The 60,948-nt window shown below is 37.2% G+C and overlaps 6 protein-coding genes across 11 annotated transcripts; 5 read left to right on the top strand and 1 right to left on the bottom strand.

Moving 5' to 3' along the window:
• The first annotated feature begins 3,364 nt into the window (after nucleotides 1-3,364).
• Nucleotides 3,365-9,501, top strand: LOC147863953 (uncharacterized). 4 transcript variants are annotated; one of them, XM_087319944.1, is made up of 7 exons: nucleotides 3,365-3,519; nucleotides 3,625-3,686; nucleotides 4,139-4,289; nucleotides 4,392-7,401; nucleotides 7,967-8,027; nucleotides 8,181-8,410; nucleotides 8,746-9,501. In XM_087319944.1, exons 3-7 carry the CDS (start codon nucleotides 4,157-4,159, stop codon nucleotides 8,798-8,800), a joined length of 3,489 nt encoding a protein of 1,162 aa, XP_087176070.1. In that variant the 5' UTR covers nucleotides 3,365-3,519; nucleotides 3,625-3,686; nucleotides 4,139-4,156; the 3' UTR covers nucleotides 8,801-9,501. The 4 variants fall into 4 exon arrangements, with proteins under 4 accessions (XP_087176070.1, XP_087176073.1, XP_087176071.1 ...); XM_087319947.1 differs by lacking the exons at nucleotides 3,365-3,519; nucleotides 8,746-9,501 and having other exon boundaries at nucleotides 3,554-3,686; nucleotides 4,392-7,391; nucleotides 8,216-8,355; XM_087319945.1 differs by lacking the exons at nucleotides 3,365-3,519; nucleotides 8,746-9,501 and having other exon boundaries at nucleotides 3,554-3,686; nucleotides 8,216-8,355.
• A 1,978-nt stretch (nucleotides 9,502-11,479) lies between these two features.
• LOC147863952 (uncharacterized) lies at nucleotides 11,480-14,989 on the top strand. Its single transcript, XM_087319827.1, has 2 exons — nucleotides 11,480-14,261; nucleotides 14,435-14,989. The coding sequence occupies exons 1-2, from the start codon at nucleotides 11,686-11,688 to the stop codon at nucleotides 14,610-14,612; spliced, it is 2,754 nt and encodes a 917-aa protein (XP_087175953.1). The 5' UTR covers nucleotides 11,480-11,685; the 3' UTR covers nucleotides 14,613-14,989.
• Nucleotides 14,990-17,148: 2,159 nt separating this feature from the next.
• Nucleotides 17,149-19,964, top strand: LOC147863951 (uncharacterized). Its single transcript, XM_087319323.1, has 8 exons — nucleotides 17,149-17,457; nucleotides 17,729-17,801; nucleotides 17,975-18,045; nucleotides 18,121-18,206; nucleotides 18,271-18,764; nucleotides 18,855-19,123; nucleotides 19,215-19,779; nucleotides 19,851-19,964. The coding sequence occupies exons 3-8, from the start codon at nucleotides 17,975-17,977 to the stop codon at nucleotides 19,962-19,964; spliced, it is 1,599 nt and encodes a 532-aa protein (XP_087175449.1). The 5' UTR covers nucleotides 17,149-17,457; nucleotides 17,729-17,801.
• Nucleotides 19,965-24,654: 4,690 nt separating this feature from the next.
• On the top strand, nucleotides 24,655-34,852 carry LOC147863950 (Cysteine proteinases superfamily protein). Of its 3 annotated transcripts, none has more exons than XM_087320419.1 (15): nucleotides 24,655-24,817; nucleotides 25,441-25,624; nucleotides 26,276-26,448; nucleotides 26,526-26,603; nucleotides 27,086-27,283; nucleotides 27,906-27,996; nucleotides 28,080-28,200; nucleotides 31,382-31,516; nucleotides 32,695-32,877; nucleotides 33,364-33,413; nucleotides 33,513-33,609; nucleotides 33,890-33,974; nucleotides 34,077-34,175; nucleotides 34,267-34,448; nucleotides 34,544-34,852. In XM_087320419.1, exons 2-14 carry the CDS (start codon nucleotides 25,477-25,479, stop codon nucleotides 34,375-34,377), a joined length of 1,569 nt encoding a protein of 522 aa, XP_087176545.1. In that variant the 5' UTR covers nucleotides 24,655-24,817; nucleotides 25,441-25,476; the 3' UTR covers nucleotides 34,378-34,448; nucleotides 34,544-34,852. The 3 variants fall into 3 exon arrangements, with proteins under 3 accessions (XP_087176545.1, XP_087176546.1, XP_087176544.1); XM_087320420.1 differs by having other exon boundaries at nucleotides 24,667-24,817; nucleotides 25,419-25,624; XM_087320418.1 differs by having other exon boundaries at nucleotides 24,779-25,072; nucleotides 25,419-25,624.
• Nucleotides 34,853-37,455: 2,603 nt separating this feature from the next.
• On the top strand, nucleotides 37,456-38,657 carry LOC147863949 (dehydrodolichyl diphosphate synthase 6-like). The gene has a single exon (XM_087320555.1). The coding sequence runs from the start codon at nucleotides 37,490-37,492 to the stop codon at nucleotides 38,525-38,527; it is 1,038 nt and encodes a 345-aa protein (XP_087176681.1). The 5' UTR covers nucleotides 37,456-37,489; the 3' UTR covers nucleotides 38,528-38,657.
• Nucleotides 38,658-46,700: 8,043 nt separating this feature from the next.
• On the bottom strand, nucleotides 46,701-48,336 carry LOC147863948 (uncharacterized). Its single transcript, XM_087319857.1, has one exon. It carries the CDS (start codon nucleotides 48,019-48,021, stop codon nucleotides 47,008-47,010), a length of 1,014 nt encoding a protein of 337 aa, XP_087175983.1. The 5' UTR covers nucleotides 48,022-48,336; the 3' UTR covers nucleotides 46,701-47,007.
• Nucleotides 48,337-60,948: the final 12,612 nt, after the last annotated feature.

Below are 60,948 nucleotides of genomic sequence, written 5' to 3'. Positions count from 1 at the left end.
CGGGAACTAAATGTGTCAACTATGACACCTTCACAATATTTTTCTCCGGGTTAAAACATTGTTGTTTATACAATTGCATATTCTGTAAATGTGGACACCCAATCAATGTCATCCCATTCTTGCTCTTCCCAAGAATGTTCAAGTTGTACACAATTTGCCAAAGTGGTATTTCATAAATAACATATGTTCATTCGTACTTCCAAAAAGTCATTTTCATGGCATGCTGGTATCGATATTCGTGGGATTTCCAAATTTATTCTTGTGAACAATGTTTGCATCGCTTGTTGTACCTGATCACTCACCCAAATGCCCCTATTGTTTAGTACTAATAAATTACATGTATGTAGTTGAAACCATTCAAACTTTATACCCTAGTAATCAGAATATTGAATAGTGAAATCCAATTTAAGAAATGCACCATGTAAGTTGGATTGTATGTGCTATGTTATAAGAAGTTCATAAGGTACTTACACAATCCCTTGGTGAATGGTGCCTTTGCACTATTATCTCTTCGACATACTAATTTGCGCAAAGTTGAATAAATTGCCATTCTAAGAAACAATGCATAATGGTGAATGGACCTAATGAGAGCATCATTTATCAACACTTTCAACCTCTATTTTTTTTCAACTTCTCCAATTAAGTATATAAATATTTTGTGGGTAGTGTAACAAATATAATAATCATATGCCCATCCTCCATTTAAAAATAAAATTGTCAAGGCAAATGATATCTCACACTTGCATAAAAATCTTAGTGGAATACACCTTAACATGAATCTAAAATGAGTACCAAAGGATTTGGAAATGATTCACCGATGAATGAGTTGGAAAGGGATATGCACCGACAATGGGATTTGAGGCGAGGGAAATGTAAATGATTCATTGGTGCTAATGGTTGCAACTTGCAAGCAATATCCCTTCCCACCTTTCTACTTTCATCTTGACTACCCCCATGATCTAAGTTTTGGTTTCTTACTACCTTGTCAAAGCAACGATACTTGTCATCCATTGAAATTTGTGTGGTGTCATTTGTTCAAACTATTTCATGACATTTAAATCACCATATTCATCGATGTTAAGTATACTCTCATAACAACTGTTGAAACAACACATAATAACCAAAAACCTTAACCTACAATGTCCTTTTGTAGCTTGATATCCTACATTGTCAAGCCATGCTTAACTATATGAAATACTATGACTATGTGCAATGAAGTTTGACGTTCATCTAGCAACCCATACATTTGTGAGATTTGGTGTTGTACTCTTTAATGTTTGAAAATATGCTACGGTATCCAAAGCAATAACTATAATTGGAGATTGGCTAATGGTCCCAACAAATAAGAAATCACACTCTACGAAGCCATCACTTATAAAATTTGATGTGGATTAGTCATGCAAAGCATCAATGAGGAAATATGCACAGGGTTTGATTCAAGAATATCATTTTAGACCTAACCATAAACCTTTATTTGGACTAACTGAACATTTGGTGACCTACCCTAAGCAAGTTTACTTATAGGAAGAAAAGACTACTAGCATTGCACACCAAAAACATCAATGGTCGAAAAAGTAAAACACTTGATCAAAGACACCAAGTAAACTTGATGGTTGGATTCTTGGTGAGGAGTACAATGTTGAGAGTTATTTGAAAGGTTATTCAATGAAAGTGGATTTGCATTGTGTGGTCCATGATAGCGAGGAATTATAGCCCTTCAAGACATTAGTCTAGCAAATGGACATTGTGGCCCACATTCATGTTTTACTTTTATATTCCACTTCTTCGATTCTTACAATGAAGGGAAATATAATCCTTGCTAGTTTTGAATTTGGATGGAGAGCACACAAAGAATTAACGTGAACTTAGTTATGTGTTTCATGATCTCCAAACATATGTATGTGGGGTGAGAAGGGATGAGGTACATAACTTGGGTAGAAGTCAGTAAATTTGCCATCTTACCAAATTTCCAAACTTCTATTTCATTTACAAGACTTATATATTCAATATCCTCACTGAGTAGGTAATGGATGAATTACAAGTTTCATAAGGACCATTGATCATATCATCATTACTGAGGATACTCATGCGGATGCATATGAACATGTGAAAGTTTAATTGTTTGGTTGGTTCATGGGGTTTGGTTTGGAATGGGATAAGAATGCAAGAGGAAAAGTGAAGTACTAAAATGGTAGTTGAAATATTTAACTACAAACTAAGACATATATAAAGGGAAGAAAATCCATTAGAAATATATAAATTTTCTAGCCAATAACCATAAATTTGTGGTGTTTTTAAAGTAAAACCTGTTTTAACATGCACGCCAAATGAACAACAATTGATTAACTAACGGGAAAAATTCCCAGACACAAATTTGAGGTGTCAATGAGGGTTGTGGACTCCATCACCCATGGAAATGCATATGTGCATGTGAAACTTGAAGTCAAATGTTGGGTCATGTGATCCATCATGGAGTTTTGAATGATCCCATCATGACCATGGATGATTGCCATTGTCTCGATATCATCCAAGGGAATGGATCCATACACGACAATGCTAGGGTCTTTGGGTGGATCATGGGATCCATGAAGTTTCTCTATAGTTGAATGATTATCATCAATGCATATGATGGAGTGAATCATGTGATCAAGTTTGTGTGGGTAATAAATGCACTCGAGTGTCCTTCGATGAGCATCGACTATCATCAATGGATAGAGAGTGTAAAAAAGAAGGTGCCTTCCTCCACTTAAAAAATAAATACAAAATGCAGGTTCAAATGTTCTAGTAAAGGGAAAGAATTCTAGCATAAACAAAACAAAATTCCGATCGTTTCGGGGGCGGTTTTCCCAGAAATTGCCCCCTATTGTTTCATGGATGGAAACAAAAGCTCGACCAATAATAAAGATAGATTTCATGAACATAGAAATGCCATACACTCGAGATGGCCCACTTGAGGAATTCTAGCTATTGCTAGGGGCATTAGGGCCACATTGTGACGCTCTCCAATGACTCAATTCCTTGGGTTACAATGGACCGTTTGAGAGAACTGCAATGGTAAATTCTAGCGAGAGTGCCAACACAAGAAGTCGGGAGGTCTTAGGGGTGTTTTCTCTAGCCCCTCCATACCCTTCACTTTGTTGGTATTTACCAGAATACCCCTCCTCAAGCGTGCATTTATTTATCATTAATTATTATTTTCTTCTCTTATTCCAATATTGCTGCTTTTCTTTTTGTTTTCTTCCATTGTCCCAAAAAGCAAAAAGCAAAAAGCAAAAAGCAAAGAAAGAAAGAAAGAAAGAGAGAGAGAGAGAGAGAGAGAGAGAGAGAGAGAGAGAGAGAGAGAGGTACAGGAAAACAACTCAAAATCTTCATTAATCGAAGCCCAAGAAAAAGACAACTACAAAATTCTTCACTGACAAATTGATTGAAGCATAGAAGAAGAAGAAGAAGAAGAAATAAAATCCACACTTGCTCCTTTTCTCTGATTTTTTAAAGCTAAATCTCAATGGAAAATCCTAGGTATTTTTGCTTCTTCTTTCTCGCTTTCATTTGCTTTCTTTCTTCCCCTGTTGATTTGTTGTTTCCGAGTAGGCCTCAGGTTCGCATTTGATTTCTTTTTGCCAGCTGATTAATTCAAGCTTTCAATTAGCTAAAATTACAGACAAAATCTCTTCAAACCGATTCTGGTAAGCTAAAGCATCTCCATATCCACAAATCCTCTGTTTTTCTTGCATTTCTATAAATACTCTGTCTTCTTTGGGCATCACTACAAGCACTCTTTTTGCGTATATACAATTAATCTGTTGTTGTTTTATCACATTTTTTATTTGTTTGTAAAAAGCTCTGCCTTTTGCGTTTTAGTAATTCCTCCGGTATAATTTGCATTTTCTTAATACTCTGTTTTTTTTTTTTCCTTCTTGCATTTCTGTAAAGATCTTCTTCCACTGACTAGGACACATTTTGCATATGAGTGCAAATTTTGTGTTGCGAGTGGCTGTGATGATTAGTAACATCATCATGAAGCTTGTTTCAGAAGTCTTTTGTATCATCATCCACACCATGTTCACCATAACCATCACCATCACCATCACCATCTCCATCACCATCACCATCACCTGTCCTTGTCTGTTTTGTGCAGGGAATAGACGCATTTGTCATGACAACAAATACAACAATCACTCTCCCTCCTCCTGGTACAAGAAGAACTCGTTGTCCCAAATGCACAACGCTCCACACCGAGCCTTCGACAGCAGTATATAAATGCTCTACTTGTTCTACACTTCTCTTGGGTAAGGCAAACAATATCTCCTGTGCATTCTTCACCACGTCTCATTTTTTTCTCCTTTCTCTGTTTTATGGTATAACTCTACTTTACTTCTGTCATTTCACAGCTAGACATAGACCAACTCAAGCAAACAATAATACCTCAGTGGATAGCAGAGGACACGGACTTGGCATCAATCTGAAGCATGTGAGACCACCTGATGGTGAATTCAAATGTGAGGACATGACTATTGCCTCTTCCAATGGAACAGATGAAAATCAAGCATCTAGTAGAAGCAATATTAAGATTGGTTCTTATGGAATAGATGAAGGAAATACATTTGATAGACACAAAGAAGGTATTTCATGGCAAAATGTTTATGAACACAAAAATGCACTTCTTGAGAAGCCATATGAAGGTAATCCAAAAGAGTCCCAAACCAATAACTCATCACCATCATTGTATGCTTCTCATAGGAGGCCCTCTTATTCTTCTATTGCAAGTACAGGGAGCTCGGGTAATCATCTTGGTAGACATTTTTCTGGTATTGGCTCAGCTTCTTTCACTGGATCCGAAACAGGAGTTTTTTCTCCTTTATGGTCTTCAGCTGAGAACATGGATATACCTGAGGCTGATTTGTTGAATGAAAACTCTACAGTACTAAATAATAACAACAATCGTCATGATATGATCTATTCTCATGTTGTTGATAGTAAAGATGGAAAATTTAATCATACAAGAAGACATGGTGAAAATGCTTGGTTAAGACAATTGGCTGATGCATCAGAATCTCATGCAGATACAAGGACAAACATTAGAAGAAGATTAGACCTAAAGGACGATAATGATGATAACGATGGGGATGATGATTATGATCCTAGGAAACTAGTTTCTTCTTTCTCTAGAATGCTTTGTTCAGACACAAACTCTAAATATTGTAGTAATAATGTAACTGAGTTGAGCTTTAGGATTGAATCAGTAAACAATGTATGCCCATCTTTGGTAGAGGATATGGGTGTTAGCAAGAAGAAGGGTTATTACTTGAGTGGCTCATTTGTATCTGGGAGTGAACAATCATCAAATTTGGGGATGGACGACAGTGAGACTAACAATATGGATGTGAAGCTCATCCATGATGCTGTAGTGAATGAAGATTCATGGAGAAAATCATGTAGAAAGTCAACATCAGAAGCTGGGAGAGAGAAGAGTCTTTGCCAATCCAATAAAAGCAACGTTATTAAAGATTTGTGTATTGATCAGGGTATTCCTTATTATCAGAACGGTAAGACATATATGCATGACATTCAGAAATCCTCCCTAAGAATGTCTCAAAGCCAGGGAAATGCCTCTCATTTCCGAGGAAGCAACATAAACTATTCTGGTTCTTTACTGAATCAAGATGCAAACTTCATGCCTAGAACATTTAGTCATCAGATACACTCCATGAATGCAACAAATGATCAAGAACAGAGTTGTGAAATGAGTGATGACTCAATTTGCCAGGGTCTTTCATATGAGCAACATTGTTCTGATTCCTCAAAATTTCCATGTGAAAAGTTGAATATAATGCACCGAAATGGTTACACGATGCCATTGCCAACTTCACATAAAAATGATTTCAGTCCCTATGAGCAACGCAAACAAATTTCTCAACTATCATCAATGGCACAGGATGATGATGATGATCATTATCATCATCGTCAATATAGGAGCAATATTCCAGTCAACCAAAATCAAGTGGAGTACTGCCATATGAAGAGGATGGGAAACTCGACTCTTTTTCAAATAAAAGAGAGAACGCATCCCCCCTTCCCTGGACCTGGTGCTTCTCCTTATGTTCTTTGTCAATACTGCTGTAAAATACTTCAAGTTCCCACACATCTCCATGTTAGGGAAGCCTTGCAAAAGCTCAAGTGTAGTGCTTGTGGGAAAACATCAAAATTCAATGTGGTTGGACGTGACAAAAATCCACCAACATTTAGAAAGGTTTCTAAAAAAGACGAGCAAATACAAGCACCTCAACCTAACTACGTTTTTCAGGAAGCACGCAATATTCATGGGTTTGATGAAGGATTGGCCCAAAATGAGCATTCTTCTTTTTATACTCATAGAACAAACCAATTCTACTCTGGCTCTAATCTTCAGCACGAGAAACTAGATAGAAGTAAGGATGGCATTCTTTTTGGGTTTCATAAAAGTAGTGAACCAGAATGTGAGATGGGGTCTGGACCTATAACCAGTATATTGGAAGCTCATGGAGTTTTTGATAGGCATTGGAGGCATGGTGAATATGATGGTGATGGTATGCAAAGGAATGTATGTGGGGCTATCAATGGAGCTTATGTTCAATCTCCCTCTTTCAACAGTAGTAATAGTAGATCTATCCCAGTAGGAAGCTTTGACACTCATGGTTCACATGATCTCACAAGAAATGATATCATGAGGGATGACATGGCTGCGGGTTTTGGTTTTCCATCAGATTCGAGCTCTTTGAAACAGAAAGCAAATGGGTTTACTTACAAAGAGTCTGATGAGGTCATGGTGAGAACCCATCGTAGAGAAATGCAAGGATTTGATGGATGTTCTTACACTACAAAGAACCTGAGTGAATCAATTGAGACAATGGAAACGGAAAAACGATCTATAACCTCTGATACTATACCACGTACTAAGTCAGAACCATTGGCAGTTCCACCTGGCTCTCCTCTCATTGAACATTTCTTCAATGATTCTTGTCATATTGCATCTAGCCAAGACCTAATCGATGTGATACGAGCTCCCGAGGATGACAATGATTCATCAATATGCTCACCAGCTCCTGGATCACCATTGTTTAGACATCTTTCATATGATTCAATGTTAGATTTGAATAAAAAAAATACAAATCATGATCATAAGATAAGGAATGTTGATAACATTGTGAATTCTCCTAATGATGAACCGTCTTTCCGAGGTGTGAGCAAAGGGCCCAAGGATCTTGCAAGATTGCTAAGGAAAGGTATCAGTGAGTTGGGAAAAGTAGGACAAACACATGGTAATCGGCAAAGGAAGGTGGTGGTGAATGGCCACATCATACCTGATACGGTGTTAAAAAGAGTGGAGACACAAGCCGGATTGATGCATCCTGGTACTTATTGGTTGGTATTTTTTTGATTGTTTTTTTCTTTTCTTTTTACTCTGAATGCGCTAACTTAGATTTGCTCAATTAGAAGAACTCTTTACTATGTGCTTTCTTCTTCTTCTTCAAAGATTCTGAAATGAGGATGCGCTTTAAGAGTGAATACTTTTTAACAGGAGATTAGGAAGCATAACTTGAGAGAAGAAAGTGGATATACCTGAGGTGAAAATAAATGCGTTCTTGAGAGAAAAGTGGATTAACATGAGATTAGGATGTATTTAGAACGCATTGACATGGGGTTTGGATGCATTAACAATGGGATTAGAATGCATTTTTTAGAGAAAAGTGGATTGGAATAGGGTGGATTTTGGGAATGTATTAACATGAGACCAGGATGTGTTTAGAGTAGATTAATAAGAGATTAGGATGCACTAATAATTTTTTAGAGTGAATTTTACAGTGAGAGTAGGATGCATTAATAGTTTGAGGAGAAATTAATAAGAGATTAGGATGCATCAACAATTTTGAGAGTGCATGTGTAACAAGAGATAAGGATATATCATTTTAACCTTAAATTTCAACAGGTATGACTATCGAGCAGGGTTCTGGGGTGTAATGGGTGGTCCATGTCTAGGAATTGTTCCGGTAAGTTTTATCCGCAGCAACATAAAGATTGCTTAGAAACCTAACAAGTTTAATATCCAAAAATAAAAGATAAGATTAACAAGATAGTCCCAATACTTTCCCATAGAGAAAACAAAAAAGAAAATGGAAATGTAATAACATTTTGTTTTGCAGCCATTTATAGAAGAACTCAACTTCCCTCTTGCTAGAGATTGTAGTGGCGGTGACACAAGCATCCTTGTGAATGGGAGGGAGCTTCATGAGGAGGATCTCCTTGTTCTATCAAATAGAGGTCTTCCAACCACACAAGGAAAATCTTACACAATCGATATTAACGGACATGTTGTGGATACTACCACATCAGAACAAGCACTCCAATGCAGGCTCGGAAGACTCGCCCCATCGTATGTGTATATACTGCATGCCATATATATATATATATATATATATATATATATATATACAGGTTATACTATGTACATTATGTGAAATTTTTGCATTTTAAATCATTACCTTGTGTGTGTGCATTGTTTTCCCTTTTAAAGCAATACCATGTATGTGGGTTTGTATATGTGTGCATTTCCCCCGTTTAATCCATTGCCATATACATATGTGGGTCTTTTCTCTTTTTCTCGTGCCATCCCACTAGGAGATAGACAAAAAGAAGAAGAAGAAGAAGAAGAAGAGAAAATCTGAATAAAAAAACAGATAAAACCCTTTATTTTGTTTTGAATGGCAGAATGGAGAGAAGAGGGAGAGGATATGGAATGTTCCAACCAAGTTTGCAATGTTGAAGGGGTATGTATTTTCTTCTCTTATGGAAGGTGAAGGACCTTTTCTTATGATACCCTCTACTAGTGAATAGAGGAGACATTCCTGGGCTTGTTCTTCTTTAATGGAAGGTGATGCGTTTTGATGAATTACCCTCTGTTTTGCTACCAAAAAGTCAAGAAGCAAACATGCAAACCCAAAAAGCAAAAAGCAAAAAGCAAAAGGCGAAAAGCAAAATGAGCCTTTTTTCTTTTGTTGAGCTTGTTCTTCTCGTATAAAAAGCTACCCATACTCTATTCTTGTGTATCTACTCACCACACAGTTTCTTTAGTTTGTTTTTTGTCCGATTAGACATGGCGGTGCGTCCGATTAGACATCGTTTTGGTAGATGATCTTTGGAATGGGCTTTTCATTTTTACTCACTAAACCGAAAGGAAATGGTAAAGTAATGGGTGGCCACGAAATATATACCCATGTTAATGTCATATGAGTGACACAAATGGCTACGTGTATTAAATGAATGATGATGGTCGAGCGATTAAAAGTTTAATAACGAGATCTAGAGAAACATCCATTCTCATCCTTGATCTTTTTAATCTACCCATCCAGAGTTTAACCAACATCCATTGTAAGTACAAATAACTTCGAAATGATGTTAATGTCGCATAATGTTTCAGTTTTATAATTACAACGCAACCTTGATGAAACAATGAAATCGTTCACACGATGCTTGCTTGAAACAATGTACATCCTCTTTTAGGGGGGGTTAGATGTTCAAATGTACATCCATCCAATGATTGGTTTTGAACATCACACCTTGTTATAAGTATCATCATAGCTCAAATAGTAAAGCTAAGATTTAGTTATGAGACACGCTTGCATACATCTTGTATGGCTATGTTTCCAAACTAAATGTGTCCAAGTAAGAGTTTGGGATTTATTATAGGATACAAGGGTGGAAATAAAGTATTTCAAAACCTGCCTCTTTGTCCAACACTAATCTGGACCCTATAGCTTAGTTGGATGACATTGGAGCCTTGCTACACGTGAGTGTTTTTCATGATGTTGTAATTTGTTAAATCTTTGAATGTGTCCAACTTTGCCATTCTAGAATGTCAATTATGCCAAAGAACCCGATTATATCACATCAAGCTTGGAACTACCTTTCAATTTTCAATATTTCTCAAGACTTCGTTTGCATATATTGCCAGATTGGCCATGAACACCTCATTGAAAAACTCAAGGATTAATTTAAAATAGTCAAGGGGTTAGCTTTCCATGTTTCTCAAGATCAAACCAATGCAATATGATGCACAACATTAAAGCTTGATGTAGACCAAATTATAGTGCATGTGTTTCTTTGTTACTACTATTGAGCATTGCATTATTGCATTACAGGGGCAATGCTACCACCATTTACTTTGTGGAAATGCAATAGTGTCAATTATCTAAAGCCATTTACATTTTCAACGTGAATGTGATTATTATTAACATTGTAAGGGTAATGTTGTCGTTTTCGTCCATCGGATTGTGGAATGCAATTGTGGCAACGCTCTATATTCATTTTCTAGGTGCAAATTCGTGGTGCATGATCTCAAACCAAATAAAGTTCCTTTTTTTGTATATAATGAATGCAACATAAAATCCATTCCGTGACACTGACAATGTTAGGCTACAAAACTATATGTATTTGAAGTTTAGAATTTCAATTGGCAATAATTTCTCATAGATGTGAAACCTCTTATTACACAATGTATAAATGCAATACCTTGCCATAGTGCTTTAGCATGAAATGTATTGTAATAATTATTATTATTATACCATTCAAATAAATGTGAATCTATAGGACTTATCTTCATCCCAATGGGAAAGCATGAATGGATGTAAGAGCAAATAGCTCTTTTTTCATAAAGTGGGTGCTACAAAATGAAAATTAAGAATTTGTTGTGAAATCAAAAGTTGGGACTTAAAAGTTGGGAAAGAGTAGTCATGTCATGGACAAACATACTTATCGATGATGTTTAGCTTTCGTTAGGCCTTTACTTTTCAAAGCAAGTTGTATGGATGTGTAGTATTGAGGGGAACAAATGGATCACTATGACCAATGAGCAACTTTTGTAGTCAAGATAACAAGAGCATCGGATCAACAACAAAAGATTCACAATGATTTCTTGGCCTACCTAGGGAAGTTTGGTTAATGGGTTGTGCACAATAATATCGATTGATGATCACTCGTAAGGTAGTCACATGACCAATAACACATTCAAAGTTAATGATAGTAACACCTGGGGACTTGGTTTGGGTGGTAAGGGACCCATGGGCAAGTTATGTTAATGATTTGTGCACAATAATATTGATCGATGATCACTCGTAGGCTAGTCAAGTGGCCAATAACACATTCACTATTAATGATGGTAACACCTGGGGACCTTGGTCTGGGTGGCCACTTGACCACCCACGAAACCTTCACCAATCATGGTGGTAACAAGTCAGGGTCTTGGTCTCGTTTTGGGTGGTCAAGGTATCGATTGGGGTCAAGGGAATGAATAGCACGATCCAGAGTATATGTATAATTGTATAATACACACAGATAACAATCGCCAAATATGGTCAGGGTAAGGAACTTAGATTAACATAACGATTGCTGAGTTTCTTATTTTGTCAAATGGCTATTTTGAGACCGACCTTCTATCTCTTCATGCTTTTGCCTTCCTCTATTTGAATGAAGGGTTTCACTAGATTCAGGGCCCGGGGGTTTTCATCAGGTGTTTTGATTCTTTTGCATACAAACCAGAAGTGAGTCTCGCCCATAGGAAGAACAGAGCAAGCTATTTCTTTCTTCTTCTTTTTTCCTTCTTTGCACATATGTAAATCTCTATACATACATACATACATATATATATATATTATGTTCATGGCTTATTTGGCAGTGGAGCTTATATTTTTGTGTATATTACAATTGGTACACTCTTCTTCTTCTTCCCCATCATCATCATCATCTTCTTCAGTTTGCATTCCTGAGCATAGGAATGGCCTCTTGGAATTCAAGCAATATGCTGTAGAAGAGGACCCTTCTGGACATTGGCTCTCTTCATGGACACTAACCACAAACACTTCTTCTACTACTAATGACCACAACGATACCAATTGTTGCGAGTGGACGGGCGTGGAATGTGACGCCCATGGCCACGTAATCCGCCTTAGCCTCAACAATTGCGGAGGCATTGACCCGACCGACCAGGCCATCCTCGTCCGCGCCCAACAAACGGCGCTCCGAGGCAGCCTCACCCCCGATGCCCTACTCGCCCTTTCCTCGTCCAACATCTCGAACTCCTTATCCACACTTGACTTGGGATGCCAACTCTTCCATGGTTCCATACCACCGGAGATCGGGAGCCTCGTGTCACTATCATACCTTAACCTTAGCTTCCAAGCACAAGCTTCCCCACATATTTATGGGACCGATAGCAACCGCGTCCTAACTGGCCCCATTCCCGATGAACTATGGAGTTTGCCTCACCTATCCTATTTGGATTTGAGCTATAACTCGATTACGGGAACTATCTCCCCACTTGTCGGGAATTGCACGACCCTCACCAATCTCCACCTCGGGACCAACAATCTGACGGGGGAAGTCCCGTCCTCGCTCGGCCACCTTGCATTGCTCGAGGAGCTCGATATCTCCTCGAATGCCGGCCTTCATTCGTTACCCCCGCTTGATTGGATCCCTTCTTTCGTCCATCTCCAGTCGCTCGATATAAGCCTCTGCGATTTCAGCGGTCCATTCCCCCCTTGGCTCCGACACCTAACAAATCTCTCCTTGTTTACCCTAACGGGGAACCAATTCGATGGAGAGATACCGGAGTGGGCGTGGCGGCTCGCCAAAAAAAGTCTGGACTTCTCCGGAAACAGTTTCAACAACACTCTCTCGTGCGACACGGGACCCCCGCCCTTCCCATCTCTCACCTCATTGGACGTGTCAGACAACACTTACATCACAGGCACCATCCCTTGCTTTGTCGCCAATCTAACGTTGCTTAGTACGCTATCCTTTGCGATGAATTCCCTCTATGGCCCTATACCGGACATGTTTGAGGCCCTTACGGAACTCCAATTCCTCGATCTTTCCCTCAATCAATTCGATGGCATCCTTCCTTCGTCGATGGGACATCTTCAATCATTGGAAGAGTTGGACCTCGACACGAACCTCCTATCTCCTCAAGAAGTCCCTTCCTTCCTCCTAAGCCTTCCAGCAATCGTCAGGATTGATTTGTCCTTCAACAATTTCACGGCTATTCCTAGCGATCTTGTAGTCCGAAATTCGAGCTTAGAGTATCTCAAGCTTTCATCCAATAAGCTCTCCGGACCCATTCCATCGGCCTTCTTCACGTTTATTCCAAACCTCAAATTCCTAAGGTTGGATAGTAATGAACTTTCGGGCGAGGTTCCGGCTAGTCTCTCTCAACTCAACCAACTACAAACCTTGGATCTAAGCTACAATTCCCTCCGAGGACCCCTTCCGTCGTCTCTCAGTAACCTATCCAGCCTACTTATTCTCAATGTCCAGGGAAACCCTATAGGTGGACCTATACCAAGCTTCATCAGTTTGTTAGATCAACTCTTAGTGTTAGATTTGGGCTCTTGTGAGCTCAATGGGAGCATCCCGAGCTCAATGGGGCTGAGCCTACCTCAGCTTCAAGTCCTTATTCTCTCCTACAATCGTCTCACCGGACCAATACCATCAAGCCTCGGCGAATTGAAAGGGATGATCAATCCCAATGCGGGATCAAGTGCCAAGGCAGTCATCGATCACGAGAACTACATTATCGATGACTTGTCCATCACATTGAAGGGCGAGAACGAAACCTACAGCAGCTTGCAACTCCTCACGGATCTCGACTTATCCAATAACCTACTCATTGGTCACATCCCACCGGAGCTCGGTGCACTGGTGCAACTTCTATCGTTAGACCTATCGAAAAATATCCTGGACGGGGAGATCCCTAGTGCATTGGGGGACTTGGTGAAATTAGAATCCTTAGATCTGAGCCAGAATAGGTTGGAAGGAGAGATTCCGCAAAGCTTCGAAATGCTTACTTCCCTGGCATTCGTAAATGTCTCGAGCAACCATCTGAAAGGAAGCATCCCGACCACATCACAGTGGCTCCAAACCTTCAACAGCTCATCTTTCCAAGACAATGATGGGTTGTGTACCGATGTCATTTCATCCCTTGCGAAGCTTCCTTTGTGCACCCATGCCACACCCCCATCCCCGGGTTATAGCTTACATGATTCCAGGGAGAGGGTAATAGACAATGTCATCGAATGGCGAGGATTTGCGGTCGGATATGTCGTGGGCCTTCTAGTGGGAATCTTATGCATTCTAGCTCACCTTATCCACAAACATGGAAACCTAAAGCACCTCATTGCAAGACTTCATGTTGGGGTCCTGCACCTTCAGAGTCGTCTTCAATCGAAACGAAGGTACTTTGTTCTGATTGATATCAAATGTAACACTTTGTAGGAAAAAACACTAAGGATACAACTTTGGAGATTTTCCTTTTAATCATTCTCTATCCACTTTGGAAAATATGTGGGGGAGAGATGTGTTTTTTCCAACCATCCAATTGTTTTTGTTGTTTGTTGTTCATGTGCAGTGATAACGATGATGATGATGCCATGGGAAGTGATGATGATGCGAGGAATGCGGTGTTGGAAGAAGGGGCATCGAACCAAGATTGGCATGCCATCATTGCTAGGATTCAAGAGGAGCTCAGTTTAAGTAACTTTGGCCACAAACCCATGGAGATGGACCCCAATTGGATTGGTCGGTAGGCTTTGGTTTCACACAGCTGTTAGGACACTGTCGGAGTGGTGGGCGTTTGATTTGGGAAATCATATTTTACATCCATGGAATTCCTTACTGGACCAGATATTTGTATACATATCAAGACACAATCTACCATGGGGTTATTTGTGCACTTGGGCACATTAATTAAAATCGATGAGAATGACGACATTAATGAAGTGAAGTCTCCAAATAAAGTAATGTTTGTTATAGGCAGCTCGTTTAACAAAATTCCCTCGTAGTCAACCTCGAACTATTATGAAAATTTCGAGAGACACTAGGGGTATATTTGAGAAGCTTATTGTTATTGTTATTGTATGTTATTATTGTACTTCTAATTGTTCACATTATGTTGCACAATATGAATGTGAATAGAACAATAAAAATGATGTTGACGGATATATGGAGTTGAATACTAAACTTCTCCTTTTATTTTATTACCTAATGAAGGCTTTTCAGTATATGTTTTCAGGTGTGGTGATTTCTTTGCAATTTCATAATAAAGTGGGTCATTGCGAAATGAAGTAAAGAGTTTTGGCATTAACGAGATGAATTTTGGGGGGCAGGCCAAAGTGGCATTTCCTATTGTGATAAGAGGTGACTCAAATAAGGAAATAAGATAGAGCACAATAAAAAGACATGAAGTTAAAAAAATAAAATTGTTTCTTGTATGTATGACCCACTCTAATATTTATGCATTATAACAAAATTTCCATTATAAAAAGACATCTGTCTTGAGGAGAGACGTGCTCTCTGCTTACAACATTCATCATAAACAATTGTGGGCCAATCAACTCCTAAAAAGTAATGAACACATATTGCAGTTATTATAGCAAGATCCACTATAAATTCATCCCCTTGCTCCACATGTACCACATTAGATCAAGCAAGATGTAATGCTTGGAAAAACAAATAAGATTGACATTGATTATCTATGAGTCCATCCATGTGTTGTTGCATCTTAGCATATGAATTATAAATTTGGCATTGCAACTGAGAAATATATAACATGCAATTGACTTTGGATATCCAAAAGCTCCTCATCTAATGGTGCATGTATCAATAATGCATTACACCTAGAGAGAACTTGTGAGAATTGTTGAAGAAGACTTCGTCATCATCATTGGGCAATAGTTACCCCAACATACAATGAATGATCTTAATGTCTCATAAGGGGTATCCCATGCTTTTACTCCTTTATTATCCACTTTTTGAGAAAAATTCACCAAAATTTGCTCCGTGAGAGAATCAAAGTGAGTTGAAGCAAAAGAGAAGAGCTAAGGCATAATGGAGGCTTATAAGCAAGTGAGGATTATATATATGTCAATTGCATGAATACAAACGTCCAAACAAATAGGGAAGTGATATGAAGCTCACGTCTTCTAGAACCGTCATCCAAAGTGATGTTAGTAAAAAAGAATCATCATTCCTATCTAATTGACTCCATGTCTGACTATGTTGAGCAATTTCGAAGGTAAAACATGGATCATTCCCATGCAACCACATCCAAATAGCAAACATTAGAACTTCCATAGTCAATGAAACCCAAATAGTTTGCTCAGGACCATCCATGATTGAATGCCTAGACGTGGATTGAGATGCATCAACACACATGTTAAAATCTCCCGTAAGTAATCTTCGGCAATCCACACATAGGGTCTTAAGGAGTGAGCCCCATAATGAAATACGTTGAGCGACTTGGTTAGGGGCATAAATCCCCATAAACCACACAACTTGGTTAAAATAAGTATCATTAAGCACAACTCGGTTTTTTCATTGATTTCCCCTTCGATGTGCTATTTACATGATGCCAATTTTTATTAACAACATTGCTACAACATATCCATAGATTGAGTTCCCTTATTCTTAGGGCCCAAACCTTGAAGTGAGGGCTCGTTATAACATGATCTAGACAATGGTTCTTCATCCATAACAACCACATATATTTGACATATCGACATATCGACATCTCTCCCAACTCCTCCTTCCTTACCATTCCCTTCATTAGGAAACTCGAAAGCTGAAGGACAATGACATTGGCATTCTCCCCTCGCTCTCGTTTCGTCTTATAATCCATCATCCTCAGAATACATATATACATACATACATGCATACATACATACATACATATCGACGTGTCTATTATGACACAAATCATAAAGAGGCCTGGTGAGGGAATCGCGGCCACAGACGGTGCAGGTCGCTCAGAGAAGGCGCGTGTGATCTGCACCGTCCAATTTGGATGAGGAAGAAGGCGCAAAAAAAAAAACTGTGCAGGCGGTCGCCCAACCCTGTCAGAGGTCTCCCAACCGTTTTTTTTTTAAATTTTTGGTTGATTTGGTCACCCAACCAACTCAAAAAAAAAAACAGGTCACCCAACTGTTTATTTTTAAATAGGTTGGGTGACCTGTTTAACCAGGTTGGGAGACTCCTTTAGAGTTTATATTGAGTTGGTCACCCAACCAACTCAATAAAAGAAGCAGGTCACCCAACTGTTGATTTTTAAAACAGTTGGGCGACCTGTTTATCCAGGTTGGGAGACTCCTTTAGAGTTTATATTGAGTTGGTCACCCAACCAACTCAATAAAAGAAGCAGGTCACCCAACTGTTGATTTTTAAAACAGTTGGGAGACCTGTTTATCCAGGTTGGGAGACTCCTTTAGGGATGTCTATAAAAGCCCTAAACCTGTCATAATCTGTCATTTTTTCAAACGAGATTGACAGGTTGGGTTTGCCGGGAAAGAGGTGGGAGCTCCTCCATCACAAATCGTCTGTGGCTGCACAAATCGATCTCCTCCATCACAAATCGATCTCCTCCATCACTATTCCCAGGTATGCTCCTTGTTATTATATCTTCCACAATGTTATATTCATCGCTTCTTAATAATAATGAAAACAAGCAAGATTGTATGGACCATATTGATGCATAGACATGTTTAAGCTTTAGGGTTTAGAGTCACTATAGACAAGAAGATTGTATGGACCATATTGATGCATAGACATGTTTAAGCTTTAGGGTTTAGAGTCACTATAGACAAGAAGATAAGCGAACCATAAGTGAAGTATAATAGGATCTAATAGGCAAGGCTTTGTTGATTTCCAGCCACTCTAATCCCAGCCAGTATCTTGAAGGCATAATCTAGAAGAGGATGTAACCACTCTTATCCACACTATAGGTGAGGCCTATCAAACTTATTATGATCTTGCGTTCACTAGATTTGCTTGCTTAAACTTGATTTAATCATCTATATTTTGATTGTTGGTTTTAATGATTTGCTTGCTTAAACTTGATATTTTGTGTGTTTGAGTACTAAAATCAAAAAATGTTTGATTACTTGAATGGTGGTAGATGACTTCCAACTCCAAGTACAAAGATTGGTGGGATTTCGATAACAGTGATATATATCCAACTCAAGAGAGGTATGTCACGAACCAATCTCCCCCAAGAATGGTTTAGGGTTTGATGCATGTATGTTGACTCGTGATTTGTTAAAGGGTCTTCGTTAGAAGACATTGGCGAAGTCGAGGAGCCGACATGTGTACGAGTGGGGACAAAATGGACCAAGATGCTCCTCCAAATGGTATGTGGATTTGGTGTCGTTGCAATATCTCAATCTTTATGTCAATCTTAAATATGTAACACAGGTGCAGAAGGAACAGTTGCTCCTCGTCCCGACTTGTTGTATAAGGTTGGAAGAGATGCAAATGGGAACAAGGCTCGTGCATGTATCTACACTGAGTTTTGCCGCCTCTCGCCAAGGTGGTATCGGAAAAAAAGTGACATGGAGTCACATTTACGCAGAGAACATGCAATAGACGTAGTCCTACCACGAGGGATGCGTATAGAGGAGGAGGAGGGTATTCCGGGGGCATGCTTTAACAGTTATGAGCGTCAAAGATCACTCAAAAGATTCATGGACCCGGAAATCAAGTACTACAGAAATCGACAAAAATATATCCGAAAGTTGAAGGTTAGGGTTGTTTCGAAATACAACTCTATTCCTGCTGAACTCCGTCTTGACACACAGGCAGAGTTCGTGGCACGATTTATGGACAAAGAGATGACTATATACGACTCCAATAAGGATGAGCGTTTGGAGATGTTGACGAAGAAGATAGCAGCTGGTTTGGATTCTTATGTAAGTATGAGTGAGGATTTCATTTCAGATTGTTGGAGGGTTTATTGGCAAAATTCAGATAATAAGATGTGTCTTATTGTGGTGAAACAGTGTAAAAAGGCGGGGATATCCACCCAACCGCAGGGTGTGTCCACGGATGTGGATGAGAGTCAAAACCCATCTGAGGGTGGTGTGTCCACTCCACCGAGACGGAGACGACCGAAAATGCCAATCCGACGGAAGGAGGTCGAGTCAAACACTGATGTTGTTTCCCTAACATCAGATTCAGATGACGCTGCATCGGATGTGGCCATAGTTCAAATTCAACATGGCAAGGGCATAAGGTTATGGATTCAAACCCCAAATAAACACTTTTCCAGGTAGGGTTTAAGTGAAATATAAACTAGTATCTTACTAATTGACATGGAGTGTGATTTACCTACTCAAAACTACATATTTCCATGCATTCAGGTACCAGCTAACTTGCCCACGTCTCGATATGGCCCTTGATGTTACCGAGTCAGATCTTGAGACCATATGCAAGAGCCGTGAAATGGCATCGACATGGACTATGACCTTATTCACGTTGTGGATGGAATACTCATTGCCACTCGAGGTGACAGAACGCTTCACCATCGTCGACCCACTATGGGTGCAGCTACACCAGCAGGCAATGAAGGAGCAAGACATCCTTAAGAAAGTTGCGCAATGTGAGATTACGTTCATTCCGATCGTGCTTGATGGGCATTGGAACTTGTGGTTCACCATGCGACAACAAGCTTCTAAGCTAACTAGCAAAGTAGTCTTCTGCGATCCATTGAACAGACCAGCAACAGACAACATGCGGAGAATGGCAGAGTTGGCGATTTGGACAATTTCATCTGAACCGTCAGACCACACCATTGTGCCCAATGGTCGACATCAGGTACTGCACATCCCAACACAGCCAAATTGTTGGGATTGTGGCTTTTATGTGATGAAGACTATCCAAATGTTGGTGAGGGAGTTCTTACAAGGATGGATATCTTCGACTTTTGTAAGTGTAATTGCAATTCCTTGTTCATGTGGATTGTGTATAGATGTGTTCTTATACATATTTGGTTACAGGGCACAGAGATGTGGTTCACCAAACGCGAAGTGGATTCACTTCGGATTCATGTGGACGAGTGGGCACGATCGATATTAGGATTTGCACCTGCGACCGGTGGCTCCATATTGTAAATTTTGGGAATGTTGTTTTCAGCACAGATTTGGCTATAGAGCTGATGTTGTAACTATATTTTGGAATCCCCAAAAATTTTGTATAGTGAGAATCGACTCATTGTATATCGCGATTACTTATTAATGGAAATGTTGTTTACAACAATTATTTATCTCAATCCGAATGTATTTATCTCAATCTGAATATTGTGGATGATCTGAATGTATGGTTTTAAACCAATTGCAAGTTGTGGTATTGTAAACGCGATTACTTGTTAATGGAAATGTTGTTCCCAACAATTATTGTGGATGTTCTGAATGTATGGTTTTAAACCAATCGCAAGTTGTGGTATTGTAAACGCGATTACTTGTTAATGGAAATGTTGTTCCCAACAATTATTGTGGATGTTCTGAATGTATGGTTTTAAACCAATCGCAAGTTGTGGTATTGCCCAAACCTTTTAAAATTAATTATCTTTTGTTTTGGTCACCCAACCAGGTTGCCCAAACCTTTTAAAATTAATTATCTTTTGTTTTGGTCACCCAACCAGGTCGCCCAACCTGTTATGTAAACGGCCAGAAAAACGGTCATCTTAACATGTAAATTAATCACATTCTCTGTCACTTTAAACCATTCTCTGTCATTTTAATCATAGCTCATTGCATCTCCAATATCTGTCTTATAATCACATTCTGCGTCTTAATCACATTCTTATTTTGCACAATCTCTAAAAGCTAATCAGGATTAGTTATATTCTTAATCAGTTATAATCAGATTAGTTAGATTCTTAATAAGATTAGTTAGATTCTTAATCAGATTAGGGGGATTCTTAATCACATTAGTTAGATTCTTAATAAGATTAGTTAGAGTCTTAATCATATTAGGGGGATTCTTAATCAGTTATAATCAGATTAGTTAGATTCTTATAACCAGATTAGTTAGATTCTTAATTAGATTAGTTAGATTCATTCGAGATGAATCCCAACGAAATAGATTTAATCACGTCCTTGTATGATTCTGAGGATGGTTATGCATCACCATACTCCGCAACCATCGACGATGACTTGGATTCGTCTACATCCGAAGACTATGAGTCGGCTTCATCCGAAGAAGAGGCAGAGGAGGTTGATCCCTTCATGTATTGTTCGGCGAGGTATATTGCGTTCACTAGAGGTATGTACGATTTAATGCTTAAAGATTTATTAGGTCAAGTTAAGGTAACATTTGAAATATTAAGCACACTCGCAAGGGGGGCACCTCTTAATTTACATGCATGGAGGCGCATGAAGAGTCGTCTCACGCTTATGAATGAGAATGCAATACACCTTAAGGCATCGCCTCATCTTCAGATTACGCACGTAGAGAAATGGAGGGAGATAGTATTGGCGTCACATTGTGGCGCATCGCACCGTTCTTTGACAGGTACTCTGACAGAATTAAAGAGAAATTGGTCCAATGACCTTCGTGACTATGGGATCCCTAGTGCGTATGTGAAAGCAGTGATTGACCAATGCGGTTGTCAAGTTGTGTCGAGGTTAACTCCATCTGACATGGAGGGGACAAGTGTCGTGAAATATAAAAAGTCTAGACCCATAGAAGTGATCAAGATAGAGGCACATAGGGTTGATGATACGTTGATAGATGTTCAATTGAGGTATCACACACGCTTTCGTACAGGGGTCACAAGGGGTGCACATGTGACTAGGTATAATTGTCACCGATCCGGTGTGGCCAACAAGCAATATCCATGCACTCGACGTAGAAAGCATTCATCTCGATGTGGGTGTACTTTTCATGTGAACGCTCGAATGAATGGCGGGGTTGACCATGGGACAGTGACCCTTTCAATATATGGACCTCATACGGGTCATGTACCGGGAAGTAGACCAGATGCATACTATTTGCCAGTGGCCCCAAATGTTATAAGTTGTTGTAGAGATGACATTTTTGATGTTGGTTGCGCACGACACGTGGCACGGATGAGCATGCGTAAGGAAGCATATCATAAGTCCAAGGCTAGTCCATTAGACCTTGTGAGTTATAGGTTCTTTATGATACCAAAGGAGGTCAATAACATGGCCAACAAGTTAAAAATCGGGAGTGCCATGTCAGGGGTTGATTGGTCTTTGATGATGCAAGATGCCTATGCCCTCCGAGATCTTGGGAAGGTGGCTCATGTCCAACCCTACTTGCCTGGTGAATATGGATCTCCTGCAAGGCAACCGTTCATCTTGGTGCTCCAAGATGAATGGATGTTAAGATGTGTGAGCGACTGTCGATAAACAACTCTTGGGCAATCGACTCCACGTTTAAAACAAACCAATTTGGCTTGCCATTATATGCAGCTGTGGCTCCAAATGCCATGGGAGTTGGTATCCCATTATGGTACATGATATGTAGTTCTGATAAGGGGTCTAACCATGAGCAAGTAGCTTTAGAAACTTGCTTGAGAGTCATATTTGCACGGATGCCCAATGTGAGGCCAAATGCCATAGTCATCGATAAAAGTTGGACATCGTATAATGCCATAAGTAATGTGGTTGCAACAGACCGATTATCTTGGATAGTTACAAATGGGCAAAGGTCGCAAACACATTGTCGACTTTTGTTGTGTCACTTCCATGCAAAAAAAGCAGGGTTGGACAACTTGTTGCCAAAGGTAAGTGCAAGTGAGAGAAACCACCTTTATAATCGGATGTGCCAACTCATGCAATGCATTACGGAATCCACATTCAATGCCCAATGTGAGGACTTAAAGGTAGAATATGCAAACAAGCCAGGTGTTTGGCAATATATAGAAGGAGGATGGTGTGGCTTGACATGTGTGTGGAGGAAACTGTGGCCCAAATTTGGTAGAATGTTCAACTACGGACATGTTGACACTACCAATCTTGTGGAGAGACATTGGCAGTTTATCAAATATACTGCCTTAAGAGGGAGGATAAACCGATCAATTACCGATCTTGTGCATGTTTTAATCGGGGACAGTCAAACTGGCACTTGCATCGGGGGTACTGTTATTGAATGGTACAAGCAACGACAAGAAATATGTGAGAGTGGTAGATTTGCACCACGTGCAAATTGTAGGGATCAAACAACTAGACTTAAAGAGGCCGAAAGGCTACTAGAGAGGTATGAAACTAATAATGCGACAATGCATATTGTGGACGAGCCTCGATATTGGTTTAAAATATTGAGCTTGACAAAACCGGATGTATGGTATAATGTATCGCTCCAATGTTCATATTGTGATTGCCACGACCCTGCGAGTAAATGTAAGCATATACTTGGCATCAGGATGATTATTGAGAGGCACATGCCACATCTATGTGGGTCATTGCCTTTTATAGATCATGCAACCTATATGCGCAATGACCATTTCACAGAGACGGAAATGGAGACAGAGGTAGAACCAGTCGAGGAGACAAACCCTATAACATCACGAGTGGAGGAATGTTTGTCGAAATTACAAACGCTTGAGGGGGCTATTCAATGTTTTAAGCAAGGGTTACAATCCCTCGACTGTGCAGCAATTTTGGCATGTATGGAGTCCATTCAAGAAACAAGTGAGACATTGGTGTATCACACAGGTGCACCGAAACCAACTAACGAAGAAGACCGTGGATCCATAGGGCGTAAGCAAGCAATTGGTGCAAAAAGGGGAGCATCAATCAACATTTCACAAGATCTTATTGGCAGCTCCCCAAACACTTCCAAGGCACACACAGGAAAAATGCAAAGAGGCGCAAGTCGAGCTAGGAGGCGGTTGCCAATATGTGCGACAGATAAAATGCGATGCTTGCATTGCGATGCCTTGACCTTTAGATCAAGGGACTCAAATGTTGATTGTTGCAAGAATTGTGGTCGCATCTTGCCATCATCTCCGGATGAGCCATAAATGTTTGGTAACTTTCAACTTTTATGTTTTGCCAGGATTATTTGTTTTAACAGAAGTATGGTAAAGATCGTCGGTTTTAAGTAATTTAAGGTTGAATTTTGTGACTATTTGATATGTTATTGTAAGTTTACATTCTTCATTTTATGTTTTAAATGTTTTTTAACTTTCAACTTTTATGTTTTAATATGATTATTTGTTTTAACATAAGTATGGTAAAGATCGTCGGTTTTAAGTATTTTAAGGTTGAATTTTGTGACTATTTGATATGTTATTGTAAGTTTTAAGGGTAATTAACAAGCTTATTTGAAGATTTTGGTTGGAATGATACATTTGGTTGGGCGACCTGCAACGGTTGGGAGACCAATCGGTTGGGCAACCTGTAACTGTCAGGGTTGGGTGACCTAAAACGGTTGGGCAACTTGCAACAGTCATAGTTGGGTGACCAATTTCGGTCGGGTGACCAACGACTCAGAGTTGGGTGACCTCTGACAGGGTTGGGTGACCATCGACTCAGAGTTGGGTGACCTCTGACAGGGTTGGGTGACCATCGACTCAGAGTTGGGCGACCTCTAACAACTTTTTTTTTCGCGCGCTCTTCCTTATCGAAATCTGACGGTGCAGATCGCACGCACCTTCCTCTAGGCGACCTGCACCGTCTGTGGCCGCGATTCCCTCACCAGCCCTCTTTATGATTTGGTGCAGGATAGCAACGAGCCATACATACATATATATATATATATATACATATATGCATACATACATACATATACATATATATGTTACTATGTATATGTGTGTGTGTGTGTGTGTGTCTGTATGTATGTATTTACTGTAGAAAGAAAGAATCGCTGTAAGAAGGCGATCATCCTCCTTCATCAACAGAATCATCCACACACACACACACACACACACACGACTGATTTCACTACTGCATTCTATCACCACCATCACCATCGCCATCATCTTCTGTATTAGGTACGAGCTTTTGTGCACTAAGCTTGTGAAGGAATATGCAGAAATGGTTTGTTTTCTTCTCCTGAATCAGGCGAGAACTTTTTGTTATAACATTTTAATGAATGCTTTAGTTTTCCTTCTCTGCATGAAGAGAAGTGTTTATTTATCAAGAGAAGTGTTTATTTATTTTTCTCTTGGTTGATTTCTTCTGCTCAGAAGAAGGTTCTTTTCTGCCTGTTAAATGGTGCTGATAATCATCACATAAGCATATGGAATGTATCGATATTCTCATGGGTTGATTCAATTTATGATTTTTTAATTTGATTCACTTGAACATAAGAGCATTTGAAATGATGTCTTAATAAGGAAGAAAATTGTGTTTTGATTAAGGGAGAGAAGCGTTTTTTTATGTTTCAACTCTCTGTATAAGGAAGAAATAACGTTTTTGAAATATGATTTGTTCTTCGCACATAGAAGAAAATGTGTTTTCGATTAAGGAAACAAAAACATTATTTGAAATTATGTTTCGGTTTTGTCTAAGGAAGAAAACTGAGTTTCAATCAAGCAAGAAAAATAACGTATTTGTATAAGAAAGAAACATATTTATTAACTTTGATTTCAGAATTATGTAATTTCTCAAGCAGTACATGCAGTTATTTGGGATGCAAATGTAGCTATCAATGGAACCAAGGGAAGGTCGAAGCATTAAGAATGATCAGAGTTCAAATGTATCCTCTCCATTGGATGTCTTTGAATTCAATGAGGAAGATGAGCTGAAAAGTCACAATAAGAACAGAGAGATCAAGAAGAGGGTTTTCCACAGTGCATGTGAGCTCAATATCTCCCAGGGACTATTGATTTGTACTTCATATTTCATAGCATCTGTGGCTTTTGAGCAGTGAAATTGTTTATGTCCTAATTCTCTTGTTATAAATCTTTATTTATGGGTATCAAGTCTCAAATGCATCAGAAAAAACAAATTGCAATAAAAACTTATGTACTTATCCTATGCAGGTTTATGTACTGGTCTTTGTGTGTCAAATGTATTGGAAAAAAATGGATTGCATGTAATGTCGAGTGTAATATATGAACATTGAACAGTGAAATGATCTATATGTTTTTCGTCTCTAGTGCTAAATGCATTGGAAAAGCATGGATTGCATGTAATCAATGCAACATAAAGACTTTGAACATCCGAATTTCATGTACCTTTACATGCAGCCCATGATGCACATAAGAAAATCATGCATGCAAGAAATTAAAAGAAAGACATGTACCAATATCCAATGCACAAGCTTATCTACTCCATTTTTGGGCATTTTAAACTACATACATACACACACATAACATTTATATTCAATATGCAATCTAAACACACACATACACAGATACATTATATAATTATGCACATAACATCCTTCTTTGTTTGTTCCTATACAAAGACTCGAGAATCTTCTGAATCTATATATTTGCCTGAAGTTCGGCAACGAAGATCCGTGGTAACTGGGAAAAGAGTGAAGGCTGGAAGACAAGCAAAAAAGAATCCTCATCGAAAGGTAACATCCCAGGAAGTTATACGAGGTAAATTGCATGAAAGCAATCCAATTGAGGTCACCATTCTCGATAAGTCACCTGAAAGTGATACAATTGAGGTTAGTATTCCACGGTCTGAAGTAGAAGTGTAGTCACAGGTCGAAAGCAAAAACTTGACAGTTAGTTTTCTCTTCAGACAGATAGTTCTGATTCAGATTCACATCAAGATGGGAGTACACAAATTTGCGACTTTGTTCAGGCTTATCACAATCGGGTATGTCAGTGAAATGTTTGCATGGAGCATCAACTTCGAGAACCAGCACTTATTTTGAACACACATCCATATATTAAAAATAATACAGTATACTGTCCTTAGTATACAAAATTTAGATCCTTTACTCTAGAGAGTTTTTAATTCTATTAATTTTCACACCATTGACTATGTTATAAATCTCTATTCTCAATAAGTAAATCTCTAAATATCAGATTTTCGAAATCATGATTTGAAAATTGTAGTCCAAAATAGTAACTCAAGCAATCACTTGTGTGGCTATTGTATCTTTGATGACAATGTGAAACTCTGTCAATGGGATAGTTAATGAGAATGTTTTCCTCCCTTATTCTGATATAAAAAATAAGTAAAACAAGGACAGTGTTAGATAATTTTAAAATAAGATTAAATTTGAACAGCTTTTAATAACATTTTTAATTGGATTACTACTTATAAATTGTGTAATTATTTGTATTGTGCTTTAGGTATTTGTAAAAGAGGAAAAAGAAGTCACTATTGGTGGAAAGATACTTCCATTTTTAGGAGGGAACCATGTCACATGTGCAACACTCTTTTTCAAAATGGATGGCATAATTCTGAAGATAGGTAGTGCAGATCTGGAGTACAATGTCATGTGGATGTTACATGAGATTGAGAGTTTTGAATGTTGTATTTATGGAGAGGTAAGTCTATGCCCCTGGCAATGCATTTTTGATTTTCAGGTTTAGTTCATCTCGATTGAAGGTCTCATTGCAGATTATGAAAAACTCTATCAGTTTATGAAGGGGCTCATTGCATTTGGTTTGTATTATGTCAAGGAGATTTGATTGTGATGAACCAATTATTCAAAGGGATAATATGATTGGAATTTCTGAATGCATTTTGGAATTGGATTCCATTCGTTTGTTGATAGATAGTTCTGAATTAGGACACAATATCATTTAGGAGATGCATGAGATTAAAGAGTCTCAAATATTGTGTATGACACGTAGAATTATAGTTTGCATTAGTTCTTGGTTTGGCATTCATAGTTTAAAGTTTCATCCCATTGGACCTGCCTATGAAGCTGTTAATTGCTTTTGATTTGAATGGTGCTAAGAAATTCTATCATTCTATATAACAACCAAATTCTGCCATGTGTCAACTTCTGTGCTTGATTTTAAGCCTTGAAATATGTTTTTCAATTGCATTCCATGGGCATTTACTAGTATGTATTATATTATGTATCATAACTTTTTCTGGACCCCGTTTTGACTTTGTTATTGATTATGACTGCGTGTTTTTGATCTTATAATGATTGATTAGGAAAGACTAGGTGGCATCATTGAATTAAGTTTGGGTAAATCTGGAGCAGAAACTCTTGAAAGGAAGATGAAAGAACATTGGATAGACAATGGTAAGAGCTGATATGTATTTTCTTACAATCCAACAAAAATCCATTTCGAAGTATGGTGTCTAATAATGATATTTTTGGAACAGGCCATTCATTTGATGCATTGTCAAAGTTGAGAATACAGACTGATGAATCTTTAGAAGAAAAAATAAGGCAGATTACTAGCCTTTCTGATGATTATAAGCTACGTTGGAAGCCGGCAAAACAGTATTGTTCATTTTCCATTTTCCATTTTAAGCTATGCACAATATTAATGTGAAATTTATATATGCTTTATATAACTATGGATTGGAGAGAGATTTCCTAGGAACTAAAATTTAGCTTATGTCAAGTTGATCCTATGTATCTTTAACTGTGTGCTAGAGATGGAAGATCACTGATGAGGAGAGATAGAAAAATGATAGAGAAGAGAAGAGGAAGAGAAATGAATACTTCAATATATTATTAGGAAAACAATACAATCTTCTTGGACTCTAAAAAGAACAACCCCACCAAAGAACTACGTTAATCTTAATGACCCTAATCAATAATAGTCTTTTCTTCTTCTCTCTTTCTTCTACTAAGACTCCTTTCACTTCTTCTAGCCTTGTTATTCTTCCTTTCTTTCTTCTACTAAGCCTCTTCTCACTTCTTCTAATCTTCTTATTCTTCCTTCCCTCTTTCTTCTACTAAGCCTCTTCTCACTTCTTCTAATCTTCTTATTCTTCCTTCCCTCTTTCTTCTACTAAGCCTCTTCTCACTTCTTCTAATCTTCTTATTCTTCCACCTCCTTGTAGATATTCTATTCCTCCTCCCTGTAGATATTCTATTCCTCCTCCTCCTTGTAGATATTCTATTCCTCCTCCCTTGATTGCTAAGAATACCTTCCTATTTATAGGTTTTTGGTTGTGTTATTCTTACTTTTTTCTTTTTTTCATATCCTTGAGTTTATGTGAGTCGTTTTTTTATATTACTAGTTTAGCTTTCTCACGAATCTTCCTTTGTTAGGTCTCACAGCTTTCTCACGAATCTTTTCTTTTGAAATAAGGATATGAGATGAAGAAGTTATGAGCTTTTTTCTCTGCCTTCTTTTTGCGTTTTCTTTTTCTTTTTCTTTTTTCCTGCTTTTTCTACTTTTGAAAAACGCCTCTAACTCTATATCCCTTCAGGTTCCTTCCTCCGTTAATACTTGATCCTTTTGTATTGTGCTTTATTCTTATACACCTTAGCTCCAATGTATTTGCCAGTCTTTTCATACGAGCAAAATTGGCTTCACAATCACTTATAAAGGATTGTAGGGCCCTGAAAGTCACTGTAAATGAAAAAGGTTACAAATGCAAAAGAAATGTTATGAGCTTATAACAACTTGTTGATCATCGATACACCTGATTCACTCAAAGGGATAAAGGCATTAGACAATCAATCAATAAGACTGGTCGACATGCCCCTGAAATTAATAGTAAATAAAAAAAATTATGAATGCAAAAGAAATGTTATGAGCTTATAGCAACTTGTCAATCATCGATACATCTGATTCACTCAAAGGGAGAAAGGCATTAGACAATTAATCAATAAGACTGGTAGACATGTCTTTTCTCCTGCAGTATAAAGTATTCAATCTCTCTACTTATAAGAGCAAACAATGAATAAGAAGTCACTCAGTTCGTATTGTGTAATAGGATCCCTAGAATTGAAGTTATTGAGATACTGTATGAGCCTCCATAGAGAGGATCAGAATTCTATAAACCGTTTCAGGTGCATATTTATGGTGTAGGAACAAGCTTCATTGATGGTAGATACCATTGTTGGAATTATTTCATGCAGTTGACTGAAGGGGATGCAAGAGAATGTGCCAGATTCTCTACAGTAATGTGCCAATTCTATCCATTGTAGCTGCCCACACCACACGGTTAGCTTATGATAAAGAGTGTGGTGCTATTCTCATTTGAAGTTGTGCTACTCATATAAATCCAAAGTGTGGGTGACAAAAACAAGTTTTTTAAGAAAGAGCACGTCATAGAGTGATTTGCCTTGTAACTTCTCTTTGCTAATTGTAAGTTGGTTCAGCTGTTTCTTTTCTCTATCTATAGTCTATCCGGTCTTTGTGTTTCTTTCCTATAAGGTACATGGTCAACAAGTGTGACACATGGGATTCAGATCAGGGTTCAAAATCTTGAGAATCTGTGTAGCAAAAGTAGGAATCTGTGAAATGAGGTCAGAAAAAGAAATTCAGTGGTAAAATAACAGCAATTTAGGGTTTAGGAAAGAAGTTTAGAGGATACTTTTAGAGGTTTGGAAGTTTGATGGTATTGTCATAACTCTCACACTTTAGGGGTTTTTCTACCACCAATTTTTAAGAACCCACCATATTACTCATGGATGAAGAGATATAACTTGGCACCTGAGAGAAGAGGGGGTGGGAAAAGAAAAAGTTCACATGAAACTGATGTTATTGCAGAAAGTTAGGACACACAGTGCATGGCTATTGGTAAGGATCAAGGTCAATTGGACTGTTCTTCCAAAAGGGAATTGGCTCAATTGGTGCAATCATGAGAGTTCAGCCCTGTTTTGAAAAAGGAGTTAATCCCAATGGTGGAGCAGCTGTGGGTGGTTCAGGCTTAGATAAAGCATTAGTACAAAAGATATGGACACTAGGTGTGTGAAGAGAATTCTACAACTGAACTATAAGTGGTATAGTGGGATACCAGAGCCATATGCATATCTCAGGTCTGAAACTGCAAGCACCAGAATGGTTCAATGTGTTACGGGCATGACCATATAATATCCTGTGGTAAGTTATACCATAGTATTTTACACACGAGGATAGCATGTGAGGGTTAACCGGGAGTGTAAAGAATGGAAGGATTACTTTTAATCCTTGGGATTGAGACAACCCATTAAGGCTAAGTGTGAACTTGCTTGGGGGGCTTAGGTCTGGCTATAAATATGAGGCCTAACTACTCTCATTGGACACATTATCGATTACGTCAAGACTTTGTCCTTGTGGTGATTAAACTCTTGTAGCAAGCGCGCTAGTACCAAGTACGACTCGATGTCACAACGGTGGTATGGGACGCGGATCAAGGCTCGAGTCCGTCTCGATCCCTTTGCTCGCTGGTGGTCGGGTGGATTGGCACCCTTCTTTCTCTCTCCTCTCTATTTTCTTATGATATATTTCCTTATTTCATGATCACATTAGGATCAAGCTCTAACACAATGATTCCTTGTGAAATTCAAGACTTGGTTGGTAGCACAAGTCTACACTCAATGGAAGGGCTAGACTATGATGAGAAGTCTAATACTATGAAACATTTGAGGCAAATTGTATACACTTTGAAATGTTTGCTTAAAGAAAAATAAATTGTTATATTATTTATTAAGATGCAGTTGTATGTTGATATAATATCAGGTTTGTTTTGGATGATTGGTCGGATATCCTATTTCCAAAGGATGACAATGATGCAGTTACAGTGACGAAGAATGATTACTTGCTTTTGAATCCTGATGAATTCATTAGTGATACTCTCATTGACTTCTACATAAAGTAAGTAACATATTTATGATGATTGACAGTATCTTTTGGGGTGCATGTCAGTACTATTAATCATTTATTTCAGGAAATTTGAATGAAAAAATGAGAACTTGTTCTGGATGAAGGCATTAATTATGTTAAGAAGTTGTTCCTTCATGATCTGATTTGCAGGTTTGGAAAATTACAAAGTAGTTACATGATTGCTTTTTAAAGATTTTCTAGTGGACCAATTTAAATAGCCCCAATTATATTAATCTTTTCATATTTGTTTTAGCATTTCTAACAAAATTGTCACAATACATTCATAGCTGAAAAGAAGGTTAAAGAAATGCATTCTGCTGCCTTAGTAACTAGTTCAAAACGAAGTTGTGAATTTGTTTTGATCATCAAGAATTTTAGGTAAAGATAGTATTCTTAGTACTAAAGCATAGTTCCATGCATGAATGTTTCGTAAATCGTTTATAGAAATAGGAAAGGTGTACATATATGACTCAGGTTGTTACAGGCGACAATAGATAAAATGTATTTTCACGACATCTTACTCTTACTCACATCTTAATGTAATGTGATCTGTGTAGTGTGGTGGTGATGAAAATTGTAGTGAGGAATTCAATAACTTGGATAAGAAGGATAATGTGTCTGCCGTCTAGATTGAGATGAAACAAGCACGGTCAAAATAGATGTAAGATGAAAGACAAAAGTGAAGTAAAAATAATTGGAAAAAGTGAAGCAGAAGCCAAATGTAGGCAGGATTTCTAGTACATCACATCTCTCAAAGATAAGTTACCTGTCATAACATGAAAGATTGTGCTACAAGTAGAGGCATAATAGAAATCATAATGGGGTGACAAATGGAAATCCTAGATGAAACTATTCCCATAGTAAGTGCCTAGGAGGAAATATGTGATATGGAAAGACAGTTACCATCTAAAGGTAACTTATTATTATGATAACAAGAACGTGAACACCATTCCAAGAATATACAGAGTGAATAACATAGGGGCACCTGACTTTAAGTCTTCTTTAATATATGTGATAAGTATCACCACGACGGGCATTAACAAATTACAAACACAATTTTCTTCAGATTCGACACTGAACCATATCCATAATTTGTGTCTGCTGCAACATCTCTGCAAAACAATACACTGATTCTTTAAGGTCATACACATCTTTTATTTCACATGCAGATACCTACAGAGTGACCTTCCGCTGAGAGACAGGGAACGGTTTTATTTCTTCAATAGTTTTTTCTTTCGAAAGCTGGAAAAGATAGACGAAAATCATCAACATGGATTTGATCGTCTGAAGAGATGGACAACAGGGATTGACATTTTCGAGAAAGATTATCTTTTCATACCAATAATGCAAAGGTATGATTCTGTTTGTCCTTTTCTATGTTGATCATATCCTGTGAATGTAGACACTATCTGGAATCATCATTTTCTATGCCACTGTGATGCATACCCTTTTGTGATTTCATACTTATCTAACAGGTATTTACATGTATTCAAGAATATAAAAAGTCTGTGTATTGTACCTCTAGCCAAATTCTTGAGGGATCTCTGGGGCATCCCTGAACATAGTACTAATTTATGTATGCTCATTTTGGTCTGTTTTCCCCCAAGATGAGACAACATTTCTAGGTGAAATCTGACATTTGGTCTTATAGGCCATTTTGGATTCTTGACAGATGTTATGTATCCTCAGTTTGGTCTGTTTTCCCCCAAGATGAGAACATTTGTCAGATGAAATCTTGCATTCGGTTTCATAGGCCATTTTGGATTCTTGAGAGATGTTAGTACATCTAACTTTCTTTCTGAATGAGCTAAATTTGGCCATCTTGTCTATGTAAACAGTGCTCATTGGAGTTTGGCTATCATTTGCAATCAAAGGTGTTTATCAACTGGTATATATTTTGTACATGGGGAATTGAGATTGTCTTCTGTTATTCTTTTGCATTCTTAAGTGAATATGAAAATAATATTTGAATGCTGTTGGATTGTAGTTGAATGTGAGGGCCCGAGTTACACAAAAACAACTGTTATCCTTCATTTCGATTCGTTGGAAGGTTCTCATAGGGATATTGAAAATCCAATCCGAAGGTCATTTACCATTTCTGTTTGAAACAAGTTAATAGGCTTATAGGTTATATGGATCCTTTGGTACACTATACTATATAGGAGAGATTTTCACAGTATCATTTTTTATTAGTGCATTTACAGTCCCCAGCTATGAAAAAAGCACCCCTATAGTCAATAATCACTTAATGAAAAGCCATCGGATCACTTAGTTTCCAGCAAGGCAATGAATGAAAAGTATTATCAAGAAGACTAATATAATGAAAAGTATGTGGTTAAAAAAATGTATTATTCCTATATTCAGCTATCTCTTGGAGGCATGGAATTGGAATGAGAAATTCACCAATTTATCGAAGACAATCTCCTCGATAGTTTTTCGAACTGCAAAGGTATTAGAAGTATAACAGTTTCAATATGTTATGGTCTAGTGTTTCTCGTTAGAGGTGGAAGTTCATACCATGTATTTTGACAAATATATCCATTATCTTTAGGTGCCACAGCAAACAAATTACTCTGATTGTGGGCTGTTTCTTCTGCATTATGTTGAATTATTCATCAAGGAAGTTCAGCAGAGAGATTCCCTTGATTTTGTGAGTTTGTTTATTCGAGGATATTTTAAAATGTGATAAATTCATTATGATTACTCAGAGAAATGATTTTGGGTATGCTCATTTATTTTAGATTTCAAGTGACTGGTTCGATCCAGTGGATGCCTCTAGGAAAAGGAAGAAGATAAAATTGATTTTAAAAGGTTTGCTGGAGAATCAATCCAGTTCACTACTTTCAGTATAAGAGAAGTATCAAATGCCTTGATAACAATTCATCACAGGTTGAAACCTATTTTTAGAGTAACACAAAGTAAGGTAATGAATTTCTTTAAATTTATTGCACTTATTATATGATGTGTTTTAGGGCACTTATAATCTAATTCAGAAATTCAAATGATTTAATAATGCAGCACATCAAGATGAAAGGGTACATGAAGGTCTCTTTTTTGCTCATGATGAGATCTTCATGTATACAATCTAGGCAAATAATATATTATGAATGACAAAGTTAATATATTTTATCATTCTTGGGCAGTGCGTAAGCTTGGTGCTCGTCTGGTATATATTTACAGAGAGATGTACATATTCATAATGTTTAAATGTGTAAAATCATTATTTTCAACAAGTGCTGAGCTTTTCTATGAATATGTAGCATTTACTGGGGAGTTTTGTGCTAAACTGTGTAAAACCAATATATAGTGAAGAAGGTAATCTTCTTCATAGTTAAATTTCTTATAGCATTTGGGCTAAACTGTTTAAACCACACTCATCTGGCACTTTCAAAATATGGCCTCTTTACATTATTGACAACCACAACATGCTGAGAAACAGACTTTATCCATTTGTTGTAACATGCCTCAAAGGAGCAATCAAAACTTGCATTTTGGATTATTGCACATTCTATTGTCTTTTGCGGCTCTCAATCACCCAAAACTTCATGTTTAATTCTGCATATTTCATGGCGTTAGATATATAAGGAGAGAGATGTGACTCCACAAAGCTTTTCCATTGTATGAGACAGATGAATGTCTTCACATGCATGATGATGCCCACACTTAGTTTCATTTGTCTCATGGAGTTCAGTAGGTAGGCGTTAGATATATAAGGAGAGAGATGTGACTCCACAAAGCTTTTCCATTGTATGAGATAGATGAATGTCTTCACATGCATGATGATGCCCACACTTAGTTTCATTTGTCTCATGGAGTTCAGTAGATGGATGGATGTTTTCACAAATGCATAATAATGGATGGATTTCTTCACATGCGTGATGATGCCCATGTTTAGTTTCATGCCTCATAGAGTTGAGCTGGTCGTGCTATGGGGGGCCCAAATTTCTGTGGCACCTTTATGCCACACTTGGGTCGTCAGATTAGTCATTTCTTCATCCGCCATATTGTGATACTCACATTCACTTCACCTTCAGCTACGACTCCATTCCATGGTTCAATTTCGTCATTGCATAGCGGACACATGTATGGTGGGTTTTGAGGCACAATGTCAACTATTCACCCACCCAAATTATAATTAGGGGCAATTACCAAAATGTAAGGGAGAGCAATTAACTTAGGTGCAACGTAAAGCTTGTACTTTGAAGAGAGAAAGAGAGGTATTATCTTTTGTTGTAACTAGCTTTACCTTAATATGGACTTAAGAATCTCACTCTTATTTTGCCACCCTCGCCTCTCCCTTAATCTTCAGTATTAATGGAGCATTGTTTTTTAAGTAATTAATTGAGTAAATTAAAGGTGAACCACTTCTAATAACAAGTTTGAGTCCACTTCAAATTGTAGCTTCCAAGAGGTTTACTTCCGGTTGATGCTTATCAACACTTGGCAACCCCCTTGACACTTTTTCATTACTAGCACTTGAGCATCCATAAGTCTCAAAGAATCCCACAATTGAGGAGCTTAAAAAGAAACTTTCTTACCAATTGCATGGTGATGAGTAGCCTACAAGTATGTGTCATTGCCTTAATTCCTCTTTAGAAAACCCTATGGTTTGTGTTGGGGGTCTTGTGTGTGGATTTTATGATGTATTGTAAAGATCACCATGTGATGTGATAAGTTAGACTAACTACATCTTCTTCCATTCATGATCTCAGAATTTCCCATTGTATATGTATCTTCACCCCACTACCCCATGTGTCATTTTGAAAGATTTGTGTCTCTAGCTCTATTTTATATTGTGTTGTTCCTCCCATGTCAAGACTTTACTTGCCAATGGCTAGAGTACAAGGTTGAATCCATTTTGAACCATAGGTATCGCACAACAAACTATCTAGCCTAGTGGATTGGTTGTGTTTTGCACCTAGTGATCAAACTTGGGAGTGCGCCACAACCAATGCCCCCCCCCCCCCCCCAGTCTGAAAATAGTCTGAACCAAGGAATTTCCTCTAAAAAGCCTAGTCCTAGCTCATGCATTTTGACTCGTTAAACTTGCTATTGAAGGAGGGGGGTGGTAGAGCGCAAAAAAGGTTATACATATCAGCAAGACTCGAACTCAAGTCCAACTTAGTTGTGTCACAACCTCTAACTAATATATGGTGTGTATATATATAACTTTTGATGCTATTGTGAACACTTCTTGCAAGATGGTCAAAAGCTCATTGAACCATATCAACTCAATTAGAGTCCTTTTGCGTTGTTTTCTTTTTCCAATTTAATATTGTTTTTGGCTTTGCATAGAACTCTTTCTTTGATTCTCTCAAGCTAGTTTACGTGAATCAAGAAGGATATCTATGTGAGTAATAGAGAAGTGAGAAATTGAGTCTTGAACCCAAGACTTGGGCCTAGTAAGGGTAACAACATACCATTCATATTATGTAAAATTCGTGTTCGTCTAGCATAACATTGGTTTTCCTACTTTGGAAAACGAATGCGAATGTTATTCAAACATTCATGTATTTTTTTGTTGTTTTTTTCCCCTTTTTTAAAGTTTTTTTTTTTGCCTTTTTTTTATGTTTATTTACCTCATAATAAATAATTAATCCAAAAGTATGGTATTTACCATTCTTCTAGGGTGTTTACCATACTCGAATGCACGTATGCTACGTATCTTTCATACCATGGTACCATTAGGGTAAAGTAATTACAAAAGAGGGGCGGGGGGGGGAGAGAGAGAGAGAGAGACTTGACCTTTTTCCGGGTCAAGTCAAGTCAATCTCTTTGTCTTCTTCTTCTTCTGAATGCAGAAAGTCTTCCCCCCCCCACCCTCTTCCATCTCTGCTTTCTTCTGCTGCCAGTCCCTCGGAAGCCTGATCATCCTTTCTGAGGCAGCCTTACAGAGAAGAGAGACAAGACACGCCCACATCATCAAAAACTGAGACACCCAGAGATCTCCCCCCCTTCCCATCCATGGCTGTGAAGGAGGTCCTGAGGTGTGTCGCTGTGAAGCTCCATGCCCTCCTGCGTTCCTTCATGCTCTGGGTCCTCTCTGCAGGCCCCATCCCCTCCCACATCGCCATCATCATGGACGGTAACCGCCGGTTCGCCGATCGGCTCGGCGTGGATCGCTGGATTGGCCACATCCATGGCTATGAAGCTCTCATGCGCACCCTTAAGGATTGCCTTGATCTCCATGTCAAGACTGTGTCTCTCTATGCGTTCAGCATCGATAACTTCCGTCGTCCTCCTGGTGAGGTCTCTGCCCTCATGGATCTCATGCAGAGCAAGCTTGAATCGTTGATAGAGAAAGAGGGTATCGCAAGAAACTATGGAGTTAGGGTTAGGGTTTTAGGCGACTTGGCTCTTCTCCCAGAGGGTGTGAGAAAGGCTGCTGAAAAGGTTATGGAACTTACTATGCACAACCAAAATGCTGTGCTTAATCTCTTTGTTTCTTATAGCTCCACCCATGAGATTGTTCGGTCAGCTCAGAAAATTCGAGATGATTTCTGTTATTATTTTAGGCATGATGTGGATACAGACGAGTCCAGGGAGAATGCAATATGCATAATGAAGGGAAATCGAGATGACTTTGGGTCTTTGTTTGGACATGATGTAGATTCAGATGAGTCAGGAAGGAAAGCGATATATACACACGAGGATTGTTTGTCTTCCTTTGGACATGTAATGGATCCAGATGATTTAGGAGAGAAAACATCTTGTATGCAAGATTTCAAAAGGGTTCTCAGGAAGCATGTTACCGAGAAGGAGATAGAGAGACATTTGTATACAGAATCTTGCACAGCCCCTGAGCTTCTTATTCGGACATCGGGTGAGACACGCTTGAGCAACTTCATGCTCTGGCAAACCTCGTTTTCCCATCTTGCATTCTCAAAGGTTTTGTGGCCAGAATTCTCGTCGAAGGACCTATTCTTTGTAATCCTCGAGTATCAACGTGCCTATTCGGTCCTATTGCAAAAACAACAGAGTTGCAAGAAAGTAGCATTATAATGATAGAAATAATCTTGGTGGGTGTTAAATTGACACAGAGAAGAGAATGTAGGTGTATAATATATCGGCAAAAATATTTTTTTGTAACAGAAAATTTTCCCATATGCAATTAAAATCATCCTCATGCTGCTATTGCTGTTACTCTTGTGGTGGGTGTATATTGAGAAGCTTAATCCTAGGGTTTATATCCATATGTTTATGCAAGGTTAAAGTAAAGTATGGTCTGATGGATTTAATCCATATACAGGTTTCAGATTCTAATATTTTCGAAAGGTTAAATGAGTTGGTATGTTACTGATCTGCTGTGTGGGTGAGAGGGATGGAGCTAATTCCGTGTTTGGTTAATCAGGCCGCATGATGTTATTCAGAAACATTCAAGTAATGTGTCTGTATATCTTTGCTCATGTTTTAATAAATACAGAGTACCACTATTTCCAGTGTTTGGAGCTTCATGGAGGTTCATCTCTCTCCTTAAATATCTCATGCACTGGAAAAGCTTCGTGGAGTCACATTTCTCCCCTTGTATACCTCATGCAATGAAATATGCAGAATTAAACATGAACTCTTAGGTTATTGAAAAAGCTTCAAAAGACAATAGAATGTGCAATAGTCCAAAATGCAAGTTTTGATGGCTCCTTTTGAGGCATGTTACAACAAATGGATATAGGCTATTTTTTAGCATGTTGTGGTTGTAAATAATGTAAGGGGCTATATTTTGAAAGAGCCAAATGAGTGTGGTTTAGACGGCTTATCCCAAATGCTGTATATTGAATCCCCAATAAACACAGTTTACCTGTTAAGAATAGGTTCCTATTGACAAAAAATTAATTGCTCATCACCAGCTTGTTTAGATTAATACCATCTCTCAATATGATGCCAGCTCAGTGATATAACAATTTTACAATGTTATTTAAAAGAAAGGATTGGTTTGCAAAAGACATCAAAGATGAAGTTATCTTTTTGTCCTAGATCAACTTCATTGACTGCAATATTCTACTGGTTAAATGGAACATTTGGTAAATAAAAGCTTAAATGGAACATTTAGTAAGTGTATATATAGATCAATTAGAAGATACTTAGTCCAAGTAATAGATCATAAGTCCTAGTAAAATGAAAATACTGCAAGTTTAACTTGATCTTATAGATTAAATCGACCAACAATACATTTGAGGAGCAATTTGATACAAACCATGGAAGGAACCAAAGATCTATGAAGAAATTGTGACATTCTCAATTCTGATCTACGGAAGCAAGAGTGCAGGGACAATCAAACTAGGTTTGACCTAGAAGTCCTGATTATATCCCCATCATTTGACCTAGACCTCCTGAAGTTGTAAAATGTGAAAGTGGAGAAATGAGGAAGCGAAGAAATGCCAAAGGTTACATCGGAAAATTGAAAGTTTTATGCAGACCATGAAACCGTAGTTCTGATGGTTAATAAACTGGTTTCGTTTTGTTGATAAGTATTTCACATTGGCTGTAGCTTGTTGAAAACAAGATGATGACATTAAAATTTTTAGAAATTGATACTCGGTTCTTTCATCAATGTCTGTGCAGCAATGCTTGTGGTATGATTGCAGGACTACGAGGAGATTCAGTTGAGCTTTTTTGTTGCTAAGAGTATTTGACTTATCATTATTTCATAGAGTATTTGTCTTCAAGCTACATTTTTTGGTCTGGATCAATTTGTCTCAAGTCCAGAGATGTGGGCACATTGTCATTTGTATCTTCTTCCATTGGGAATCACATGGGAAACATTCAAGGTGCTTATTGGAAGGCTTGCAATGATCAATGCCCTCCAAGAAAATGTACCATACATGTGACGAGAATATAGACAATTTGTTTCTACAAGACGATAAAAGAGAATTATTTGAGGACAAAAGACAATAAGAATTTTTTTTTCCCCATCATTCGAAGGCATATACTTTTCTTTCTTTGTAGTGACTTTTGAAATAATGCTTTTACGTATGTGGACAAAATGTCCTCTCACATGCTAAAACTGTTATGAAAATGGTTTTGATGATGTACATATGGTGCTGCATGGTAGATTGGCTTGACAATATGAGTGGTGTTGTTAAGAACACAATGAGTCCTTATATAAATTGGTTAGGGACTATGCATGTGTGAAAGGTCAAGGATTTACTGATAGTATTATGAAATGGTACATATATTTCACATTCATATGTATGCATCGAATATTAGAATATGTGAATGGTTTTCTAAATTAACATTATGGATATGGTGCAGGTAAAAAAATGACATTGGTATGTACTTGGCTGAGAAAAACATTATCTTAATATCTAAATTTATTGTGGTTGTTTATTGTGGTCTACTTCATCCATAGGAATTTCCATTCAATTGCATAATGACACAAGAATCTCTTTATGGCTATTTATGATTGTGTTTCCATGGATCAATTGGAGTGAACTAAGTCATCCATAAATGCTAGAGTCTCTCATATGATAGTCTAAATCCATGTTCACCAAAGCTATACATCCATGGCTTTTGGAATTGGTACATGATTGATTCTGACGAAATATTCATGATTGATTGGTGTGTGGTGGAATGAGCTACCGCAAAAGTTCAACAAGTGCATTAAATTTAATGTCCTCATGCAGCAGATATAAAGAAAGCTATGGCATAAATCAATAATGTGCAATTTTTTGTTACATCCTGAATGCTAATACAAATGACATGACTTCATTTTTGTTTCCATCAATCTTGCTACATTTTACCTTGTTTCATTTGTCATTTCGGAGGGCCCGTACAATATCGATGTGGAGGCCATTGTTTCGTCGAACCATTTCATTACCTGCGAGCAATCCTTCTAAATGAAAAATCGCCACCATTTTCTTAGATGCTTCAAACGCTTTGTGTGTAATTATTAGATGTGGCAATGGCTCCAATATGGTGTATTAAGATTCATTTTCTGGATTAATACTAATCAACCCATCACAAGGGATGCTCTCAATTGAGCTCAGATGATTTCATGTGGAGTGGAGGCTTTGCTACATATAATCTGTGGCAACATCATGACTATTTGACACTCTGCTTGTGTCAAAATGAAGATAGGGGTGACCCATGGTGTTGAATAACCATACTAGAAACATAGGAGGAGCTAATATTAACAGATCTACTAAAGGCCAAATTCTACCTAGTAGTATGAGACACTCATTTGACAACACATAAGGGTGAATCATGTCATCTCTACTAAAACAAAAAACAAAAACTCTAGGGTGAATCATGTAGTCTACTATCTTAATGCATGTGATGGGATGACTTTTGAGTTGGTTCAAGATTACAAGCATGAAGTGCATAGTGATAGCAATATGCATGAGATTAGTAGTGATTGAACTTTGCATCCAAGGTTGGTTGGTTGGTTGGTGTGGTGACATGATGCAATGATGATGTATTTTTACAAGTGCATAGGGCTATCCACATGCATGGCGGGAAGTGATTTCCATGGTCTAGTGATGATGTGGTCCTTGTGCCTTATATTTTGGTACTTGCCATCTATGTTGTTTTTGCCATTCCTTTGCTTACTCTATGGAGATTCCTTGTCATGTAGTTGCATGCCAGACCAAATTATCCATCATCTAGTGAATGGTAGTGAAGTCTTTGTAGAAGGTAGCATACGTCTCTTTGCTATGGTTGAAAGTTGGGCACGTATACACAAAATGCTCCTCATTTTTCTATCTCTCCCTCACATAACTTGCAAAATTGTATAGGTTTAGTTAATATGTGAAGTACTCGTCTTGCCATGATCTTTGTTTGGTGGGAGAATATTTTGAGTTGGCCTATCACTCTGCGAGCGCTCTAGGGCATGTAGATGACTTTGCAACTTTTGAATGTTCATGAAATGATCTTTGTAGTAGGAAATATTTGGGGGAAGTTGCTCCTTTGGTGTGAGCCAAGTTCTCTAAGTATAGAGTTGTCATAGAGCTTGTTCAACTAGATAGATATATGTTTAACATCCACAAGAGACCAATTACAATCCATGAGAGAGAGAGAGAGTATGCCCAACTGCCTACGTAGTGGAGGCACCATTTAGTTGTGGTATACTGTTTTGTTCTAGATAGATATATTTTTAATGTCAACAAGAGAGAGAGAGAGAGAGAGAGAGAGAGAGAGAGAGAGAGAGAGAGAGAGAGAGAGAGAGAGAGCATCTGTTTTGTCTCATTGCATGTGTAATGGTGACACCAGTTAGTTGTGATACAATTGTAGTGTTTTTCACATTCAAGTAATGTCTCTCTTCAATAAGATTGGTTCCTCATGTTGATGCCAATATGCATTTTGATGAAACATAGGCGATGTACATACTACATTTCTAGATGGTGATATTGAGTCAATGAAAGAACTATTTTGTCTCCTTCACTGCCACCATCATGGAAGCCTTGTCAAACTCATGCCCCTAGTAACTTTGGCACCCTTGGTGGCATCTAACTTGGTGCACTTGGGAGTATTGTCCGCACACCATATCGAGGGGGATGCAAAGTATAAATTAGACATCTCAAACCAAATGCAACTATATGGAGATATAGAGGCTCCTCGTAAACATTGGGTCGTTAACCTTAGGAAAAGCCACCTATGTGAAAGGAATATATGACGACAAATACGTAAACTTTTATACTCTTCTAAAAACTCAACAGAAATATAGTCCGCATTAATGCAAGTAGTGTAAAGATGAAAATATACACATTTTAAAAGAACTTTCTCATTCCCATTTTAGATAGAGCTTAAATTGCCTACCACCTTTTTCTTAATTCCCAATATTTCAAACCCTCAAGCCTCCAAGTCTTGTACTACTTGTGAAAGATTAATCGGAGCTAAGCCATTGTGATGATTTTTTTTCTTTATTATTATTCATTTCGAGTATTAATTAAGTTTGCCTAAATCTCTTAATGTCTTTTGTCAAGTGTTAATTGTTTAATGGTGTGATTATGAGTGAGCGATTAGAGATTGCCTCAATAGTTAATGTACATGTTAGGAGCTCAAGTATAATTGACAACTACTCTTGCCCCTCTTCTTGACAAGAGGGTAGAAAATGGAATGATTCCACGCAACGATCTCATATTTGTTCTCATGAAGAACTCCATGAGTAAGATGTGAGCTCATTAAACCATGGAAAGTTGCCACATAAGTTCCCCTTACTCCATATACTAAGTGAGTGTGATGGTACCAAGCTTTGTAAATACAAGATTGATAACTCTTTCACTAACATTAACATTATTCAAGAGAAAATCACAAGCAAATCAATAGGGGTTAAGATACTAGAGCAGTCTAAATCCTTCCATGAGCATTCTAGATGTAAGGACAAGCTTCTTCTTGAGCATCAATATTCATGGATGTGTAAATCGAAAATATAGAAACTATGGAGGGTTTGCTTAAATTAATATTATCCAAGAAAATCATAAAGTGAGATTAGGAGTAACTGTCTATATCTCGACCTTAAGGAATTTGGCTTTACACGGAACTTAGCTTTGCACGCGCGTGTGCACACACACACAAAAAAAAAACCTAAGGTACAGTCACATAAACATACCTACACGAAACTTGGCTTTATACACACACCACACATATGAAAAAACTATGCCATTAAACTTAGTAGGACATAATCAACTCATTATAATTTGACCCCCCCCTCCCCCCCCCCCCCCCCCCCAAATTCAATGAACAAACGTTAGTCCTTTTGGCTAAAAAGTACCTTTCATGGATTGGAACTTATACACTAGCCCATCTCAGACAATTGTCAAGGGGTCATATACCCCAAGACATGGGAATTATTTATCACTTAGGCCAAAGGACAAAAACCACGGATCCATCTCTACAACTCAACAAGCAAACAAGCAATACATCTATTCAAAGTCCGTTGGGCAATGCATTGTTGTGGATTGGAAAGTTATATAATACATAATATATATGCCCTAAGCCAAGGGAATTGTTTATGTCACCTAGGACAAAGGAATGGTTCCCACTAGTACAAACATTCTAGATAATGAATATTAATGGCAAAAGTTTGAAAAGAAAACAAACAAAAAAGGCTAAGCGTGACAAGAATAAGGTGGTGAGGGATTAAACAAGCCCACAAATTATATGTTTGAGTTAAAACAACCCATTAGGAGACGAAACAAAAAAGGCAAGCTACCACAAAAAAAGAATGTGGACATCAATGAATAACTAGCCCGCGGTATTCCAAGTCCAAGCTAGACCTACGACGTATTCCACGGGTTGAAGTGGTTGTACAAACATCGTTGAAATCCCAAACCCACCATCTTAATATGCTTACGACAAAGAACTTTGGAAGATCGAACATTATGGAAAACCAATGAATGTTACATGGGTCTAGTAGTAACATGATGGACTTAATAAAGAGTGTATGTCGCCCATACAAGAATTAGGTTCAAGATCAAGGGTTTGTGAGACCGACTCATTTTAGGCTAGATTCCATGTATTAGACATACTAGGATGACGAACCATAAGCATGACAAACATCATGAGAAAACTAGTAGTGTGGACTAGTCTAAGCTTACAAAGAATGTGTGAGACCAATTTTAGGCTTAGCCTAGATTCCATGTATTAGACGTAAGATTAAGAACCATAAGCATGACAATCATAAATGAGAAAACTAGTATTATGGACTAGTATAAGCTTACAAAGAGTGTGTGGACCATACAATAATTAGCTCAAGATCAAGGGTGTGTGAGACCCATTTTAGGTTAGATTCCATGTATTAGAAGTAAGATTAAGAACCATAAGCATGACATTCATAATGAGAAAACTAGTATTATGGACTAGTATAAGCTTACAAAGAGTGTGTGGACCATACAATAATTAGCTCAAGATCAAGGGTGTGTGAGACCCATTTTAGGTTAGATTCCATGTATTAGACGTAAGGTTAAGAACCATTAAGCATGACAATCATAATGAGAAAACTAGTATTATGGACTAGTATAAGCTTACAAAGAGTGTGTGGACCACCATACAATAATTAGCTCAAGATCAAGGGTGTGTGAGACCCATTTTAGGTTAGATTCCATGTATTAGACGTAAGATTAAGAACCATAAGCATGACATTCATCATGAGAAAACTAGTATTATGGACTAGTATAAGCTTTAAACAAAGAGTGTGTGGACCATACAATAATTAGTTCAAGATCAAGGGTGTTGTGAGACCCATTTTAGGTTAGATTCCATATTGCATTAGACGTAAGATTAAGAACCATAAGCATGACATTCATCATGAGAATGCTTATACATATTGTGAACTAGTATATTATAGATCAAAATTTGCTTATCTTGCACACATTTCCAATTAAATTAACTGTTGAAGCAATTAAAACAATTGTTTCGTGGTGCCATGGGAAGAAATTGTGGCATTGCAGTTAATTGGGAATCGAATAAGAGCATATTATCATATCTCATAATTTATAAGTTGAAGATTTGTATGTATAAGCATGCACATGGTTTGTGCACAAGCTGGTTGCAGGAAGATTTCTTAATAGTGGAATCTCACAATTACAAGTCAGATAATCATCTTGCCCCATAGCTAATTGTTTTTGATTAATTGGTCAAGCTTCCATCATGAAGCTACTATCAAATGAAGACAGACACTGGTTATGGATGGCTCAAGTAACTGCCACTTTTCCGTTGAATCCTTAATGATCGATAAATCATTCGCATTGTAAAGACCCTAACACTCAGACGGTTCTTTTGGTGCAATGTCTTAATATGAAGAAAGAACACACATTCGGCAATGTTTTTTCGATCAATTATAACTTACATTCTACACCCATTCCATCAGATGACTTTCAAAGAATCGACTCACAGTCATTAGCATGATCTTTCCAAGAATTATTAACATGTAGTGGTTTCGCCAACATTAATGTTATGTTTATGGGCAGTATATGAAGCCAATATTAAAGGAATTATAGGCGAAAACTGTTTGATTAGGGGTAAAAAAAAATACAAGGGATTTTATTGGTCTATTATAATTATAATTTAGGAAGTAAAATCATGCAAAAAAACAAAACGCCAACAGATATAATCCAATGCAGGGAATAGGGATCACACAAAAACTCATCATTATCATGAGCATCATAGTATCCGCACATAACAGCAGGGGGTGTGTTTCTAGCAGTGGAATGAAATTAAAATAGATTTTGAACTCCGATCATTGAAATGAGAAATTGAAATATATTTTGACAGGATTACAAGTTTTTTCACAAAACCTTAGAGTTGTAGGGAATCACTTGTCAAAATGAGCAAGATATAACTTAAAATCAAGCAAAATAAAGACATATTAATATGTGTATATAATGGAAGGATTAATTTTTACTGTATACTAAATATGAACAATATAATATATGTGTATGTATTATTGATCATTTCACAGGTGCATATAAGATGAATGAGATCATCTGTTGAATCAAAAGAAAGAAAAGGTTCAGGTATCATAATCAATATATATGGAGTGATGAGAATTAATCTGCAAGTAGGGCTTGAAGGGCATCCACTTGAAATTGCATAGCTAAAATATGTTGAGCTGCTTGAGTTAAGACGATCACTGGATTTATATCTCTATCTGTATTTGTATCTGTACCTATAGTCAGAGCATCGCCATTCGATTCTTCATGGTTTCCTTCTTCTTCTTCTTCTTCGATTATGGCCGCATTATATTGACTAACAAATAAACCTAAATCTAAATTCAGAAGGGACTTTTCGCGATCATCATCATCATCATCATCATCGTAATAATAATAATAATCTTGATTAGTATTTTGAGGGAAGGATAATTGATCATAATCACTGTCATTAGTACCTAATGATGGGATTAATCCAGTTGCGGACATTAGGTTGCAATATGGGGGGGGGGCACGATTCATCGATTCAAACTTGTTGGGGGGGATCAAGACGCTCTGCAGCTTTCGGAGGTCTGCTTGGGTGGGAATGATGGTGAGGGTGTGGGCCATTACATGGCAAGCATGAGGAATAACATGGAGGGAGTTGGTGGTTGGGTGGACATGGCCATGATAATTAGGATGCCCAAGCCTATGGCATAGCCCATCCATTTGTTTCCTCAATCTGCTTCTTGGATCAAAGGAATTTGGGCATAATCTTTTGACAGGAGAAGGGATAGGGCGGCGCGGCTTGTGCATTTTGAAATGATTAGGGTTAGGTATAATTGGGTCCATGATGATGGAGGAGGAGGAGGTGGAGGAAGCCGCCGCTGCCCGCAGGAGGCACGTGTCGATGGCTTGCCGGACCGCGCCGGCTCTCTGGGACGCGTCCCGCCCGGCCATCTCCCTGTTGATCCTCGTGACGGCCGGGACGAGCAGCGCTAGATACCTCTGCCTCAAGCCATTGTAGCGCGGCATCGTCGTCCGCCGACGGGTAGTGCGGCCACTTCCGCTACGGATACTGCCGGTACGCCCAACGGTACTACGGATACCGCTGCTACGGCTGCGGCGCCACGGGGGAGGAGACCACCTTGCCATTGTGTGTGTGTGTGTGTGTGTGTGTGTGTTTGACAATATGAAATGATGGAATTCAATGGTTGGAATGCTAATAATGAATGAATGGGATTTGTACACTGATTAAGAAGAGAAAGAAGAAGAAGAAGAAGAAGAAGATGATGATGATGATGATGATGATGAATGATGAATTATGAATTATGATGGTGTTACTAGGAGTTGGTGGTGGTGGTGTTTGAACATTATAATTATTCCATGGTCATGGTCATGAGTTCTAAAAGTAGGGCATCATGTAAGTGATTTGGCAAGAGCAAAGGTTGTTTTGTGAATTAAAATCATATAACTTGATCAAATTGAAGAAGAAGAACCATTACAAAAACAAACAAAAAAACACATGAATTAGATTGATAGGAGGAGGGAAGTATATAATGTATTAATATGAAATTCAAAGAGCTTTTTCTAGGCTTTTGATATGCATATATATTGTATGTCTATATATATACATATATACATATGTACATATATATATATATATATATATATACATTTATATTGTGTATACTATAATGTATTAGATAGAAGAGAATAAGAAGAAACAAAGCAAATAATGTACCATTAGTTACATATTAGTCAACAATACACACATGGTGTGTGGGCTCCACCCACCCAACACATGATTACAAACAATTATGTATGCCTACAAATGAAAACAATAATCTTGTGTGTAGTAAGTAGTGTGTAGATGGGGTCATGTCAATGTGTGTGTGCTTCTAGAGCCCCCCCAACCCCCCCCCCCACTCTTCTCTAAGAGAATAAAAGACCTCACCAATCTATAAGTCCTACTATTATACTACATAAAGTAAAAGAGACTCCAAGTTCATGCCTCCCCCAACCCAATCATCATCATCATCATCATCATCATCGTTGTTTTCCATAGGCTTAGAGTGTGAACACACCCTAGTTGTCTCGAAGAGACACGGACGGAACCGTAGAAGCCTGACTGTTCATTGGCTACTCAAGGTGCATTCGTCAGAAGCATAATCAATTAATAGTAACGAGGGCATTGTTTGTAGAAAGGTCGATGACAATATCTCAAAAACATAATATTGTAATGTGTTTGCCGAAACTCTAGTTTCCATGCATAAAAAAAAGGGGGGATGGAATTTAAGCGCTTCCATTCCGCCTACTCGCTTTTCTTCGGTGCCTGTATAGCCGGGTTTTTTTCTTTTTGTCTTTTTTAATACATATTGTGTTAGAATTACTCCACTAACGACAACGTGTAGGGGAGCACTTTGAACATTGCTTTCCGCAAATGTTTAAAATATATGTATATGTGGTGAACCCATTTAAGTTATTTCAGATGTCCATTGTCCAATATTTCTTCACCATGATAAATAAACAAAGTGGGGAAGGATGTTTACATCTCACCAGCACTTAAGCCTTTTTTTAAAGAGAAAAAGTGGTCCAACACATAATTCCAACTGATTGCCATATGAGATGTACGCGCTAGTTTATACATATTTTCTTGCTAGTGTGCAACATCATTGAACAACGTTAGAAGTCGTTAGAACCAAAGAGCACAATCGCATGGGGTCATGAAAACAATATATCTAGTGATGTTCTTTGCCTTTTACAAGGTGGCAACATTGTGCACGCATATGTGTATATTTATATATATCTCTTTATTATTAAACTGGAATCTTTGTTAGCTCATTGATCTCATCACGAAAAGACGCTTAATCCGTTTGATTTATATGTAATTTTTGCTTACAACAATGTATTGTTGACAAAGCTAAACATGTTCATGATTGTCTAATATATATATAGCCACTCTTCGGAAACATCGGCATTCTTTAATATTTATGTTTGTGCTAACTATCATTTATAGACACATACGTGCATGCAAAAGGTAGGCGGAAACAATTTAACATTTCATGGAGATATGTACAACGTTATGCATCGAGTACTTGAAATATTATATTGTGTTTTACATGTTATTGGCAATTTCTATGATAAGATCAATTAATAAGTACGTCGTCATGAATATGTAGTACCTCTCCTTTAAAATCACTTCCTAATGATGTTTCTTTTGTTCCGTTTTCCTTTTTAAGGTGTCTATAAGGGGCATCCTCATTCTTTACCCAACATCTCATTGTAAATTATGGTAAGAGGAAATTGCATAGATTTCGTCACTTTTGGCCAAATGGTTTTTTAATCGTCATCTCTCACATATTTTCACTCGTGAGGGCCAACACTTATACCCCACCAACCATTACTCCCTTTCCTACACAACCTCACATAGTTGCAACATGTCATATAGAGATAGAAGCAATTCAAATTGTACAAAAACTATTACGATTGTTGCGAACTCAAGAGCATTGGGTGCATAATTAGTGTGTGCCAAGGCCAATGGTTAGGACATAAAATGTTGGGCAAATAAGATCTAACAATAGGCGCTCTAAACAAAAACCAGCATCACTGACAACTTGGTCATTGAATTTATAAGGCCCAAACATGTTGATAAATAAACTTGTTACAAGGACAATCAATCAATCTTCATGGTGCAAGAGCCAAACAAGGTGTGGGCATCTTGGGCATGCTAGTTGTGCATATAATAATGACAATGATCTTGGTTATCGGGAAGTTGTCACTAAACTTTTGACTGGAGAATGTGAAGCTTATGGAATATGTCTCAATGTTGGGATTGACTAAATCATGCATGAGGGAATACAGAACCATCGGGGATAAGGCATGAAATTAGAAAAGAATGGTGTTTGGCTTGTAGAACTAGGTATGGGCCTACTTTGATTTTGATTTGTTGCGGTATCTTTACCTTAAAACTTGACCGAACCATTTATACGTAACAAAAACCAAGCCAAACCAAGCCATCAAATTAGTACCAAGTCATTTACACCATACCATTTAAGGAAAAGGTAACACCAAATCATGGCTTCAAATTTTAATCACTAATCTAAACCTAAACCATTTCAATCAAATAAATTAAACCATTACATCGATAAACCAATTAAACCATTATTTCATAAATTAAGCAGTTGAAGTTTTGCCCTATTTTTGTGCATGTCTCCATGTTGCCAATGTTAATCTATATAACCTTATAAATTTCTCTTTGAGTTCTGCCATAGCTGCCCCATCCTTTTGTACCTTGACAATATCTCTTAATTCTTTTTTCAGAGATGGAACCTAACAAAATAGTTGCAATTGAGGATCAACAATCATCTAACTATATTTGAGCGAATCTTGCCATTGTTTTACTTTATAGTTATTGTGACCTTGTTGATATTTTGACAAAGTCAAAACCAAAAAGCTTCTTGAGCATTGACGTTGTGGTAGTTCCATTTCTCTATAGCTATGAGTGACCCCACCATACGGTCCTATCTATGGTTTGCTACTAACAAAGTTAAAGGGTGGAAGGACTTATATTGAAGATAGTCTTGCCACTATATATTTTCAACATTCTTGGTCACTTGCTAGATCTTGTATCTTCTTTTTCTCCACAAACAATGATGCCCTATGCCTTCTAGATCATTACGACCTCATATAAGACCACTTAATTTGCTTTAATATTCTCTTCGAGTGTTGATCTTGGAGCTCTTTAAATGGGTTCAAAAAATGTGACACTTCTTAGTTTGGACAATATTGGTTGTCATAGTCCCACTATTATTAGGATCAGAGAAGGCAACCAATAGAGGACAACCTTTTGAAACTTAGTATAATCAGATTGAGTATAGTGGCATTCCCTTCTCCATCATCTATACTCCAAAAATAACTTTTCAACACGTGGCCAATGGCCAATGATAACATCTTGTTAGATTGAATTGAAATTTTGGTACAATATATGTCATATGTTTTATTTCTCACGCCTTTCTATGACATCACATTAGCATTAGTACAACTCTAAAGGTAAGGAAACAGGGGTAAGAGAAAAAATGAAGGGAGACAAACTCCTATTGGTCACTATGATGTAAAAGTTTACACGTAATGTTAAATACTTTAAAATGTAAGTTTCGGTGTTTTTTTTAGCCTCTACTTGAGTTTATCATCTTGAGCTGCTACCTTAGTCTCTCTCTCTCTCTCTCCTTCATTAAGCTTTGACCCTCCTAACTTAATATCTTGAACCTTATATTTCTATGTTAGGTTTTTTCCACCTTGATTTGAGTGTGGTTTTTTTTTTCACTAATAATTATTTGTGTGTTGTTATATGGGTTCCTAATGTCTTCACTAATTAAGAAGTAGTACAAGTTAGTTTTGAGAATGTAAATTTAGTATTTTTTGTAAACATGCTTAATTCCCTATTAAGGGCTTAGGGTGAGGGAAGGAAGGAGGACAGTTCATTGGGTGATGCTATTCCATTTCATTGACATTCTCGAGAGTGGTTGATACTCTCTTTTGATGCTCTCTTTCAGTCATCTTGCCAAGAATAAGGTGTTTTCTCACCCAACCAATCCTCATAATAATGAACATATACAGTGAAATCCTATCCTATTTATGTAGGTTCTAGATCATAAATCAATTTATCAATACACTTATTATAGGTCCCTCGACACACCCCACGCAACTAAAATGGAAACATCGATGAAGCTTGACAACAATGGTTGCAAATGAAACTTAAGACAAGGCACGTGTCCAAGACTTGTGCACCAAACTTGCAAATAAAGCTAGACAACGAAAAATCACACAATCACATAGAATCACACAGTTATACAACACATACTGACCATCTAGACCTACTCCAACTTACATGAGAACTTCATAAATCACATTTCCTTGAACTTGATTGAACATCTTGTCCAGTACAAGATTCCTACGGTCCTACTTAATCTTTCACACCTTCATGTGCATTTCTACAAAATCAAACTAGCAGTAGATGCATGAGAAACTACTCACTTTTTGAGCTCTCACAATTTTTTTACTTAATATAGTGTGATAGAAAAATGTAGAATTTGGTATTTACTCATGTAAAACACATAGCACAATCTTCCATCAACATCTTTCAAAAACTAGAATTGGCCATCTTCCATGAAGTTTCGTATAGTTGATCTACATATAGAGTGATTGTGGTATATTACTCTTTGCTTCTAGTTTGTTTGCATTGTCTAGAAGTTTGTTAACCAAATACATGTTGTAACTTGTTGTGAGAATCTTTAGATTTTTGGTCTTATTAATTATTCGAGGTTATTGCCGATTTATGTGGACATTTACCTATGTTTATGTCTTATGATGTTTTAAGATGAAGATTTGCTAGATTTATTCCTCACACATCTCCCGCATGAGGCACAAACTATGATTGAAGTGGTGTTTATGCTTAATAGCATTCATCAAGAGTAGGATGTGAGGATTTCAATTTGGAGAAACTAAGTATCTTATTTACATGCAACATGGATCCCCACTCTTCATGGGATATTATTGACATATTTTGAGTCATTGTACATACACACAAGATGTGAGGAAACTATTAAAACATATTTCGTTGAAGATAATATTGTTGCATCATTGGGCCTAAAAAAACATAAACACAAAATTTGACCGTAAACAAAGAAATTGGTGTAAGGAATTTAGACCTAATAGTCTTTTGATCAATTGCACAACCTAAGAGTTTCCCCTCAAATGCCTTCTTTATGGTTGCATTTTTGTGTCAAATACTTTTATTGTTGTTAATCGTAAGTCGCAAGTCCTGTACATTGCACTCCGCACTAACAATATTAAGGCTGCATATACTTTTTCGTTAGTTTCCACTTTCCCCTAATTTGTCGCATAAATTTAAGGTGGTCGACCTTTTTAGCATGGACCCAAACAATCTTGGTCTTATCGTGTTCACGTGCAAGCTTTTGGCACACCTGACAAGTGGCAAAAGCATCTAGGTGTCTTCAACATACTTCTAGAAAATAAAACAAATGCAGCATCAGACATAAAGCATATCTATCCAAAAGAGTTCCATTTTGTCAACGACCTTTAATCCAACTTTAGCTTGGCTGTCTATGGGATGGATAACATCCGGAACAATATCCACTTTTCTATATAGGCTTGATATTATCACATGTCGAAATGTGGTAGGTGCACACAAATATCCATCCTATGTAACATATTCTTCATATTCGTTATGTCAAAAGTTTAAGTGAAATATATAAAACTACCAATGAAGGTTTATTATTCCCATGGTAATTGAATATTTAACCGTCCTAAGGGTAAATGAATTGACACATTATTAGAGTTTGAACCACACTTCCACAATGGATTTAGCATATAGAACTTTAAATTGTAAAGAAGAGTTTGTAGCATAAGTACCTACCGTAATAATGTTCGAACTATTTGGTTCGACTTCACCATGTTTGGTGTAATGCAATACTACCATGCTTATTTGCCAAGCTAAAGGGAATTAACCTTCATTTTAAGGTATGGTTAAATAGGATGATTAATATTTTGCCAATGGCCCTCAAATTTACTTGAGTTGTTCCAACATTAGACTAGTTGCATCCAATGTTAGCATTTGGTAAGATGGAGCCCATTGAGAATGGTATGTAATAACAATGGCATGCCGCATAACAAAGGAGGGCCAAGGAGGGGATAACAAGAAAACAACTTGGTCAAAAAGTTTCCGTAAAAAACGTTGATAGACACTCTTTTATAGATTTCCATCTTTATTATCTTTTATCGAACACAATATTAAAGACTCAATTTCCCACAAATGAATTTCCACTTTGAAAGGAGGCTTGGATCATAGGAGGCAATTACTAGTTGCATTATCAGCTTTTATGTATAAATCACACCATAACTCTTAATGAAAAGAAACAAAACTTCTCAATCCTTTCGATGAAATCGAGAAGAAAAGAAACTATGTCATTATACCCGCATACAATTAATAATATCAACATGTATGTAACATGTTTCAAAAAATCATTTCTACAAGTGCATATTTATGTCTAAATTATTTTTGGATCATTCTTAACTGCAACTTGAAAAAACATTACTACAAAATGTCTATAACTTTTAGAGAATAGTGGTCAACCATAAATTGAATAAACATTACTAGGAGAGAAATAACTAACATGATAATGTTTTGTCTCTCTTGCTCTCTCTTCCTTCTCTCATTGTCTTCCTTCCTTCTTTCTCTCTCTTCAGCACTTTGGCTCTTGTGGACCTATAATCCTACTACTTTGTGATAACAAACATAGTATTAAGGATGTTCAAAGACGAAAACGAATGAAAGTAGAGATAAGCAAATTCGAAGAAGCATAGTCCCAAAAGCACAAATATATGCATTTAAGTTTTACCTACTTTGCGTCTTGGGGGCTTTATTGTCTATATATCAAGACTACACCACGTGCATTGAATGGCCATTAAAAAAAACTAGAAAGATCTGCAATATTTCAGGATATAAAGCATATACAATCTTTCCCTATCGAGTTTTGGAATGCGGCCTTCATGTGTTATTGTTTTATAAGTACCTTATTGAATTTAAAAATCCCTTCTCATTTAACTTATATGAAGTGATGTTATACCTCATTCCAAACATTGGCATAAAATTGGCACATGTTACTGCATGCAAAAATTATAACTAGCGTGCTTTAGAATGTGTCAGAAACCTAAATCATTTGTGTTAAGTGAAAGTAATGAAATTTTACTCATGCAGTGTGCTATGTGTGAAGTTGAATTCATTTCAATAACACTAAAATGTAGGCATTATATAATATTTTTGTGCTAAATGAAGTTAACAAACTTTTTACAAATGTAGAGCTACGTGCGAAGTTGAGGAAATCATTTCAATGATAACACTCAACCTTAGCCAATATTTAGATTTATTTTATTTTATTTTATCCAAAAAAGATACTACATTGGTATTAAGAAACGCCCTAAGGCTATACATAAAAGATGCACCTTTTAGAATGAGCCCCTTTCTAAATTCTAATCGTCAGCTTAAATAATATTGCAGTGGTGTAGAGTAGAACCACTCCACCTTATCAGAAATCCATCTATAAAATATTTCTTTGTCCTAGATGACATGAAACTCCAATCGTTTGAGTTCCGCCTATTGCGCATTACCCATTATGTTATCCAAAGAACCTCTGAGATTATGCACAATCTTTGTCTAAATCCTAGAAATTATATGGGTAGATCGTTCAACCACATTTTGGAACACCTTCAAACATTGAGCCTTCCAAATAAATCAATTTGTGATACTACTTACCAATTGCCATATTTCAGGTTTATCAATCTCTATTTGTGGATTCAAAGGTATAAATACTTTTTGCATTAAACCAGGTCTCATAGCAAGTGCATCTACAACATCCTCTTGTTCATATACCATTTCTTTATCTTATACCATTGCCCATAATACAAGACCCCACATATACACTACTCGACGATATACTGGTATTAATAGTGTCATAAATTCTTTTCCATATTTCCATTGTAAAGTCACAACTTCACAAACAATGCTTAGTAGTCTCTACTAGATTCGTACAAAAAGGGCACATATTGTGTGCATTTCCCTTTCTCCAACCATTAACTAGTAGAGCTCTATGAACCAATAACCAATGGAAACAAACAATTTTCCTACTCATTTTTATGCCCTACGACCATTTCCAATTTTGTTTGAGATGTTGTGGAAAAAATAGAGTGATTATTTTAATTTCCTCAAGTGAAAGTTAAACTTGTAATTGAAAAGAGAGAGAGAGAGAGCCGGGGGAGGGGGGGAGAGAGAGAGGGAGAGAGTTGGCATTGATAATCCAAGCAAACTATTTCACTTAAGGGCAGGGCAACACAAGGTCATTTGGTCATATATTTCATTTTTACATATAGACTTTTTTATGTACATTTTTGGTACATAAAATGAGGAATATCACGAACAGTGTCTGTATGGTATTTAAAAATATTTTAGATGGCTCATATACATGTAAATGCCCCATTAATATATGAGTGCATGTAGTAAGTTTTTTTCTTACAATCATGGTAGTTCTTGCTCTTCCATAACGTGTTGCTCTATGGACTTAATAAATCTATTCTAGTCTATCATAAACCATCATTATTTTTAAAGAAAATAATTTAAGTACACATTACTATCTAAAAAAAAGCAGTGCTGAGATCGAAGTTGTAAACCATTGAGGGCACATTGGTGTGTAAAGTAATTGCAAATTAATATATTATGATAAAGTGTGATTGTAAGATACATGACCAATTAACTTCGTAATGATCCCTTTTAATTGGTCCTAAATTCTAAAGTGGAAATTTTGTGTATGATGACATGATCTACTTCTTCAAGTAGAAGAGACATAAAAACATATGGTTGACATGAAAATGAGGGTCAAGAAGGTCATGTGATGAATGCCCACACTCCATAGTTGCAACTTGCACCTATAAACTTAATGAACCCACACATGCATGACCTTCCACTGCTCCTGCAATGGCATCTTGCTCATGGAAAGAAACAACATTTGTTGATATATTAGAGAGAGACAGAGAGAGAGAAAGATCAAAGTGTGCATTATGCTCATAGAAGAGAGTCTCACAAGAGATGGGACAAAAAATGGTGATTAGGAGAAGAAAGCAACCATGAAGAAATTGAAAAAAGTAAATGTCACATCCAAAATGCCTTAATAATTTGATGCATACAAGTCCCATTCTACATAAGTAATATTGTACAATGTATATACCTACATATAATAATACACTTACAAGTAATAGGATAGTTGGTTGAGTGTCAATGACCTTATTGGGGACCTACCGCATGAAGCGGAGAATTCGTACCCTACCGCATGCTTTGACCCCTCAATCCATAACATCTTTCATTTTCTTGCAATATTCAACTTCTTTCTTCCTCCTCTTCTAGCCACTCACTTTATAGGTGTTTCACATATTGTTGTGCCTACCATATATCATATATGTCTGATTTTTGTGGCCTTGCTTTTTATTTTAAAATTCACTCCTTTAAAATGTGGCTTGCACATGGATCCTTCTTCATTCCGCCAATGTTGCGTAATATTTAAATTTCACTCTATCAAACCATGATGTGACATCCAATTGTTGTTGTTGTTGTTGTCGATTGTTCCTAACCTACCCCAAATATATGACATTTTCTTTAATCAATCAAGCTTCTTCCATGAAAACCTTGTTGCCGCTGCTTGCACTTTAGATGTTGTTTGTACTCATCTGCTTCTTGTGCACGGCCACTTGGGTGAGTGTTGTTGGAGACCACGCTAACTCTCATTTTCTTGAACCAACGTGGTCTAATGTTTCTCTATTGTTTACTTGTCATAATTCTAAGAGTGCCTTAACTTAGGCAATTGCACATTTCTCTTACTAATGTTTTGGAAAGCCACATTTCTTCAACCAATGAGAGTTAGCTCATTGATTACATGTTAGTTTATACGTTGTCTTGGTGATACCCACCATCAATTCTTAAACACATGCATTGAAAAACTTTGGCTCTTTAAAAATATGCTTGCTTCTTGATCACGTGAAATACATAAAACTTACTTTTCCACCTCAAGATATTTTTTATTTTCTTGAATTTGTTACACAAAATCAAGGCACAAAGGCTACCACAAACCCACCCACGCATGTATCCTTATACTAGGTTAACAATGAGCATTGGATTTTTTTATGGATGGTTGTTCATAATTGTAAATTGATGTGCTTGCAAAAAATCCGTTGATCTTATCCTAAAAGATTGATTGAACATTATTGATATCAAATGGGGGGTCCAATATTGCTTTAACCATCACTAAGATGATATAGTATTGGGTATTAGAATGAGGTTTGTCAAAGGAAATCTAGTCGCATCGGCCCATGATACGTGTCGAGGATTCATCTTTATCAAATGATATATTTTTGTAGTGCTTTAATAAAGCAATAGGATGGAAGATTAATTTAAGACATCGCAAAACCCACATAAGATGCATAATATATGCTTTCATGGTTTTCACATGCATAATATCTCTACTATGTCCTTTGCATTAGAATTTTTTTAACAATGAAATCAACCATCAAATTATCTTTACCATTGTCATGTAATTAGTTGTTACCAATACTCAAATTTTCAACCACAACAAACCACTATGTTTTGTTGTGATAGGTAATATCATCCATCATAGTATCTCGATTTAATCATCCAAGATAACCAAACTTGTGACCTATCTAGTTTTTGTTTGTTTGTTTTAACAATGAAATCAGCCATCAAATTATATTTATCATTGTCACATAATTAGTTGTTACCAAAGCTCAAATTTTCAACCACAACAAACCACTATCTTTTGTTGTCACAAATAATATCATCCATCATAGGATCTTGATTTAATCATCCAAGATAACCAAACTTATGATTATCTAGGTTTTGTTTGTTCTTTTAAATAATTGATCTTCATGTAGGTTATTTGAATTTTTTAATCCCTAAGCTAATGTATTAGAATTTAGTTTACTTAAGAATACACGTGTTCCAACTATGAGTAAGAAAGGGCCATAATTTCATAGAACTCCAATTGAAGTTTTGTTGGTTATGGGAAAAATAACATATGAAGAAAATAAAATCTAAAAGGTGCACTCCCAGGTTTCAAAAATTATCGTACGAGCAATGTGTAGGTATGAAATTGGCAATGTGTGGCTAGAAAGTGTCTACAAGAATTCCTACTTAATCAAGAATATGGTATGATGCTATTGCACCCAAAGCAAGGATGTCAACCTACGTTACAACTTACTACACTACGATGAAATGCTGATAAAATGATTTCAAGTTGGTTATGCAACCACTCACCATCCTCACTTTTCTTCTCTATCCCCACATGAAACTTGTCATTTGTCTTTTCGTTTGGTTATATTCCTCAAACCCATGCTTGGCTTTTTTGTCCCTTTCTCTAGTTTTGCTTTAACACGTTTCACTTGTATTTCAACTTGAGGAAGAATCTATGTTTCTATCATTTCTATTTTTCGTTCCTTTGAGGTAGGCATTGGATAATAGTACAAATGCACATGTGATGCCACCCCCTCCCCGGCTACATACCCATACACCTACCTATACATAATCACTGTATTATTTCATTGGATGATGTCTTCTTCTCAATTTATTGTTCATCGTGTCAACAAGTATGTGCATTTACTGCTAAATCACACAACAAGTCACATCAATAGAAAAACTTTTATGCCTTCAAGAAGTTTTCTTCTACCACCAGTTCCTTGTACATGTCGATAAGAGTTGCCATTTCTCTTTCAATTGTGGGGAAACATTATTCTCATTGATTTGTCATCATTTTCTTATATGAATTTTCTACTAATATCAACCTTGAAGTACAAAAAAAGATGATGCTTTTGCACATGCTCCCGTGATAGAACTACTAGGCTTTGAAAGGAAAATATCACTTCTTTCTCCTCGTAATGTCAATAATCATCTCAAATTGTAAGATTTCTAATTGCACAAACACTCATTTGTGGTGTTTCAAATTTTAGAATTTAGGTACACGAAGTGTGCATATAGAAATATGTTTATGTCCTTCCAATTTCTTCATTTTTAATTGCTCATAAATGTTTACACCATCTTCCTTTATATATATATTCACATGTGTATATACACATAAACTTTTCACGTATGCACATCGATAGGTAGTATCCTATACTATTTGTTAGAGCATTACTATTTACGAGTGTGCGTGTGCAATTAGAATCAATTGATTTCATGTTTTCTTTCTTGTTTTGAAACATTTATTTCAATGTCATGTTTTGGAAGTGCTCTCCGATAAAACACTTCAACCTTATATTAACTAATACTGGCATCATGTGCCAATTATTTGGTGTTAATAATTAGGTAAGTAATTAAGGATTAATTAGTACCTAATTATGTGATTAGTTGATAAGCGGAAGATTATGTGATATGTGTGTGTATGTGTGTGAGAGGAAGAGAGAGAGAGAGATACAATACAAGATGGGGAATGAGTAAGTATATTAAAT

Source organism: Azolla caroliniana, unplaced genomic scaffold, assembly GCF_043228905.1.
Source record: "Azolla caroliniana isolate FFs.n. ecotype wild unplaced genomic scaffold, voAzoCaro1.0.p SCAF_5, whole genome shotgun sequence".
Taxonomy (NCBI): domain Eukaryota; kingdom Viridiplantae; phylum Streptophyta; class Polypodiopsida; order Salviniales; family Salviniaceae; genus Azolla; species Azolla caroliniana.
The sequence above is the reverse complement of the archived record's forward strand: the minus strand, read 5'-3'. Positions and strand labels throughout refer to the sequence as shown.

Excerpts from the sequence above, each read along its gene's own strand:
- LOC147863948 (XM_087319857.1), bottom strand. The coding sequence starts at position 48,021 with ATGGCAAGGTGGTCTCCTCCCCCGTGGCGCCGCAGCCGTAGCAGCGGT.
- LOC147863953 (XM_087319944.1), top strand. The coding sequence starts at position 4,157 with ATGACAACAAATACAACAATCACTCTCCCTCCTCCTGGTACAAGAAGA. Across the intron at positions 4,290-4,391 it reads TTGTTCTACACTTCTCTTGG|CTAGACATAGACCAACTCAA; the intron begins GTAAGGCAAACA and ends GTCATTTCACAG. Across the intron at positions 7,402-7,966 it reads ATGCATCCTGGTACTTATTG|GTATGACTATCGAGCAGGGT; the intron begins GTTGGTATTTTT and ends AAATTTCAACAG.
- LOC147863949 (XM_087320555.1), top strand. The coding sequence starts at position 37,490 with ATGGCTGTGAAGGAGGTCCTGAGGTGTGTCGCTGTGAAGCTCCATGCC.
- LOC147863952 (XM_087319827.1), top strand. The coding sequence starts at position 11,686 with ATGTTCATGGCTTATTTGGCAGTGGAGCTTATATTTTTGTGTATATTA. Across the intron at positions 14,262-14,434 it reads CGTCTTCAATCGAAACGAAG|TGATAACGATGATGATGATG; the intron begins GTACTTTGTTCT and ends GTTCATGTGCAG.
- LOC147863951 (XM_087319323.1), top strand. The coding sequence starts at position 17,975 with ATGACTTCCAACTCCAAGTACAAAGATTGGTGGGATTTCGATAACAGT. Across the intron at positions 18,765-18,854 it reads CAGCTGGTTTGGATTCTTAT|TGTAAAAAGGCGGGGATATC; the intron begins GTAAGTATGAGT and ends GTGGTGAAACAG. Across the intron at positions 19,780-19,850 it reads GATGGATATCTTCGACTTTT|GGCACAGAGATGTGGTTCAC; the intron begins GTAAGTGTAATT and ends ATTTGGTTACAG.
- LOC147863950 (XM_087320419.1), top strand. The coding sequence starts at position 25,477 with ATGGAACCAAGGGAAGGTCGAAGCATTAAGAATGATCAGAGTTCAAAT. Across the intron at positions 31,517-32,694 it reads CTCATTGACTTCTACATAAA|ATACCTACAGAGTGACCTTC; the intron begins GTAAGTAACATA and ends TTTCACATGCAG. Across the intron at positions 33,975-34,076 it reads TAGTTTTTCGAACTGCAAAG|GTGCCACAGCAAACAAATTA; the intron begins GTATTAGAAGTA and ends CATTATCTTTAG.